Genomic DNA, 71,187 nt, shown 5'->3' with positions numbered 1-71,187 from the left:
TTATTTAAATTAGAAATAGTTTGAACAATAGTATTCACGTGTTAATTAATAAACTCAATGGTGTTTTTGAAATACTTTTTTTTTTAAATGAACACAAATATACGTTTTTGAAAATCAAGCTACCTATATGAGGTATCAGTTCATTTCTTTTGATATGATAACACGTTACATTTAAGTTAAAGTTTTATTTTGTTATTTGTTTACTGTAGAGCAAATATATATCAAATATCGAATTAGTAGCTGCTCAAATTAGAAAACGAAACATAAACAACGTTTTTTTTATTTGTTCAAATTTGTATTTTAACAAATACGAAATAGAACATTGACTTTTGGAACTGTTAATAATTATAAAAACAAACTACAATTGCAAAAGACAAACACACTTTTAAACCACAATTAAAACTGTTCTAGTTTTTTCGAGTTGTTATGGAGAAATAAAAACTTGTATCCGGTCTTTGGAAGCAACGATTACGCTTTTGCTCGTACAAGTTACCAGCATTTAAAAATAATTTATTAGAAAACACATAGGGGATGGTGGGGAAAGATATTAATAAAAGGAAATTGTTTTAAAAATTCTTATTTTGTTTCTGTAAAGATACAATAACCTAAAATGATTTTTTATCAACTAATAAAGCGCAAAAATGCTGTTAATAATTCTAAATTTTATAATTTTCTAAACATTATAATATTAACTTAAGTATAAAAACTGGGTTAGCTAAATCGAGTAAAGTTAGTTCAGTGATCTACTGAATCCATAAGATTAGGATCCAGCCGGATCTGTATAGTACTTTCAAATTAGAATTCTGGTATGTAAAGGCAATATACGGCCGGATATTGGATACGGTAAATATAGAAATTTGAAGATCTAATTCTTTTAATAAGAAGTAAAAAAATCTCAACTGTTTTTATGTCTAAATGTTTCACTTTGACTAATAATTAAATTTACGCACTTAATACACTGTAAAAAATGTTATTTTGTTAAAAAGGTACACAGACTCACAAATTGAGTAAAGTTAGTTCAGTGATCTACTGAATTCATAATATTAGGATCCAGCCGGATCCGTATATTACTTTTAAATTAGAATTCTGGTATGTAAAGGCAATATACGGCCGAATATTGGATACTTTAAATATAGAATTTTGAAGATATAGTTCTTTGAATAAGAAGTAAAAAAATCTTAACTATTTTTTTGTCTTAATGTTTCACTTTGGCTAATAATTAAATTTACGCACTTAATACACTGTAAAAAATGTTATTTTGTAAAAAGGTACATAGACTCACAAATAAGGAACTTTAGCTGCGTTTTTTAAACATAATTTTTCTGTAATAACAACACTTGTGTATTAAATAAAAATAATTTCTTTTTGAGCTTCATGTAATTTATACAGACATATTTTGTTAATTTAAGTTTCTTTTATTGCGCTTTCATCATTAAAAATACTTCATAAAATTAAACACAGTTAAACTGGCAGCAAGATGTATAAAGGAAAAAATAGCTAATTCACTTAAATGTAGTTTAAGTGTATGAGTAAAAGCTAAATAATTTTTAAACCTTAGGCGTTATTCAACTATATATTAGTTTAAAACTATAAAGTGAAGTTTTGACAATAAAGTATTACTTTACACAGCAGCCAAACATTTTTACTTTATAAATGACTATACGAACTTTAACTTGAAATGTGTTTAACTGCAGAGTATTTCCCCAAGTACGTTATTTCATCATCTTTCTATTACAGCATTACTATCAAAAATGTTTAAGGAGTTTAATTAAAAATTATTTGTTACCAGCAGCAAAGTAAACAATTCAACTAATACATTGTCTAAATACAGAATATAGAGCTAAAATTATTAAAAAACAAATTAACAACACTTAAAAAAAATTGACTGAATGTCATTTATACTAAGTACAATGTTAGTCTAATAAGTAATAAAAAAATGAAACTTATTATAAAAGTTGGTAACTTTTCGACAACACGATAGAACAGTTTTTAAACTCAAACATCTATGCAATATATTTTCTGTCAAAATTTAAAGCATGTGTTTCTAAAGACATACTGCACTCGGGTAAACATTATGAGATACAGTACAAAATGTTTTTCATATATCTATTTAAACGGTATTAAAATAGTTTTTATTTCAATAATAAACAAGTGATAATATAATATTTTTTCTTGACTTTTAGTACTCAGTAGTGACTAACAAATTAATTATCACATTTCATTATATTTAAGTAATTGAAAAGTTTTTAACTTTGTGAAATTTATTTAAAACTTACATATTCTGCGAAAGACTGTTTCTAGTAAGTTTGGCTCGCCGACTTGAAAAGTTGCTTAAACCTATTATAGAACACTATTGTCATTGTTTATAAATTTTGATTTTGTAAACTTAGATCGTCATATATATATGTATGGATGGATCAATTTATCAATTATACATGTCAAAAAAATACATAACAAAAAAAGCACTGTATTAAGTATGTAGATACTAATAGTAAAAATGCTTATCTTTTTACATACAGCATAGTTTTATAAAAAGTTAAACTCTTCTATAAAGCGCTTAATCGTTTTTAACGGTTGTATATTGCTTATATATGTTTATTGGACAAAAAGCAAAAAAAAAAAAAAAACGAAGAAATGCTTAAAAAAATTGTAGTCCAAGGACCTGAGTATACAAAACAACCTCTCAGTTATCGCATACTTCACTTTGATCAAAACTATAATGAGGTAAAAAACGAAAACTAATTTAACAGCTAAAATTTAAATTTTATGAAAAAGAGATCATTAAACTATAAAACATTTACCATTTTCCTAAACAAAAATATCCAAAAAAATGACAAATAATAATATATATTAGTATCTAAAACATAAAATATATATTAACTTTACATTAAAAGATAGAGCTTAAAATGTTTTCAAAGTTAAAACTTATCAATACTTTTAGCAAATAATTTAATCTTTTGTGAATTCTATATGATTAAAAAATAATTAAGTTTTAAAAAGGATGTTTAAGAATTTGTATTCTACTATCAACTGAATTTGACTTATGAAAACTAAGTAATAATAAAATAAAGCTTAAACATTTAAGAAAGTATAAAACTAAATAAAGTTATAATATTAAGAAAATAAGAATAAGACTGTAATCTACTAAAAAACTAACCTCAAAGTAAATAAAAAAAGAATAAAATAAAAATACGTTTTTGTTTAAAACTATCAGTTTTAAAAAACTTGAATAAAAATTTAAATCTAATGAACTAACCAAAACAAAATTAGATTTTAAACCAGCTTAAAAACACTTAAAATAGTAAAAAAAAGGGTATGATACAATAAGACAACTTATAACCAAAATTACATTTTATCACTGATTTCAGCTTATGACAAAATAATTAATTTTTTTTTTGAAAAAATACGTATAGACATTAATAAACTTTTTAAAACAAATAAAATGTAGACTGTTTTATGAAAATCTTTACTTATACACTAACAAGCTGAAAAATATACAAATCAAAACTTTCTACAAACTAGACTGGATCAATGCTATTTAAAGTCAATTGATACACTCAAAAAATATAAATAAATACTCAGATGAAAAATAAGTATTGATCTACTACTTATAATTGAAAAATATCCTGGTTCATCTAATGTAAACTTTATTTTAAAAGTTGATCATTTATTAAATTATCCTTCATTTCAATCTAAAACCTCCGAAGATGGCTTTTGTCTTTTAAATTATTAGGTAGGTCTGTCCAAAGTTTATTACCTTGATAAGCTAGTGATTGATGACCATATTTGTTATTATATCTTGGTATGAAAAAAAAAATTCAGGACCCTTTGAATGTGCTTTAGTTATACTTTTAAAGTAACACTTAAAACTTACTGGTAAAATAACTTTTATAAATTGAACACAAAAACTCCCATTTCATAACTCAACGAATTTTACAAAATTTAATACTTTTTTGTTATTTTTAAAATACTTACGCTCTCGTTGTACTTTTTATAGTGAATGCACCTGAGTGCTTTATTTACGAGTAAATTTATTTCATTAACTTTTGTTTTATTATTTCTGCCCCAGCATAACAGACCATACCTTATATGGCTCATAAAAAGTGAATTAAAAATGTACAAAGATTTTTCATTAAAAAAGTACCTTGTTTTACAAAGAAAACCAATTGTCTTTAATAGTTTACTTTTACCGTTTCAATATGTTCTGACCAACTTAAGTCACTAATACTTTTATACTTTTTGTATTACTTTTATTATTACTTGTAACTTTTTACCATTTTTACAACTATATTATGACTTAAAAGTTTATATAAAAAATGTTTTAGGTGAATGAATTAGTATACTTCTAGTTTTAACTGTTCAAAATAGAGATTTAATCGTTTGCTAACAAAAAATCCTAGTGAAGCAAATTCACTGGAATATAAATAAAAACAAATTATACAGTAATCTTCCTTTATTGTACCAACATATGTTTCTGTGTGCTAACGAATCAACACACTTCAACTGGGTTCTGTAAAAAAATAACTACTGTAATGTAAGAATAGAAGCATAGAATTAAGTAGGTGTATACATGTTTTCATTAAAATAAAACAAAATAATTTCTACAGATTTTTACAGGTTAATAGTTAATAATAGGTAACATACTTAATGTTAAGTCCGACTGTTATAAAACTATATAATATTTGTTATTTTTAAGTCTAAATTAAGTAAAGTAAACTAAAATACACAACAAAACAGCAAATCATAATATAAACAAACCATTTACTTTAATTGGAAAGAATAAGTGATTCAAATTTATTTTACCGTTGTCAATGATTGAACAAAATACATCCAATAATTACGTCACAATATATATATATATATATATATATATATATATTGTGACGTAATTATTGGATGTATTTTGTTCAATCATTATATATATATATATATATATTTTATTATTTTATATATATTTTTAAACATTAATTTATAAACATTAACCTTATTTTATATATATATATATATATATAAAATAAGGTTAATGTTTAAACTTAAACACTTTCAACTGAGCCCACTTGAAGGGCTTTTAAATAATTTATTGAAATGGCGATTTTAAAAAATTCTGGAACATATGTTTCATAAAGCTTTAATTTTTCATAAAGCTTTAATCATCAGCCAGTTAAATTCAAAATAAAAAGCACTGTACTAAACAAAGATACAAAAGTTATGTAAAAAACAAAAAACAGTATGACGTAATATTGTACATTACAAATATTCAGTACAAAAATCGATCTACCTTCTAACTAATCAAACAACTAAAATTAACGAAAACAACAGTTAATTGACTATAAAATGCTTCAAAATTTGTTGTGTTTTAAGAGAAGCTTTTTTATATGTCGACAAGACGATATAAATTCGCTCCTCTTATTTAAACAACCTTCCTTTTTTAACGCATACATAACGGCTGTTGATTCTTTTAAGCACAGCCTACAAACAGGGTTGTTACCATCTGCTATTGGCTGTGCTCTTTTTATCACCTCCCAAGTTAATTTAAAATCAATGTTTTTGCGCTTAAGGCCGCAAACATACTTCGAAAGCTCAGTTTCATTTTCGTATACACCACCTTTAAAGGATTTTTTATGGTTGGCATACCGAAATCTGAATTGAGTGGAGCATAAAACTTCTAATTTTTACGAAATTTCAGTAAATGACTATAAAATATTATTAAAAGACAATATTACTAAAGATTACGAAAAATGTACTGATAAAACTTTAAATGATATTAATGTAGAAGCTAAAAATTTAACTAAAAACTTAAAAATACACGATAGGATTAAAAAATTGCCTTTAAAAAACGCATACATAACGGTCAAAGACCATAAAGATAACTTTTTGACACATCCCAAATGTAGATTGATTAATACTTCTAAGTCCGATGTAGGTCGCATAGTTAAGGTTAAGATTGACTGCATTAATAAGGCTGTGCGTTTAAAATCTAAACTTATGCAGTGGACTGATACAGACCAAGTCTTAAATTGGTTCACTGGTTTGGAAAAACAAACGTACAGTTTTTTAAGTTTGATGTAGTCGATTTTTATCCTTCTATCAGCGAAGAATTGGTAATAAAATCACTAAAATTTGCTGGTATTTATACTAGCGTACCTACTGAAGACTTAAGTCTAATAAAAAACGCATGTAAATCAGTACTTTATGAACAAGGAAACCTGTGGCAAAAGAAGAGAGCAAATAACACCAGCTATCTTTTTGATGTAGCGCAGGGATCGTTCATGGGTGCAGAGTTATGTGAATTAGTAGGTCTTTTTTTGTTAGATGGGTTGAAGAATATCTTTGGTTTAGAAAGAGTTGGGTTGTACAGGGACGATGGTCTAGCTGTACTGCCCAATTCTTCTGGCTTTATAGTTGAAAGGCTAAAAAAACAAACGCACGCCTTCTTCAAGTCTATGGGGTTAAGAGTCACTATTGAATCACCAATGTTGACGACTGACTACCTGGATGTGAAGCTCAACTTGCATGATCTCTCCTATATGCCTTATAAAAAGCAAAACGCAAAAATTATGTATATAAATAAATATTCTAGCCACCCAAAAAATATTATAAACCAAATACCAAAAATAATTAATAAACGTTTAAATAAAAGATCAAGCAACGAAGAAAACTTTTTAAAGACAAAACAAGATTACGAACTAATAATGAAAAAATGCGGTTACAATGATAAACTTAATTTTGAAACAACGGAGCAAAAAAACAAAACGACCAATAAAAGTAAAAGAAAGCGAAATATAATTTGGTATAATCCCCCATTCTGTACTTCAGTTAAAACAAACATCGGCAGAGAATTTATAAATCTAGTAAAAAAACATTTCAACAAAAATAACCCATTATCAAAGATATTTAACAAACATAATATGCAAATCAGTTATTCATGTATGGCGAATTTGGAGAGATTAATTAAGTCACATAATCAAAGGATTTTAAACAAAAGTAATTCAATCAAAAATCAGTGTAATTGCGCCGGTGGCTGTAAATACAATTTGAAGGGGGGCAATTGCCGGTCAGAGAACATTATTTACAAGGCAACAGTTAACTCTGACCTTGAAAAGAAGTTATACATCGGCTTATGCTCCACTCAATTCAGATTTCGGTATGCCAACCATAAAAAATCCTTTAAAGGTGGTGTATACGAAAATGAAACTGAGCTTTCGAAGTATGTTTGCGGCCTTAAGCGCAAAAACATTGACTTTAAATTAACTTGGGAGGTGATAAAAAGAGCACAGCCAATAGCAGATGGTAACAACCCTGTTTGTAGGCTGTGCTTAAAAGAAACAACAGCCGTTATGTATGCGTTAAAAAAGGAAGGTTGTTTAAATAAGAGGAGCGAATTTATATCGTCTTGTCGACATATAAAAAAGCTTCTCTTAAAACACAACAAATTTTGAAGCATTTTATAGTCAATTAACTGTTGTTCTCGTTAATTTTAGTTGTTTGATTAGTTAGAAGGTAGATCGATTTTTGTACTGAATATTTGTAATGTACAATATTACGTCATACTGTTTTTTGTTTTTTGCATAACTTTTGTATCTTTGTTTAGTACAGTGCTTTTTATTTTGAATTTAACTGGCTGATGATTAAAGCTTTATGAAAAATTAAAGCTTTATGAAACATATGTTCCAGAATATTTAAAATCGCCATTTCAATAAATTATATATATATATATATATATAATTAGATTTAAGTTATTTAACTTAATAAATTAAATTTTTCACACTGAGCCCACCTAGAGGGCTTTATTATTAAAAAAAGGTTTATTTAAAGATGCAAAACTCAAAGGACTCGAGTTTCGTGACTATTCACTCATCAGCTTTAAAACAAGTTTAAAATAAAGCACAAAACAAAATCACTAATGAAAGTTAAAATTTTTGCATAAATAGATTATGACGTAATTTTGAAACTATCAAAAATCATGCAAAACGGTTTGTGCAAAAACTAATTCACCAATCGACAATAACCTAAATTTGTAAATTAAAATAACCTAAATTTCAATTTGCATCTTAGTTTTAACTTTATCTCTTTCAATTATCTGTCATAATATATAGTTACTCACTGAAGTTATATGAATTTTTGCTAGTTTATTGTCGATTGGTGAATTAGTTTTTGCACAAACCGTTTTGCATGATTTTTGATAGTTTCAAAATTACGTCATAATCTATTTATGCAAAAATTTTAACTTTCATTAGTGATTTTGTTTTGTGCTTTATTTTAAACTTGTTTTAAAGCTGATGAGTGAATAGTCACGAAAATCGAGTCCTTTGAGTTTTGCATCTTTAAATAAACCTTTTTATATATATATATATATAAATATTAAGACAGCTATTTAATTTGTATTGAAAAGTTAGTTAATTTAGTCTATATGTTTGGGAAAGCAGTAAAGAGCTTTAATATGAAAAGTAGTATGTAATCTATTTTGAATAAAAATGAAACACCAACCATTAATTAGTGAATCAATAAAATTTAACAACGGTAAAGACAATAAAAGTCAAAGGAACTTGATATAACGTGTGTTGTGTTTTATACAATAAATGTTGGTAATGATAAAATCTAAAATTATAAAAAAATAAAAGTTAGATACAATTAGGAAGCAGATTTAGTTTAAATGTAAAAACCAAAAATGTAAAAATTTAAGAAAACAAAGTACAAAATAAAAACTTGTTATTAAGCTTACAAAGTACTGACCGATAATTAAGTTACAGCGACATACATAAAATCACAATGACTTAAATTACATTTATATTGTGTATAATAATTATTAAAACAATATTTAAATTAAAGATCCCATACAGATGTTATAAATATTTAATAATTAAACTGCGTTATATATGAAAGTTGAAATGTAAAACATAAAACAACAAGGTGGTCATATGCTAAGTATAAACCTGCAGTAAAAAATTTCAGGCTCTATTGGGCGTAGTAGCTAAAAAAGCACGGTTTATATGTGATTTAAATACAAGCTTCCAATTAAACTTAGAACTTAACACATAAAATGTGAAGATTTATAGTCGGAAGGTAAAGTGAATATATTAAATGTCGGAGAATAGAAAGTGACATGTGTGAAATAAATATATAAATAATCAATAAATAAAACAATATTTTACTTAGGATAAATAATTATATTAACAGAATATAGCGAAAGATGTTTACATGATTTTATCTACCAATTAATTGCTAATATCAATTTTTTTTTCATTTAAACAGTTTATTGAGCAATGCTTTCAAAATTAAACTAATTTCCTTTTCAAAACAAAATAAATACTCACAAAAATTAATTAATCAAACAAAATACGAGTAAACTAAAGAAACATTCAATATAAAACTAATCAAATTAATCATAAAAACTAAAAAAGATAATCAAAACAAAATGGACTATTTAAAAATGTTAAGTGTAATTCTAGATCCTTAATCAGGACCTACTTAGTGATTAAGTTTAGGTTTAGTTTTTTTAATCATAATAGCCTCTACTGCAAGTAAAATATTTCTATTTTTACAAAGTTTAATTACCTCAAAACAATTAAAAATAGCATTATGATTTTGACAGACTTTACAGTGTTCTATATTTGAAAATACTACACTATTTTTAGGTTTTGTATGTTCTTCAATTCTGACGAACAGTTGTCGCTCCGTTTCTCTAATATATTGGGTATCCAGGTCACTTGGACATTGAAACTTATAAACGATGCAATTTCTGTAGAGTTTATTGATCTTTTCTTTCAATGAAAAATAGTTTCCAACTTTAAATATTCTGAAAGCTACTTTAATATCAATTCCAATTGTTTCCAAATTTTTTGTTATATTTCTGGTGAATTTTTCTGCACCTTTTTTATAAAAGGAACTGTTAAATACTGTTGTTTAGGAATTTGTGGCTTATCTTCTAATTTTTGAAGTTTTTCTATTTCATTGTTTATGAAATTAATTTGATAACCGTTTCTCAAAAGAAGATTCTTTATTCTATTTATTCATAGGTTCTGTAGTTCTTATGACACTCATCTTTTGTTTCTGATGAGCAAATGTCTAATTAAGTTTTTCTTCCATGATTGCGGGGTACAAGAGTTAAATTTTAATAGAACATCTGTGTTTGATGGTTTCTTGTAAATTGAGGTAGTAAATCTGATCTCTTCCAGTTTAACACTTATGTCGAGAAAAGGAAGTTTGTTTGATGTACTTGATTCCATTGTGAAAACAAGATCTTGATTTAGAGTATTTAATTTTTGATTTAAGGTTTCAGAAAAATTCACCAGAAATATAACAAAAAAATTGGAAACAATTAGAATTAATATTAAAGTAGCTTTAAGAACATTTAAAATTAGAAACTAATTTTCATTGAAAGAAAAGATCAATAAACTCTACAGAAATTGCATCGTTTATAAGTTTCAATGTGTAGGTGACCTGAATACCCAATATATTGGAAAAACGGAGCGACAACTGTTCGTCAGAATTAAAGAACATACAAAACCTACAAATAGTGCAGTATTTTTACATATAGAACACTGTAAAATCTGTCAAAATCATAATGATATTTTTAATTGTTTTGAGGTAATTAAATTTTGTAAAAATAGAAATATTTTACTTGCACTAGAGGCTATTATGATTAAAAAAACTAAACCTAAACTTAATCACCAACTAGGTCCTGATAAAGGATCTAGAATTACACTTAACATTTTTAAATAGTCCATTTTTCTTTTGATTATCTATTTTAGTTTTTATGATTAATTTGATTAGTTTTATATTGATTGCTTCTTTAGTTTACTCGTATTTTGTTTGATTAATTAATTTTTGTGAGTATTCATTTTGTTATGAAAAGGAAATTAGTTAAATTTTGAAAGCATTGCTCAATGAACTGTTTAAATGAAAAAAAATTGTTATTAGCAATTAATTGGTACATAAAATAATTATATTAATATATATACTAAGTAAATGGGTGTGTTTATGTGAAAGGATAATGAAAAATATGGAAGATGAGGAAGCGCCATTTGAAGAAGAACTGTCGGTTGTGTACACATTTGTTTGAAATATCACGTCTTTTATTTAGTAACTGCTTACTATCTTCTGCTAAAATTGCCATTGCGGTTCTGTAAACAGTAGTAAAAATGATAAAAAGTTACAAGTACTTAAAGTAATAATAGATAATAATTTAAGTTGTGGGGAACATATTGAAATGGTCATAGGTAAATTATTAAAGACAATTGGTTTTCTATATAAAACAAGGTGCTTTTTTAATGAAATATCTTTATACTTAATTTTTAATTCACTTTTTATGAGTCATATAACGTATGGTCTGTTATACTGGGGCAGAACTAATAAAACAAAAGTTAATGAAATAAATGTACTCGTAAATAAAGCACTCAGGTGCATTCACTATAAAAAGTACAACAAGAGCGTAAGTATTTAGAAAATAACAAAAAAGTATTAAATGTTGTAAAAATTGTTTAGTAATGAGTTGGGAGTTTTTATGTTAATTATTTATTATTTTTGAGAATAAACAATTACTCAGTTTCACCGCAGAGCGGATTTTCAAACTGTAAACCTGTAGTAAAATAATAATGTTAAAAATTAAAAATAATTAAAAATTGGTTTGAGTTAAGTTTTCATACAAAAAAAATTAATAAATAAAATAAAAAATTATATTGATGCTAAACAACCTTTAATTAAAAACTATTAAATTATAGTCTATAAACAGTACAATTAAACCATGGTATACAGTGGGGTATTGATATCTAATGGATTTTTAAAAGATTAAAAATTTTACTGAGTTAGAAGTTATAGAGTAGTAGATACATATTATTAAGCACACAGTTCTAATAATGAATTTATATTGTAATAATGTTTAAAATAAAACCAGGGAGTAGACATTAAAAACTTTTATGAAAGCACTGTTGTTGTTAACACAGTTATATTATGATGAGAAATAATAAAATGGCTTTTTTGTGAAACATATTAGAAAAGCAAAAAAATGAATGAGGATTAGATTTCAAATGTTAAATTTAAATTTAAAAAATAAGATTTAAAAAAAATATATTTAGTTTAGAGATAATCAAAGAGAGTATAAACTACTAATAATCCAACTAAAAAAAAATTTATACTAATTCAACTTAAAAAAAGAAATAACAATAATAATTTACAACTGGAAATGGGTATAATATAAAGCATGCACAATTTATCTTATATCTTAATGAAATATATTTTACTTATAAACAGACATGAAAAAGAGAAAAATAAAAATAAAATATTTTTAACAATTTAAGACTGAGAATGGGAATAATATTATAATACATCTAAAAATAACAAGATATCTTAATAAAATTTATACCTATGTGAGATATAAACTATAAATATTCATTTAAGTAACGTGGGCATTGGGTTATCAGTTTGTTTCTCTTGTTTAAGGTTTTTCTTTTGTCTGCTCGGGCTATATGGAGTCTTTCTAGGTTATGTAAAGTGCACATGTTAGTATGGTTTGTGTTAGATTTTACTGATTCTACTATTTTCCATTTAATTGAGTGTTTTATATGGTTACTGTATAGATCCCATAGGTGATTTGCAAGTTGGGTACAATTTTTTGGTTTGCTTTTAAAAGGTTTGGGGAAAGAGGTTTTGTGTTCATTATATCTAGACTTAAATGTTATTTTGGTTGAACCAATATAAATGTTGTTGTCATTTACGTATGAGGAAACTTTAGCTTGATATATGACATTACTTAGGCAACACTTGTTATCCACGGGGCAGTTTGTTTTTGGTCTACAATTACAAAGTTTTTCATTTTTATCTGATTATTATTTTTGTGAACTTTTTGTTGTGTGAATTTATAAGGGCCATAATACTTGGTGTGCAGCAGTAAGTTATTTTTATACAATTTCTATTAATTATTTTGTGGTAGATGCTGTCTTTCTTAAAATGTTTATCTACTAAATACAGGAAAAGTTTGCCAATTTTAGTCTGTACAGATTTACAAAAGGGGGGATTGTAATAAATGCAATTTCTTTTTCTAATTTTGTTAATGTTTGTACTATTAAATTGTTTGCAGGTTAAATTATACTTAAAATTACTTTTGTTTAATGCATTTTGGTTCAGTTTGCAGTTACCAGTTGCAGTTTTTATGTTCACATTTATAAAAGTTTTTTAACCAGTAAATTTTAAGTGTTTTTTTAAAAGTATAACTAAAGTACATTCAACAAGGTCTTAAAAACTTTTTTTATACCAAGATTTAATAACAAATATGGTCATAAATCACTAGCTTATCAAGTTAGTAAACTTTGGACAGACCTACCTATTAATTTAAAAGACCAAAACAATCTTCGGAGGTTTTATGTTGAAATGAAGGATAATTTATCAAATGATCAACTAATAAAATAGAGTTTACATAAGATGAACAGAAACGTTTTTTTTATTTATTATTTATAAACATTAGATAAGTATTCATTTTTCATCTGAGTAGGTATTTATATTTTTTGAGTATATTAACTTGGTTTTAACAGCATTGGTTCAGTCTAGTTTGTAGAAAGTTGTAATAGATAAATATTTTTTTCTGTTTGTAGTTTGTTAGTATATTAGTAAACAATTTCATAATCTACATTTTTTCTGTGTAAATAAAATTATTAGTCGCTAAATATTTTTTTGCCAGAAAACAAAAAAAGTTAAATAAGTCAAATATTTAAACTATGAGCTAAAATCGCTGATAAAATTTAAAACTAGTAATAGGTGGACTTATTTTATGATTATTAATGTTTTTTATCTTATTTAGTTTGTTTTAACTTTTTTTTTTCAAAGAAAAAAACTTATTTACTATTTTAAGTGTTTTTTTGTGGTTATTTACATGATTGGTTTGGTATAGCGAAACTTATACTTTTAGACATTTGTTAAAGATTGTAAACACTGATAGTTGTAATTATAAGGATATACTTATTTTATATTTTTTATTTACTTTAAGCAAAAATTTTTTTTATGGATACAACTTTATTTTACTGATTTTTTGAATATTGCAGGTTTATTTAAGTACTTATTGTTTTTTTTTAATAATGTTTTAGCTTTAATTTATTTTTGCTTATTTTTATAGGTTGAAATAAGTTGAGTAGAGTCTAAATTCTTAAACATACTTTAAATAAAAACTTTAAATTTAATATTAATTATTTTTTCATTTTTAAATGATATAAAAGGTTAAACTGTTTGCTAAAATTATTGATAAGTTTTAAGTATAAAACAATTTCAGATAAAAACTTTACCTTTTGAAGTAGAGTTTAATATATATTGTATGAAATGTGTGTGTATATAATTTTTTTTTGATATATATATATCTTTTAGAAAAATATTTATTGTTGTAAAGTTTTTTAGTTTCATTTTGAATAGAGTTTTTCGTTTTAGAGATTAAATTTGACTGAATTTTTTTTTTTTTTCATTTATAGCTCATTACAATTTTGATTAAGTTTGGTATGCAACTCGATGACCGAGAGGTCTTTTTGCGTATCAAGGTCTTTGAACCAAAAAATGTTGAGCAATTTTTAGTTTTTGTTCAATAAACCACTTTATTAGCAAAGTGAATGTTTAGACTATTAATTATTTCAATTGGTTAAGTAAAATAATTTTCAATTCTAAACAGCTAGTGTGGAAATTGTTTTATTTTTTTTTTGGTTATCTTGATTATTGTTCTTCAAATTTTGGATGTATTTGTATCAGAGATTTTAAAGGTTGTACAAAAGATGTTTATAAAAAAAATATTGATTTAATTAAGAACATACTAACTTACTAACTACTAAAATATAAACTTTGTTGACCTTATTTTGAATAATTGGCAGCCATCTGATAACCTAAGTAAGTTCCACTTATTAATAAATAAGTTTTAAACCTCTGAAAACAAAGCTGTGGTATCTTCATTTAGTAATTAAAAACTATTAAAATAAACTGTTGGTATAACACTGAAATTAATTTAAAAATAGAAAGTTATTTAACGAGTATAAAAGAAAATACAGGAAAAATGTTAACATGATGCTAACAAAAATTGAATCAAAAAATTAACAAAGTAATTGTTTATTAAGGGACAAAAAATAAGCGCTCAAAAACTTTGGTCAAAGAACCTGCTATACGAAAACCTTTTGGTTATCGAGTCATGCACCATTGATAAAGTTTAATGTCTTATCCTGGAATGTACACTAATTAAGTTGAATTTAAATTTTAAATCTGGACCAATCCCATCCGTTCACTTATAATCTAATTAAATCCAGTTTGACTTATATCTCATTGAAGCTCTTAGTACAGGGGTCGGCAGGCAGTTGGTGCTCGCGGGTCAAATTTCAAGTTTTCAAAATCTTCGCGGGCCACAGTTTCAGTTTTAGTGATATTTGAATAATCTTTTGGCTTTAGTTTTGGTCACACCAGAGATAGTTTTACTTTTATTCACTTTATTACTTTAAATGACTTTTAGCTACACATAGAATGCCTATTTAACATACAAATATCTATTTGAGTAGAATTTACATGGTTTAATATACTTAAGTCTTAATAAAATATATACTTTCTTAAAAACTTAATAAGTTAAACTTGATAAAATATTTTTATTTTTTACTTACAACCTAACTCTCTATAAAAACCAAGCTTGAAAAGCATTTATGGGTCACTTTTATACATTTTTTATATTATGAACCACTTTTTCATGTTTTAAAAAAATGTTAACTTCTGAAAATAGTTTTTACGCCTTAAATAGTTTGTATTTTTTAGAAAATTCAGTAATTCGTTAATTGAATAGAATTATTACCTATTTGTACTCTAAATAAGCTAAATCAAATGTTTAACATATTTAATGTTGGAATACCTAATAAGTAATTAATAAGTCTTTTACACGGTTGCCACTTTAAAAGCAAAAATGTCTGAATTATATTAAAAGTTTATTAAAAGATAAAATAGCTAAAAACTTTCTGTTAATCAAGCTTAAATACATAACTAATATATCATTTTATAAAAAAGCACAATATGTAAATAGACAAGAAAAATACATTTAGTAAACTACACAATAGTCATAAAAACTGTTCTGAGAATTCGAAGATTTATTCAAAGTGTTTGAAATAAAAGTTTCAGATACCCCTAAGTTTTATAAAAATTTCTTAACCAGCTTAAACCTAGTCTAAATTTTATAATTTTTTTAAACTAGCCTGTTAGTTTGGCAACCCTGTTTAAAATCAAGTTCACAAAATAAAGAAATACCGAAGTATATTAACAGTGAATTAATTATATAACTAAAAAAAATATTTTAATTCAGCTTGAATGGATAATTAAAGTTTTAAACATTTTTAACAAATGTATAGCAAATTATTAAGCTAATAAAGAAATTGAAAAACCTATTTTTATTGAGCATTATAGCATTTCTTTATCTGCGTTAAAATTTTGTATTTAAAAAGAGCAAATGTAAGTTATAATACGTTAGTTTCGAGTTATTGCGAGAAACGAAAAAAAATTAAATTGTCAAATTCCAAGCTTTTCCGGGATTTTTTGGCAACACTAATTCTTCAGACTTATATGTATACAATTAGTATAAATAATAATAATTCAAATTATATCAGCTGCAAGACTTAAAATTTAAAACATATTTTAATATAAACCAACAGTGTGCAATGAACATAACATACATCATTAATTTAATTTACCACTCTTTAAAGCAAAAAAAGTCAGTCCGAGTGACCAAAACTAGCATTGACATTTTAGCATACAAAAAGCAATTCAAGCCAAAAACTTAAAAATGACTAAACTGGCCTGAGATTTAAAGTCTTCAAATAGTCATAGTCTGAGTGTGTGTATTTGATCGATTTTGAACTATTTTGATTAAAAATGTACAAACTTAATAAATTACCATTTCTATATCTAGTTTGTATTAAATAGGTAGTTTCAAAAAACAGCAACTGTTTATATTAGTATGCAACGCATACAAATTAACTTATTTTGTCAAAAAACATCGTTTAAAAAATTAAAAAGTATACCTAACAAAAACTTTTTTTAATTTATGTCATATATATTGTTTTAAATGTGTCTGTACACACTTAGATATTACATGTAGAAACAATAATGTTAGAAAATTATGCTTAAACTAAATTTTATCTCGTTAAGTATTAAATAAAAAGTTGTTTAAAATATAAGCATGTTTGTTCATTGGTGTGCATAGGAATTAATTTAAAATGCAAAGAAATCTTCTAAAAAATCAAAGGTGTCAAAACCAACATAAAGTTAAACTTATTTCTTGTTATTGTTATTATGTTATTTTCAATGTTTTTATGCACACTAGAGTATAAAATTTAGTAACAAAGTATCTGTAATAAAAACTTAGGTACAAAAACATGTTAAAAAACTAAACTGTAAAGAAATAACATTTTAATTAATTATTGTGCTTACTTTTGTACAAAACGGAAAACATTTGCATTTATTTTTTACAAATAGGTATTATATAACTATCTTACTAATTCAACGCAATTTTTACACTCTTTTTTTAGAAAATAATTTGCTGTTGTGAGAAGAAATTTATTATAAAATTGAGAAAAAAACCTGGTGGAATGCCTGTCTTTTTCACATTTTATGCTTAATCAGTAAAGATTTTAATTATTTTAAAGTATTATACAGTAACTAAAACTAAATTGATCAAACAAGTTTAACTTAAAATATATTTTTGCTCAGCGGGCCACATTTACGTGGTCGCGGGCCGCAAAATTTTCTTTCGCGGGCCGCATTCCATTCAAAAAAATAACGTGCTCGCGGGCCGAAGATTTATCCTTCGCGGGCCGCAGTTTGCCGACCCCTGTCTTAGTATATAGTGTTTTGGCACCCTAGTCCAGTGGTCGGTACGCTAATTCGAATCGGTGAACCCTAAATCACAAAACAAAAATCCTGTGCACCCCAATTTACGTTCTTTAGCGCCGCTAGTGTTTAAAAATATATAAACATTTTTAATCGTTTTTTTGCTAATAGTTCGGTAACTCCCGGTTAACTTTTACACGCTAACTATAAATTAACCAGTTTACCTAATCCATTTTAATAAACTTTTAGTATAAATTTTATTTCATCTTATTTTTATAACAATTCTTTACTTATATCACCCAGGTCTAAAATACTAACAAAATTAATTTAATACATTGCCACAAACTAATTTTTTGTTCAAATATCAGTTGAATAGGCTGATTATTAACGAGCATAAAATTAATTTTATAGGCAAATTTAAAAATTTTTCAAAAAACATAACACTTTAATGTCAATTATTTTCCTTATCTTAAAAGCTATTTAAAATTTTTTTTTTTATTTTAAAGAACGCACCTTTGTCTTTAATTAAAAAAAAAATTTGGTTTGGGGTTTGAATTATTTCATTGGTTCCCTCCAAAAATAAAGGTTTTTTTTTTTTTTTCATTATTATAGTATTAAAACCAAAAATAAATATTTTTTTATTTTAATTTTTTTCCATTAGTTTGCATGTTATTTAAACTCTTAGATGTTTATTTTAGAAATAATGTTAATATCTTTTACGATTTGGCCCCAAAGCAAAATGATGTATATTACACTATCATTTGCCTTGGCTATTTCCTAGATAAAGAATTGATAAAAGGAAAAAAAAATTAATAATAATGTTAATTACAACAAATTTAATTAAATTATTTTACTTTTATTAAATTTGTTGTAATTCTCATTCTTATTAATTTTTTTTTTCCTTTTATCAATTCTTTATCTAGGAAATAGCCAAGGCAAATGATAGTGTAATATACATCATTTTGCTTTGGGGCCATATCGTAAAAGATATCAACATTATTTATAAAATAAACATCTAATAGTTTAAATAACGTGCAAACTAAAGGAAAAAAATAAAATATTTATTTTTGGTTTTAATACAATAATAATGAAAAAAAAACCTTTATTTTTGGAGGGACCCCATGAAATAATTCAAACCCCAAAACAAATCATTTTTTTTAGTTAAAGACAAAAGTGCGTTCTCTAATATGAAAAAAAAAATTTTTAGATAGCTTTTAAGATAAGGAAAATAATTGACATTAAAGTTTTATGTTTTTTGAAAAACTAATAAATTTGCCTATAAAATTAACTTTATGCTCATTGATTATTATAGAGATTTTTAATGTAGCAAAACGCTTTTAAACAATAAGAGTTAATAAAATTAAACATTAATAGAATACTAACCGTTTTATTTTGTTTTTAAGCATCTATGAGTTTTGCTCACTTTAGTTTTTCTTTGGATGACTAAGGGTGGAAGAAGTTTTAAATTATGTAACAAAATAGAACTAGGAGAGTACAAAAATGTTCGTTTTATTAACAACAAAATGGTCAATAAGATATCAAGGTTGAATGTTTTTAAGTGTAGAAAGATTTTTTGAAAAAAACTTTAATTTAGTTTCTGCGCGAAAAAAAAATCATGTACCCCAAATTAAGTTTCATGCACCCTAAAAGTCTCGTGCACTCAAAAAAAATTTCATGTACACTAGTATGCACCAGTGTACACCGTACCGATCCCTGCCCTAGTTTACTGTCCAACACATTTGTTCGGAATAAGACGTTAAATGGTATCTGTGGTATGCAACTCGATAATCAAAAGGTTCTTCGTGCACCATGTCTTAGAAGAAAATATTTTGAGCGTTGTTTCTCTTTCTCGTTCAATAAACTGTAATACATCTAATCAGGACACTTTACTGAACTCCTTTAGACATTTCATATTTAATAAAATGTAATTTAAGGTTTGGAGCTTCCATATTTCACCTGTAATGATGATAGCTCTTAGGTTAAAAATTATGCATGCTGTGTTAATAATCCGGATGTTTTCTAGTATAATTTATTGTACTTAATCAAGTACAATAGTTATTATTTTTTTTAGTAAAAAAGTTAGTCTGAGTAATTAAAAGTTATAATTAACTTTAAGTAATAATAAAGTATATATAGTTTCTCAATCTGTTTTTGTTACAAATCTCATTTAGTCTAATAATTGAAAAAAGAAAGCAAACTAAACTTAAAAAAAAAGTACGTAACAAAGAAGCAAAAACAAGGCGTTTAAATGGCGTTCGTGTAGTCGTGTTTATAAAATATAACTTTGTTACAGCACAACTGTTTAAATAAGTTTTTTAAAATAAATTTGTTTTAAGTTTATTTTTTACTGTTTGTTAGCCATGATGAATTAATCACTTACTGTGGTATATAGAAGCTCGTGGTTTTTATTTTCTTAAATAAACTATCTAGATCACTTAGACAGATTTGGTTATAAACAATTTTAACTATATTTGTCCTTGACAAGGTATTAAACTGTATCCGTGGTGTATGACGCGATAACCGAAAAGTTTTTTCGTACAACAAGTCCTTAAAAAAACTTATTGGTGCTTCTTTTTTTGTTGTCCAATAAACAAAGAATATATATATAAGTAGCCGTAAGTTGAAAATCGTTTTTGGTTAAATTGAAAAGTATAATGTAAGTTAAAACTAAAAGACAGAGTATAAAACGTATTAAACAGATGGACAAGACGTTACACTAGAAGTAAGAAACATTTTGCCGCCCGCAGATCGGATCTAGTCCAAATTTATAAATCTATTGCCCGCGATTTATTTTTTAGATTAAAAACAACTTAATTAAATCAAAGAAAATTGCGCTTTTAAGTAAAAAGTTTCTATGAAATGTACTTTTAGTTTGACTTTTCATTACAAAGATGATTACTAAACTATCATTAATCTTGTAACTTAGAATTCTATAATTTTATAAGTTTAACAGTGTATACTTTTTTCATTAGCGGCCTGAAAAAATTTTTTAGATTAAAAAATGCCTGTCCCTACACGATAGTCTAAACATCTAAAAAGTAAAGCTCGTCGGAAAATCAAAAAAAAAGTTTTGGTTCGATTTAACTTAACCGATTTTTAATTTAATTATGTTTTTTATTCAATGTTAATCCAAATGCTTAAAAAATAGAAGAGAAAACAGAAGAATAAATTAATTTTCTAAAGGTAACTTCTTTTTGAACTAATTAAAACAAAATAATAACTTATTTTAGATAAATTATGTGCTTTATCCTCTAACAAAAACAATATTTAATTGAAGTTTTAAGATAAGGAACTATTCAATAAGTTAGAAATTACAATCTTATACATTTCAACTTTAATTTTTTCACATAAAATAAAAACTTTAAAAAATCTAAAAAACGGTTTCCCGAACTTTTTTGATAGACCCCCTTTTCAAATATTTAAAAAAGCTATGGCCCCCTCAAAAATAATTTATCAAAAAAATATTATTTAAACCGCCTAAGGATTCATTTTTTTGCTCTTTATCATTAACTCCAGAATCTAGTATAAGTTTCAAATTATGACCTTGTAGATCCCCTTTTACGTCTTGTGGCTCTCTAAACGTTTCCATAATATGTAGTATAAGTTTTAAATCTACCATTAAAAACGTCTAAGAATTTTTTTGCTTTTCATCAGTAACTCCAGAATACCTAGTATAAGTTTTAAGTTATGTCCTCATGGCCCCCAAGCGGCCACTTGACCCAGTTTGGGAAACCCTGGTCTAGATAAAAATAATGTTTGTTATCCTCTTAAATGCATAACAGCTTTAAAGCTCTACATTTTCAAGTAAAAATAATCAATTTTTTTGTTATAAAACACATTACCTGATATATTATCAAAAAATTTCCAGCAGAAGGAGAAGAAAAGTGAAATCTACGGATTGTTCAGGAAAACCTAGTGATTTTAGAGAAATTACAAAAGTTAATGAAATTTTGGCAAGTGAGAACCCTGTACTTAAATTTTTTTAAGAAAAATGTATTATTGGTTAAAAAAAAATAATAATTTTACAAATAATTACTTGTCTATACACAAATAACCTAGTATATATTCAACTTATTTCTGTTTTAAGTTGTCGCATAGAATATAAATATTTTATAAATATAAAACTGTTACATAAAGTTTGATATCTTTGTTGTTAAAGATTTATTTTGATTTAGTTCAAAAATATGCTACATTATATTTTAAATTTTCAAAAGATCTACAAAACCAGTTTAAAAAATCATCTCCTAAATACAGTTCGGCGCGATTTGGGCAAATTGTTGATACTTTAATACGGTTAAATCACTTTTATTTTAAAATGTTAATGTCTTGTTTTGATACAGTTTTTTTGAATATATACTTTTAATTCGATGTAAAATTATTTGCATGATTTCAATGGTTACATTAGCCCTATATATTAAGTTTAATCGTAGATATTTGTTATGTAATGAGGAGAGCAGAATTCTCTGCAACAGCTGCAAAACATTTTAATTTTTTTTCAAAATCTATTTGTTGCATGCCACTATTCTGTTTATGAAAATATTATGGCACCTTGAGAAGAGCTTTTTAGTGTCATGGACATAAAACTGTATGAAATTGAACGCCAAAAGTAACTTTTCTTAAGGTTATGTTTATTTTACTTATGTTTTTATTAACTTAAGTGTGTTCAGCGGTTAATATATAGTTTATTTGTGTAAATAGTCTAGTAAACAAAATTTCTAATAAAGTTTTCTTATTGAATTTTAAAATTATCTATAGATAGACACGCTTAAAAAATCGGAACTTTGAATCCTTGAATTATTAATTTATATTAAAAAAGCGTCTATAGTGTCTAGTACACCAAAATAATTTTCAAATTTTTTTTAATTCAAACATTTTTACGCACTTATTAAACCTGTACCAAAGTAACTTTGTAGTTTTGTTGAATAACAAAAATTCAGCTCTTTTAGTTACCATCACAATAATAGTTAAAAATAGTTAGCTATAATTTTATTTTGAAAATTTATTTACATCTCTATAAAACCAAGCTTAAAACCAAACAAATAATTTTTATCGTTCAGTAAATTTAAATTTAATAAAAAATCTTTCAACTGGGAGAAAAAATGTATGTCGATTTTACAAACTTAATTTTTTTTCTAAAAAACTTTTGAAAAAACGGATATATATATATATAAAGCACTAATTAAAAATAAACAGTATTTATACCATTACCATCAAGAGTAAAAACAGAAACACTATTAGCTGTAAATAGTTTCATTAGCTAAATTTCTAAAATAGCACTTTAATGCTATCTATTAGAAATTCTGTGACCCTTAACACACTTTGTAGAACACAACTTAAATGTAGAATATTTGAAAGGAATTTTATCAATCAAGCTAATACCGCACTTGTCACATATATCATCAATCGAAGTGGAAATCTGTATAGCTTCTCTTTGCATTCTAGACCCGTTCGCATCCACTATCTATATAATATTTTTTTAATACTAATTTTATCGTGTATAGTTAGATTTTAAAACAAAACTCTAAGCTATATGCATAAACATTTTGAGAAAAAAAGTACATTTTTTGAATTGTTTTATTTATCAACAAACTGTAAAAATAGTTTCATTAAATATTGGCAAACAAAAAAACAAAAGCTTTTATAAAGTTTATCGCCATTTTTTGACTTTAGTACCCATCAGTCAATTAGAGACAGAGTTACTTAACAAAATTAGGCCTAAAATGTATTGCAGATATGCTGAAGACACTTTTTGCTTTTTAGAAAAAAAGAACAAATATATCAGTTTGATGAAAAACTTAACAAAATGCACAAAGATATAAAATTTTTCATTCAAACTTGCCAAGAAGGCAAACTACCATATCTTGATACACAGGTGGCAATAAAAAACAACAAGATCATAACATCAATCTACAGAAAACCAACAAGCACGGGCGTGCTTATGAACCTTAACTCGTGTGTACCGCAGTCGTGGAAGAGAAATTTAGTTAAAAGCAAAAATTAGAAACAAAAACCTCGTCTCAGAAGATCTACAAAATAACGAGTGGCAAAAAGTTAAAGGACTTTTGATAAAAAACTCTTTCCCGACCAAGTTTATCGATGACCAGATACAAAAGAAAAACAATTTTGAGACAGAACTAACTGAAAATACAGATGATAACAAATATTATATTACAATACCATATGTTAAAAAGACCACAGAGAATTTCTCCAGAAACATAAAAGCTATGTTCAAAGATATCGGAGTAAAAGTACGTATTGCATATAATACAGAAAAAGTAGGGAAATATTTCTCCCTGAAAGGCTCAATAAGTCGTTTGTATCAAAGTTGCTTAGTCTACAAATTTACGTGTCCAGGTGATCTGAACAACCAATATATTGGTGAGACTGAAAGACAACTTTTCGTAAGAATTAAAGAACATGTGACTCCAACTAATAGTGCGGTATTTAAACATACAGAAAATTGTGCATTTTGTACTAATTGTAACAATATTTATAATTGTTTTGAAATTATTAAAACGTGCAGTTCGTATAATGATGTATTATCTACAGAAGCTTTACTAATTAAAAAAAATTCAACCAAATTTAAGTAATCAGCTTGGTCCTGATAAAGGATCAAGAGTAAATATTAATATATTTAAATAATCCATTTTGTTTTAATTAGTTTTTTGTTTATAAAAATTCCATTTTTGTTAATTACTTGTCGTTTTAATTGCTTGTGTTTTTACAAATGATTAAGTTTCGCTCTATTTATATTATGTTTAGTTAACTTGTGCAGGGTTGCCACAGATCAAGCTGAGAAAAATTTCCTGTTTTTTCTAAATCAAACTCTTAATTTAAACTTATTCTAAATTACATAATCTAAAACTTAAAACTATATAAAGCTTTCAAGCTTCAAATAACCGGTTACAGGTACTTTTTTAATCTAAATATTAAAAAAAAAAGCAACTCAAATAACTAAAAATTGATATTTAAAAAAATTACTAAATGCTAAAAAGAGCATAAGTCAAACTTGAACAGAAAGTGAATATTTTATTTTTAACTTTCTAACCTTCTCTTTTTTCTTTGTACAATATCCATCGCTTTTCTTTTCTTCACTTTGTTTGTTTCTTTTCTTCTCACGTTCTTTTTTTTTTCTGGCAGCCCTTTTTTCTCTTTTTTTATCAGCTTGTCTTTTTTCAGCTTCTGGACTTAATGGAAGAGGAATCTTAATATTGAAAAAATATTTCATAAAATTAAATAATCATGAAATATTTAAGATAATTTAGAGAAAAGCATCATTGGTAAGCCGAACTAACAAAGTTTCAAAAATATTAAGAGGTGCTAAAGCAATACATAAAATATTATATTTACCAATTCAAACTCCTTAAAGATAAATATAAACTTCAACATTTTATTTTCAGCTTTTCGTTTATAGTTATGTAACTAGGTATTTTTAAGGGACTTTTAATAGTGCATAAATTAGGCGTCGACAGGCATTTGGTAGTCGTGGGCCAAATTTCTAAAACATAAACCTTTGCGGGCCGCAGTCAAAGTTACAAGCAACGTTTCCTTCTTTTTAATCTCCCATCAATTATGTTTATAAACTTTTATTTTGCTCTTCATTTCAGTTTACTTAATATCTTGTGTAGTTTTTAAATTATGTATTAAAAATATACCTGCTCAGGGCTGCATTTAAACTTTCGCGAGTCACTGTATTACCTTTCACGTGCCGCATACTTACAAATCCCTGGCCTAAATGAATGCAAATAACAAAATAAAAAAGCATATTTTTCCAAACATATTAACGCTTGAACAAGTTTTTTAAACATTAAATCATCCAGGGGTTTAAGTTGATATATTTTTACTCATCTACTTAAAAACAAAACAGTTTCTAAAAGTTAATATAAAATGAAAGTTCTAACTAATTACCTAATGTTTTGAATTCCGACAACTTAAATTACAAAGTTTCAAAACACGAAATTTTATGTTCTAATAATTTAAATCATAAACAAAAAAAATTTTTTTAGTCTAAATAAAAGGGTGACTTTAAATGTTGGACAAAATTGAAGGACTTCTTCAACTATACAGTTTTTTACCGATACGCTTTAGTAGTTTTTTTTCGTAAAACTGTAACAGTTAAAGTAAAAATAAGATTATGGATTGTGGTAAGGCGTTTGAATGAGGGTAAAAATAAGGTTACAATAAAATTAGTGATAATTACAATAAAATAATAGTAATTAAGCGCATGCTTCAAATTTGTCCAGCACTTTAAAGCCGTCCTTTTATTGAGACTAAGCAGAAATTTTTTTTTTCCATGTTTTAAATTATCGGAACTTAAAGTTTTATAATTTAAAATTTTGTTATTTAAATTGTCAGAATTCGTATTATTATGTTTTTTTGAAACTTATATACTTAAATTTAAAGCACTTAAGCTGCCCTATAAATTTGTCCAAGACTTTGAAAGCGGTCTTAATAAGACACTTAATCTTATCTATAAACTTTCATCTATTAAAATAAATGTTTCTATGTGTAATCTTTTAGAGCTTGTCTAGTCAGTTACGGTAAAGGTTTAACTTTGGTCAGTGAATTACAGAAACTTTATTAACATTTTACTACTAAACTGTGAAACAAAGTTACACAACATTAACGCTGTATAAATAAATTGAATTAATATTTTTTATCGAACAAAAATAACCAAAATAAAAAGTAAAAATTAATATTTGTAGATATAAATGTTCAAAATATAGATTTAATTGTTTACTAACAAAAGATCCTAGTGAAACAAGTTCACTGGAATATAAATAAAAACAAATTATACAGTAATGATTACTGTATAATTTGTTTTTATTTATTTGAAGATATAACTATTCAAAACATACATTTAAGCGTTTGTTAACAAAAGATTCTAGCGAAACAAGTTCACTGGAATATATGATATAACTTGTTATTAATATTTGTAGATATATGAATTTCCATGTTTATAATTTGAAATATCTAAATTGAATTATTGTAATTAAGATGTCGGAACTTGAAAATTCATAATTTGATATATAATAAATTTTCTTGAGATGACCGTCGCTTTTGTAAATAACGTTTTAACTAAGCTAAATTTCATGCATAAGACACAACAGAAAATATAAAAAAATAAAATTTCACAAAAAATAATGCACTTCGCAATTTTATAACAAAGAACAAATTTCCTCTAAATAACAAATGTTTGGTTGAGAGCTAATTTTATAAAGCGATGGTCATCTGAAAAAGAGATCATAAAAACTAATTAGGGTCACTACGCAGTATTTTCAAACAGAAATTGTATAAATACAACAGTGATTCTAAAACAAAGAATGCAAATGGCATATAACTTTAAAATCATAGTTATAAACTAAAAATAGAAGCATTAAATTTTAATTATACTAGAATATAATTCACCATATTTTAGAAATTAAAGACACATAAAATCTGTAGCATATGCAAGCTTGAAAAAAAAAGCGAAAGCGAAGGATTAAAAGACTCAATATTAACAAACGTTTTGAAATATCCTTATTATTACCACACTTTTAATTTATTTATACTGAGAGTGTACCCATGTTTTTTACAAATCATTTGCCACCATTGCTGAAAGATCAAGGTTAAAAAAACTTCAAGCTAGATCGATTTATTGCAGTTTAACTTATATGCACTGTCAGTGTTTCTTATGTCTAATTTGTTTTGTATAGAAGTTTATTTGTTACTGCTGCTGTTAGGTTTAAATTAAAAATATCTTCACTATACTAAATATCTCTAAGTTATCATATCAATATAAAAAATTTATGGTCAAACTGTAAGCATTTTAAATAAAGTTTAATAAAATTTTCATAAACTTTTTTTTTTACAGTACAAGTACATATAACTAAACAAACTTCTGCTAGCTTATAGTTGTATTTGTCAGGAAATTCACCTCTAAACTTTATGAATATATTTCGAGATGACTTACTAGGACACAAGTTATAGGGCAGTGATGAGCTTAAATTTCTGAAATATATGTTTTTAAGCTAGGATGTATATTTAAGTTTTTATTTTATAAACAAGTTAAACATAACATTAAGTAAATTAAGGGCATAGGGGGGGGGTCTGATATTTTTTTTTTACTAAAAATAACATTGGATCTTATATAAAATCTTAAAGTACAAACTACAAGCCAATTTTTATAGAACTAAGAAATTCTATTTAACTTTTGAGATATTGTAGTTTTTATAAAAATTTTCCGATACAAACGTATGGATTGCAGATTTTTTGGGGTCAATTTTCTCGGAAATTTTAAAAATCACTAAAAATCTATCTTCTTAATCATTTTTTGAGCTAGAAACCTCAAACTTTTAGGAAACATTCCTTTTATAGTTTAAAAAACTTTGAATGTTGGAAATTTAAAAATATCAAAAAATAAAGATTTAAGATAAAAAAAAACAAAAAAAAAGTAGTTTTTTTTTAATAAAAAAATTATTTTTCAAAATTGAAAAAATTCCTGCATTCAATCTTTTTAAAATTGAATAATACACTTTCTGTAAAAATTTGAATAAGATTGCTTGAAAAATGAAGGAGGATATAGATTTTTAGTGAAATGGTCTTTTTTCGCGTTTTTAGTTTGCGCCTTCCATTAGGAACCTATTGCGGTCACCGACTTTGGTCGCTCATATCTATAAAATCACTTTGAATTTTTTCAAGCGGTTAAAAATGTCTGATAGCTCAGATAAAACTCTATAAAATAAGATCAACTTTTAAAAATCAAGGTGGACCCCCCTATGCCCTTAATCAAAACTATATATACTAAGCTTAAAAACATTTATTGTTACTAACAAATCTATAAGTTAAAGCATTGTTTATTTTCACTAGGCATAAGTATACAAGTATTGACAACCTTTTACAGGGATCAGATCCATGCTCAAGTAGACTTTTAATCATGTCATTATTACCACTTTTACTAACAACGTGGAGCAATGTATCACCCTGCGTATTTATGGCAGTTGATAATAATTGAGGAATACGGTTTTCAGCAACTTTACAAACAAGATTATTGGAGTTGTTTGTTTGTGAGATGAGATCGCTAAACTGCCCGAGTTTGTTACTATTGCAGCTAGTGTAAAGTAAAACTAAAAAGTCTTCTTCAACAGGAAGAATGTTTTCAAATAAGATTGAATTGTTCTGTGCTTGGTCACATTGAAACGATAGCTGTTATAAAGATAGTAAGTTCTTTAAAAATAGTGATACTTTATTTGATATTATTCAAAACATAAAAAAGTCATAAAATCTTTAAAGTTTTCTATTTGTATATAAACAATAATCATGAGTATGAATATACGGATAAAACTGTTTATAATTTTAACTTTAGAGACTTCTTTATTTAATTATACATTACATTATATTTATACTTACTTATACCGCTTTTATTTGAAATAAACAACACTAATTATTTGTTCGTTTGAACATAGATTTTTTGTAACATTTAAACTAATCTTATATTTATTTTCAAGTTAAACTTTGGACTGTTTTTCTTTTAATTTGAGCATTTAGTTTGATACAGGAACTAAATAATTTAAATTTTTCTATACCTTTTGATAACGTTACAATTTAAAAAGACTTCGAAAACCAAGGTAAACAAGTTTAATTCTACTAGAGTTAAAAAGTTACTTTAGATAGACTAAAACTTATATCTTAGCAACTAGTATATTGTTTACTTAGTTTTTATGTAAATGTTCAAAATATTAGGTTGCTAATATTTTTATTGAAAAAACCCAACCGTAAAAAAAATTGTTATAATATAAAAACAACAATTTGCAAAGTATGTACTTGCTTTATTGAACTCACGTACGTTTTTCTGTGTTAAACTAATAACTTAGTTCTAAAGGGTTTAAAAATTAAGTATAATCTAAAGAAAATAAGATAAAAAAAAATGTTAGTGTATATATTTTTAATAAAAGTTATTTAAAACTACTAATAGTTTATAATGTTTACAATATATATTAGTAAAACACACTATAGTATTACTTTATTAAACTTTATTATACAAATAAAAACAAATTCATTAAATATAGTATAATAACTTTTTTATTATTAATTTGTTTTATTGTATGATTATTGACATCTTTAACTATAAATACTGCTTATATTTTATAGATTATTATTACACAACATAAGCTCTAACATATTAACACTTCTCCTTTAAGTATTTTTTATTTTGTAAACTTTGCACAGTAGTTTTTTAATACAGTTAATAAACTTAAAAACTATATAATTTTGTTGTTGTTATTATACTTCATCAACTTTTAAATAATAAAAAATTAGGAAAAGAAAGTAAAAAAAAATAAAGTATTAAATTTGAAAATATACGCCTACATTTAATTTATTTATTTAGGTAAGCCACAAAAAAAGATTTTATATTTCTATTTTGTTTTTAAAGTAATATTAAAAACAAAAATATTGATTTTTAATTGGATCATATAGACAACTTAGATAAAAATAGAAAAATTTTTCGACAACTAAGGAAATAAAAGACTTAGTAAAACATATCATATAACTAAAGATATTTTTTTATATGTTAGACTATAAATTATACGGTAACTTCGTTAAAAACGTTAAAAATTATTCAACTATAAAAACAATAAAGTTAAAGTATACGTTTGACTACATACTTAATTAACACGGTAAGTTGCAACTTTTAGAACTTTACTCATTTTATGAAAGTTATCTATATAATTCGAAAAAACAACAACCTTTTTATTTTATTTTATAAACAGCCCTCATACTTTAAGAGTCAACATAGAATTAAACAATAAAAAAATTAGAAAAAATAAATATAACATTTAAATAAACGAAGCTTCTTAAAAGCAAAGACTAGACGTCTTTCAAAGATTCTCTAACATAAAGGTGCTTTTGGTAACCTAGAAAAAAAAACACCATATACTTGTTGTTTAGATGATGAATACCAACAATGTTCACGGTTTTTGGTAATGCAGACTTAAAACTAAAGGATAAACCCAACAAACTCTATTTATGGTGAGTTCGTTACTTATAAAACAATCTTGGACCTGAATAAGTAATTAAGTTACAATTGAGCTTGAAAACTGATAAGACCTATCGTGAACCATTAAGAAGAGCTAATCGTGAATCATTAAAAAATAAAAATCAATTTTAAGTTGTTTTAAAATGCGCAGAAGTAGATTAATTGCCTGATATTGTAAGCGTAAATGCAAAAAAAAAAGACAAAACTATTATGCCAATCAAATACTAGCGTATTAAGTTACCAACGATATTGTAAACATATAGCTAAATTAAGCTCGAAACAATATTGTAATGTAAATTTAAATATGTTTTTTACAGTAAACCTTAAATAAAAGTATTTTTGGATAGCGTAAGCGTCATACAAGTCTTAACATAACTTAAGTAGTTGTATTACCTATTTTTTACAAAAACCAACATTTTTTTTGTGTTTTTCATGCAGGGTCTCATTGTTTTGTTTAAAATTTTCATCATCATTAAAGATTTTCTCGTTATTTTTATCAAGATTCTTAAAATTCTTGTCATTAAAATACTGTATTGAACTTTTTGATAAACCTCGTTCTTTAATTTTTCGGTGATGGTCGTTTTCCAAACCTAAAATTTTAAGATTTGAGGAAACAAACTTTGTACTGTATTTAAATATTACTCAAGACTTGAGTTTTTTTTTTATAAAGGGTGGCCACTGTTTTTTCAATTTATTTTAGGTTTTTTTAGATACAAAAGTTTTCTTGAATCTTTTAGCTGAAAGTTAAATTTAAGGCAAAATTGTATCAAGAAGTATACAGTCACTGAAACGAAATTGTAATACTATTTTATATGTGTTTTACAGCAATAAACAATAAATAATTTTTTACTGTTACTTATTATCTAATCTAAATTTCACAATTACTATATAATGACTATTCAATATTCTACATTTTTTTTAAGTATCAAATTACATTTATCAAGTTTTTTTTTGCCTAGATTTTCAATTTTCAGAACATTCTAGGTAATTCAAAATTTCCAGGTAAATGACCTACCTGATTATAGTTTTAAATAAGTAAAGTCTATATGCAGAGACTAATAAAATGAATTTATTCATAAAAAAAACTATGAAATAAACTATTCAAGCCAGTGTAAAACGAAAATATTAAAGACATTAACTTCTAGGTATACAAAAAGTTGCCAATCAATAGTCAAAAAAACACTTTAAACTTCTTATAAATTTTTTTTTTAATTATTTTATACTAAGAAATCGGTGAAATAATTAGTTCTTAGTAGATGGAAACCTCTGCATGGTTGCCACTGATCAAGCTGAGGAAAATTTCCTGACTTTTTACCAAAATTTTCCTGACTTTTCTAAATCAAACTCTTAAATTAAACTTATTTTAAAATACATAATCTAACACTTAAAACTATATAAAACTTTCAGTCTAATTTTATGACAGGTTAAAAACAACAGTTTTTTGCTGAATTCTATCATCAAAATTCCAGTACATCTATTGAACCATCTGTGTATGAATGATGTTTGTAATAAACAGCTCTATCAGCAAAATTGTATTATTACCTAATAAACACAGCTTGTGTGAAAAAACACACAATTTTTTAGCAGCTCCTAGCATAAATGTATCTAGATAAACAAACGACATTTAAGGAAATTTTACAAATAAAACCTTAAATTAATAACGGACTTTCACAACTTAAATTTTAAAACAATAATGAACTTGTACAGTTAAGGCCATAGGGGGGGGGGTCCGACTTTGTTTTTTACAAAAAATAACTTTGGATTTTATATGAAAGCTTTAAATACAAACTACAAGCCTGTTTTTATAGAATTCAAAAATATAATTTAACTTTTGAGATATTCTATTTTTTGTAAAAAGTTTCCGATACAAACGTATGGACCGCAAATTTTTCAGGGTCAATTTTCTCGGAAATTTAAAAATTCACTAAAAACCTATCTCCTCCTTTATTTTTTGACCTAGAGACTTCAAATTTTCAGGAAATGTTCCTTTTAATATTTTGAAGAATCTGAATGTTGGAATTTTTGAAATTTTGAAAAATAAAAATTTTATCCACAAAAAACTAAAAAAAATGGTAGTTTTTTGACAATAATTTTTTTTTACTTAAAATTAAAAAAAATTCCTACAATAGATCTCTTTAAAGTTTAATGATACACATTCTGTAAAAATTTGAGAAAGATTACTCAAAAAATGAAGGAGGAGATAGATTTTTAGTGAAATAGTCTTTTTTCGCATTTTTAGTTTTCGCCTTCCATAAGGAACCTATTAAACGCCCTTTCTTTGATCGCTTATATCTCGAAAGTTACTTTGAGTTTTTTTAAGCGGTTAAAAGTGTCTGATAGCTCAGATTAAATTCTACAAAATAAGATCAAGTTGTAAAAAACAAAGTGGACCCCCCTATGGCCTTAAAACATTAAAAAATTAAAGAACTTAATCAAATACTGTTCTTTTAAATGTATGTACTAAAATTTATTTTCTCCGTTTTTTTTTATTAGCACTTCAACCTATTCATCTAATAAAGATATGGTTTCCTTCATCTGAACTGCATTCCGCTTCATTTTCTTGGCAGTTAAAATCATTTGCCTCATTTTATTTATATCGCTCTTATCTGCTTCCCCTACATTTGTTGAAGAGAATCTCTTCTTCAAATCAAGCCACAACTTGTTGGCTTCATTTCTTTCTTTTTTGGCACTCATTTATTTTTAATTTCATTTATAAAATATTTCCTCTTATCATTTAGTAAAAAATTTGTAACAAAAAAATATACTCTTATTTACTTTAAAAACTTAAGTAACTCTACAAAAAATACAAATAACAAGTAAACTTAATCTTGGCATATACCTCTCTTATAACTTATTTTATGAATTTAAACAACTTTGAAAAAATTATAAAGAGGTAAAGTATACACATTAACTTGTTACATAAAATACTAAACTAACTGCTTAGTTATAAAGAACTCAATTATTTAATTAAACAAAAAACACTTTGATTCAAAAATTATGCTAGATAAACTTTTGTGTATATATCACAGTTTCACTATGGAAGTGTCCTTGCTTCAATACTAAAAAGCCTACAAAATCTGCTTGTTCAAGTAGGGTACTTGTTCAATATGTTAATAGAAAATTTTTGCAGTTTTGTAAAGAATATTTTACTAATTTATATTAGATGAAGGCATTGGAAATAAAATTAAATATTTTGTATATTTATAGGAAATTTGGGAATTTTTTAATTAATTTTTACCATTTGAAGGCATTGGAAAACAAGGAATTTTGTAAATTTAAACTGACAAAATCTGACTTTTTTTAAATTTTATTAAGTTTACTGACTTTTCCTGACAATTTTTTAAAACCATCCATTTTTTCCTGACTTTTGTCATTTTTTAAAATTTTTCCTGACTTTTCCTGATTTCCTGACTTTTCCTGACCGAGTGGCAACCCTGAATATGATATGATTGTTTCTAATGAGACTGCTCCTAAATTTTTAACATTTTACAATACTTACTAAAAAAACTAAATACTCATAACATAAATGTGCATTACTTAAACCAAAATAATGAATTTATTCACATTAAAAGTTTTTAGAAGGCTTTGTTTATAGCAAAATCAGTAGACTTTTTTAAGTTGCGGGCCAGTTTTCAAAATTAACAAGAATGACTGTATCTAAATGTTTTTTTTTTTAACTTTAATGTTGTAAAAAAGTGTTGGACCATCAATTAGCCTTATAACTACTTGTTTTGATTATTATTTCAGACTTTTCAATGATTAAAGAATAATAAAAAATATTTTATCATCTACAATTAAAATAATTTTAATGTGATTTACTGATCACTTTTATTTTTGACTAATAATAATATTCGTTTCGTCACGGTTAGATTAATCTAACTTCATACGTGATAGTAAATAATTTTTAGAGATGCTACTAGATGTCCAATGTTGTGAACCAACACAACTACTGCTTTTTGACTACTACTACAGCTAAGTCCATCAAATTTGTTTGGAAAATTTGAAACTATTAGAAACCAATAAATCTCAGTAAAAAAAAAAGTTACTTGTCTTAAGTCTTAATACTTTGTAGCTTTATAAAATGCTTAAATGCGTGAAATGGCAGTTTTTTAGTATTTAATATATCAACTATATAAAGCAATATCTTGAAAATAGTAGTTAAAAAATTGAAGAAAAACTACTTTTTTGTAATTCATTGTTGGTATAAGGATCTGAATAAACTGGTTGCTTTTTCTTTTCTTTTCTTTTACGTACATTATTAATTGGACTTAAACTTCTTTGATATGTAGTTTCCCTATTATCCACCTTCATTTCTTTATTCCCACTATGCTTAAAAAGATTTAAAGCAGCTTCTTTATCTAAATAATTTTTACAATGACAAAAGCATAAAGTAATAGAAAAAATGTGTTTGTCCTTTACTATTTATCTAGTTAACATTTTTGTACAAAAAAAAAACTTTTGTTTTAACTTCAACAAGCACATACCATACAAAGTGACCGAAAAAAGTTCTTTGTGTGTCCTAACTAATTCGCTAAACAATGGTTTTTTTGTTGTGAAAGGAATTTTTCGAACTCTGGGGTCTTTTTTTTTGAAAATTGGGTTCTTACCTCCAGTAAATATTTCCTATATATATTTTTTGTAATAAATCATTATAATTTATATATTTAAACAATACAACTTTCCATATGAAAAACATACTTTTTTATAAGGGGGAATTTTAATAAAAATAAGCGTGCACTTGTCAAGATAGGTTTCTTTCCAGCTACTTAAAAGTTCATAAATATCGGCAGCTTGTTTTGCTTCATTATGTCTTCTTAAATTTGCTCCAGCAGATCTAAAATATTAAACTTAAAAATAACTTTTTAAAATAAAAAACTAAAAGTTTTGAACAATAAAAATCTAAAAGTTTATTCCTTTTTTGATTGTAAACATATTCTACTTGTGAAAAAAAAGCTAAAAGCAAGCTAAAACTTTTTAAAAATATTGTAGAAATTAATGACTTAGGTTTTTTAACTAAGAACAGGATTATTTGATCATTTAGTATATTGAAAAAAAACTTAACTATATAAATACATGTTTTTATTAAATACCAGTGGTCTATGGTAAAACACTGGTAATACTAACTGTATATATTACGAATTATTTGTTGAATTAATTATTTGTTGAATTATTGTATTTGTTACGAATTAATATTTTGTTTTTAAAAAACCAAATAATGTAAACAAGGTTTGAAGGTAGTTGTATGATTATTCTATTGTAATTTAATATTTTTTTGTCCTTTGATAGAATTGGGAAAGCCTAACTGTTTTATTCTCTTCTTACAAATTCGAACCATTACCTCTATAAGGCTGCAGACACCTAGATTTTAACAAAGTAAACTAAATTATGAATTAATAGTATAAACTTTCTTTAAGGCATTGGGTAAGCGAAGTTTTTTACAAGTTGATCTTATTTTATAGAGATTTTACTAATCTTCAAGTTGCTTTTTACAGTTTTAAAATATACAAATTACTTTTTTAGATATGACAGGTCAAAGTCAGGCCGCATAATAGATTACCTATGGGAAGGGAAAAATAAAACAGCAAAAAAAGACAATTTTATTTAAAATCTATCTCTTTCTTCATTTTTCAAGCAATCTCCTTCAAACTTTCAGTTTAATCTTTATACAATAACAAAAAAACATTACTTTGGACTTAAAAATTTTTTTGGTAAAATTAAAGACTTTTTTTAAACTTTTGTCGTAAAATTTTAATTTTTTATATTATTAAAATTCATAAGTAACGTTTTTTTCTTATAATATAAGGAACATTTCCTTAAAATTTGAAGAAGATTGCTTGAAAAATGAAGGAGAAGATAGGTTTTTAGTGATTTTTTAAACTACTGAGAAAATTGACCGAAAAAATTTTCGTTCCATACGTTTGTATAGGAAACTTTAAAAAAAAAATAAAATATCTCAAAAGTTAAATGACATTTTTAAATTCTATAAAAACTGGCTTGTAGTTTTTATTTAAAGCTTTTATATAAATTCCAAAGTTAATTTTTATAAAAGAAGTGTCTATTTCTAGTTTAAAGTTAAGGTAAAAAACTGTGTTGAACATTATAAAAACAGTGAAAAGATACTGTAAAGCTACTTCAAATGTGTTTTGTAAAAAAAAATTTTTTTGATGATGACAAAAAAATGTCATCTATATGGTATATTTTTTGTGTCAAATCAAAATTTTTCTATTTCAACATGTAAGAATTGATTAAAATCCCAGGTTTTTTAGCCTAAATTTTCAAAATACAGGTTTTTCCAGGTTTTTAAGTTTTTTGGTAACCCTGTAGTTAGCTCATTTACTTTGCTTTGTTTTGTTTTCCTCCTTTTGCATTGTCGTTACAACTTTGTGCAGTTCCCCGTTTTGCTCTGACAACATAATGATGAAAAGCTTTGTGAACGACAACATTATCACCTTCAAAAACAGCAGCAGCAAAATTGTCTCCATTAAATAAAATCACTGTCCATACTTGACGAAATGCTGATGTAAGTAAATCTCGACTGATCGAAACAACTTCATGTTGGGTCTGATTGTTCTGTAAAAACTCAATTTGAAACTAAAAAGTCGTTTAAAATACTTACTGAATAAAACTTAATAACATTTAATGTATTTATACAACTTGTTTAATGTTTAGTATTATACACTGTATATAATTCTAAATACACTGTACACATTTATTACATACATTACAAATTTATTACATATATTCTAAATACACTGTATACACTGTATACATTTCTAAATAACTTAACAAGTTATGGTTATACGCACTACTACTTTTATCGACTTATTTATTATGATTATTTACTCTATTTATTTTTGATTTTTTAACTTCAACCAACAATAAGCTCGATTACGATTTTTATTACTATTTTTATTTTGATTTTACATTTTAAAGTATTATAAAACATTAAATCAAACACATCAAAGTTTAACAATTTAATTTCATTTAGTCCTTTGTCTTTGATTTTATTTCATATATTTTCATTTTTTATTTTATTTCATTTAGTTTTTGCGAGTTTAAACTAGAGATACTAATAAGATTTAATATTTGAAAAACTTTTCAAAGACAGACTTTTAAAATAAAGTTTACCTTATATAAAACTTGATTTATAGTTACGTAATAATATCCTTTTTTAAACTTTTATATGCAAGAAAATTTTGAATTAATCAGTTCTAATTGCCTACTGAAGAAGAATTTGAAAGTATTTTAGGCAATATAACGAATACTAATAAATTTGTAGATTTTTTTGTTAAATAAAAAAAACTTTTTTATTTAAAACGATTGATAAAGACAAAAAAATCACGAAGAACATCACACAACCAAGGGAAGATTTGAGACACATTACTAAAATATTCTTACACTGTATATAAAAATGTCTAATAAGCTTGGAGAATTTCAAATTATTTCAAATAAATTTTGATTTATAAAACAGCAAATTTTACCTTAATTAATTTTTTTAAATACATTTTTGCAGCAAAAATATTAATAATTTTTAAATCTTTTCAAAGAATAACTTTACTAACCTAATAAACTTTTAAATCTTTCACACTTTATAATTTAAGCTTATTTCTTTAACTGTTTTACTAACCAAAAAAAATTTAAATTCATTTAACATTTACCACTTGAGAATAAAACTATTACAGTTTTGAAAACGCTTGCGTAATAAAACAAAAAGTAAACTGAGTTACCTCTACATCAGGATTTCCAAAACTTTTTTTCAAACGGCCCCTTTAAAGAAATTAAAAGCTATGGCCCCCTCCAACAAGACTACACAAAAAACTACATTTAAAAACACTTAATCCTTTTTTTGCTCTGCATCTGCAACTCGAGAATATGTAGTGTAAGGATCAAAATTACTTATAAAACACCTAACACCTTTTGTTTCTTATCTTCGTCAGCAACTTGCGTATTTAAGTTAGGTCGCTCTTCCTCAATCAATATTGATTCCGGGCTGTAAAGTTCGCTTTTCTTAAATCGTTTGAAAATTTTAAAATTTTGAACAATGTATTAAAATGATGTAAGAAAAGCGAACTTTACTGCCTGGAATCAATATTAATTGAGGAAGAGCGACCTAACTTAAATACGCATGTAGCATTAAATGGTAAAACAAAATTATTAACAATCTATTAATAAACATACCTTTAGTTTTAATTTAATCATACGTCGTAATTTAAAGTTATTTTTTAAGTTACTCACTTCTCAAACATTTTTTCAAAATTCATTTAAAATTTATCAGTTGACAAAGAAATCTTGTATGATTTTGAAAAGCTTTGTGTAATAAAATATAAAAACAAAATGAATAACTTATTCATATTAAGTTGCAAATGGTATATAAATACGTTAAATATGTTTTTTCATTAAAAAAATTTTTGATGATGACAAAATTTTTTATTTATATGATAGGTTTTTTAAGTCAATTTGAAATTTCACTACTGAAAATGTGAAAATTGTTAAAATTTCAGGTTTTTTTCAAAGTTTTTCAAATCCCAGGTTTTTCCAGGATTTTATGCCTAAATTGTCAAATTCCAGGTAAAAAGGCAACCCTGCAAAAAGCTGGCTGAACTACTTTAAAGCATAGTTTAGTGGTAAAAAAAAACTATTTTTAATTATACAATATTTTAACCTGACTAACATTTTTGTTGTAGATCAACTTTTTGTAAAAACAAAAGCATTCTCCTTTTTTGTTAAAAAAATACAATTTAGGAAGTCTATTTCTAAACTGTTTATTAGATTTATTTATGTTTTCTTTTAAATTTGAGCTGCTTGATCTAATGGAATTTGAAATGGCTATACTTCTTGTATCTTCATCGCTTTCTGAACCATAGCTGTTTATATTCATTTCTGTGTATTGTTAAAAATCATAACAACAAAAGGTAACAATGTAAACATAAATTTCTAGTTTAGTTACTTTACATTAAAATGTTTAAGAAATCTCTTGATACTTGTACATGTGTAACGAATGTATTTGTATTTTTTACTTACTTTTAATATATTAAACTTCTTTATCAAAAGCACATACAAAAAACATTAAATTTAATTACAAACATTTATGCATTAATAACATTAGTTTCCTTAACAGACTACGACTTAAGATGTTTTTATATAAAACTAGATATAAAAATTACAAAAAACACCTTAGTCTAACTAAACTAGTTTGAGCAATAAATACAACTAAATATTCTCTATACACAGTGTCAAATCATACAACTAAAACAACAATTAAAAGTCTATATTAGGTGCAAGCAACGTATGGCAAGTGGGGTGAAAATGACAGGCCTAACAATGTTCACAAAACTTAAGTAAAATTTGACAGGTTAAATGTTAAACTACTTCCTGCAAGAATAAAAATCTGGCTTGCTAAGTTAAATTATAAAACTTTAACTAGATATTCTAAGGTTAAAAATAAAGAGCAAAAACAATAACTTAGGTACAAATTATGGGAGATTCAAAATTTACACTAGATGTAGCAGTAAAAAAAAAGTCATATAGAATTAGTTTTTTGTCAAAACCATTTGGATAATAGAGTGACTTCCATGAATTAATAAAAACAAGATTTATATATAATTCGCAAATCGGTCCAGGACACAGTCAATTGTTTTTACTAGTGATTTTTTCCCCTGCATCAGTAGTTACAAAAAACAAATAAACGATGGTTTAAAAATCTACAAATTTATTTCAATATTTTCTTCAAATTAATTTCGGACAACAGTCCTTCTTCAGTGTACTTTAAACTAGCAGAACTAAAACACATTCATGCAACAAAGTAAATAAAAGTTGAAAAATATATTATGTAGTAGTTTAAAACTATGTATAAAACCAAATTTTTAAAAGCTAGACGATTTTTTACATTGTAATGATATTTTTGTATGTAAAAGTAAATCTAAATGAATATAAAAACAAACACTTTACCGATATAAACTTTAAACCACGAATAATAAAAACAGAAATATTCTAGCCCATTAACAACTAAATTTTCTATATCTGGCTCAGTGATTAAAAAAACTTATACACAATAACAGTTTCAAGCAAAAATCATTGTTCAAAGTTCCAAATTGATCAGATTTGATATTCTAACTACAATTTAAATTTCATCTGACAATCCTACTTTAAATTATTCAAACTTAAATTTTATGAGAAACTTAGAGCTTTGCATAAACTCAAAAGTTTGTCTTTCAATCATTACATAAAAAACTGTAAAGAAAACTTTTAATTTATAGAAAAACCAAGAATTGGAAACCATATTCAAGAAAAAAATCCTATAAAGTACAATAATAATAATAATAAAAGGCCCGCCATCAGCCAGGATCGGCTACGCGTAGTTGTGCATAGAAAATAAAAATAAATTATAATAATAAATTAAAAAGCACAGTAATGCATTAAATAAAACAAACAAATAATAAATCAAAATTCAGAAAAAAAAATTCTAGTTTTGATTTCTTCATCTTCTTCGATTTCTTAAAGTTTTTCTTAAAAGTTCTTTTTCTTCCTTTCTTTCAGTCTTTGTGTGCAGTAGGTCATTTTGGCGCAGTCATTTGCAAGCAACTCTAATTAATCACTTCTTATATTCAAGCTTTTTAGGTCGCGCTTACATACGTCCTTAAAACGTAATTTTGGACGACCTCGGTTGCGTTTACCAACAACCAACTTGCCATATAACAGATACTTTGGGATTCGCTCAGCACGCATCCTCAAAAAATGACCTAGTCAACGAAGCCTGCGCTGACTGAGGGTAAAGTACATAGTGGTAAGACTAATACGTCTCAAAACTTTCCTTTGGTGATCTTTTGTTGCCATGAAATTCTAAAAATGCGACGAAGGCATCGTAGGTGAAATTTATTAAATCTTTTCTTCTGCATGTTAGACAACGTCCATGTTTCACTACCGTGTGACAGATTACTGCGTACACAGGAACGATAAACATAACCTTTTTGCGAAAGCTTAATTTTTGGTTATCCCTTTGCGTCAAACGAGCGAAAGTACCTGAGGCCTTACCAATGCAACTATTTATTTCTGTGTCCAATGATGCGTTTGACGCAACGTTTGAGCCAAGGTATACAACGTTTTTTACATTTTCGATACCCTTGCCATTGATTTTGACAAATGGTAAAATATATGTTCCTTAACTTAGAACTTTAGTCTTCTAAAGACTTATAGTAAAGCCGAATTCCCAAGCATACCGATGAAAACTGACTCAGTAGTGTCTGCAAGTCTTAGGTAGAGTGAGCCACGAATGCAGCATCATCAGCAAAGAGAAGATCACGTATTGTGACTGCCTTCAGAATTTGCGTTGCTCTTAGATTTGCAAGATTTAAAAGTCGTCCATCAGTTCTTGTATGGAGCTTAATACCAGTTGTTGATGAACTAAAAGCATGAATTAATAGCATTAAAAAGAAGATTCGAAAGAGAGTTGGAGCAAGTACGCAGCCTTGCTTTACCCCACTTTTGGTTTCAAATGAATCAGAAACACTACTATCCTATTGGATGGTTGCCCTTTTTTTGATTGTGTGAAAAGATTTTACAACATTAAATAAGTATGAAGGACATCCAATTTTCAGCAAATAGTCCTTCTCTATTCAAAAAGTCAAAGGCTTTAGTAATAGGGTTATAAAATCTTTTAGAGAAATTTATTCCAAATTTTTAAAAGTACACGTTTTTGGGTCTGTTTTTAGTTTATAGCTAAGTTTAAGGATAAAAATGTGCTAAGTAGTATAACAACATTAAAAAGATAATTTTAAAGCTACTTTGTATTTGTTTTTTTAATAAAATATGTTTTTGATGATGACAAAAATGTTATATTTATATGGTAAACTTTTCGTAGCAAATTAAAATTTTACTACTTAAAATCTAAAATTTGTTTAAAATTCCAGGTTTTTCCAGATTCTTAAGTGATGTTTGTTCAAAATTCCAGGTTATTTCAAAATTTCTTAAATTCCAGGTTTGGTTTAAATAAATTGTCAAATTTTTATTTTTCCTAGATTTTTTGGCAACCCTGTAGTAAGTTTAATAAAAGCGATGTATAAAGGTATGTTCTGTTCATTACATTTGTCTTGTAACTGGCGTACAGAGAACACCATGTCAGTGGATCATTTAGACCAGCGGTTCTTAACCTATTTAATTTTTTACCCCTCATTGGAAGGTAATTACCAAATTATCCCAATATAAAAAAAGTTTTTAATTTTGAAGATTAAAAACTATATTTTTTGAACTTTAAGCTTATTATTTTAAACATGGTAAAATTAAAAGAGTTTATTTATTTTAATAAGAATTACAATTGAAACTAACTTATAAACTAAAAAGACATTTAATAAACATTAATTTATATAACTTTTATTACAGAAAATTTACCCCAGCTTAAGAATCACTGGTTTAGACCTAAATCCACATTGAGACTCAGGGTTTACTCTTTCAGCCAGGTCCTGGAGTCGAAGAAGAATTACTGTTGCAAAAGCTTTACCAGCAATCGCAAAAGAGAAATTCCTTTGTAACTATTGCAGTCCGGTCTTGAACTTTTGTTTTTATATAAGTTATGATCTAAGCATCACGCATGTGTCACCTTACCTTCCCTTTAACACTTGACTAAAATTATATGTAGATAAGGTAATAAGCACGACTTACAATTTCAGAGCAAGTAAGCTGGTAATCGTCACTGCCTGGTGCTTTCCAAAGAGCCATCGTACCAATGGCTTTACTGATTTCTTCAGTAGTTGGTTCGCAATCAAGGTCATCCATAATTGGTAGACTATCCATGCTGTTAAGTGCATCATCAATAATAACATTATGTGTAGAATACAAAGGAAAAGTGTTGAACCCATCTACCCAACTGTTCATTCCTATTGTGTAAGATTTCTCCAGTTTTGATAGCAAAGGTGATGTTAATTTTTTGTTGGTCCAACTGCTTTTCTTATTCCTTTAAAGACTGCTTTAATTTCTCCTATACCAACAGCATCTTGAATACCAGCACTAGCTTTTAACCAAAACTCAGTAGCGCATTTCCTAGCTGTTTTTCGTAAGTTTTCCTGGCTTTACGAGGTCTCTTTTGACTTGTGCATTTTGGGTCATATTGATAGTCATCATGAGCCTGTCGCTTTATCTTTAATAGAGGAAGTAACACATTGATGTTTTCTTCAAATCAGTCTTTGTTTGTATGCTTGTTCTTTCCAAAAGATTTCAAATCATTCCGGTATACACTTTTTGGATTCTAGACCAAGACTCAGAAGCAGGTGTGTCCAACGAAGAGACGGATAGCATTAGAGCTGAGAATCTTTTAATGTTTTTCTCATCATGCATTTCTTTAATATTATTCAAAATTTACGAGCTAAATCATTTGATTTGTGCGTAAACTTTTTTGTAACATGTTTTATATAGCAGACCAAAGAATGATTGCTGTTTCAATCTGCGCTTTGATACGATAAAGATAGAAAATACCGATGGCGCCTTACTAGGATAAAGTCTAGTTCAGGGGTCGGCAAACTGCGGCCTGCGGGCCAACTGCGCGAATTTTTTTTTACTTAAATTTAATACGGTCCGCGAAAGAAAAAGCTATGGCCCCCGAGCATGTAAATTTGGCCCACTAGACAAAATTATATTATAAATTGACTTTTTCGGAAAAGAAACAGTATTTTAATTAGTTTTGTTTTTAAGTTCCTGGATATCATTTAAAAACCATTTACTATCTTCACTGCTTAAGTGAAATATGTGAAAAAAGAAAGATAGTAGTTCTAGCAGTTTTTCTTTAAAGTTAAGAACTTGTTTTTTTTTTTCAAACAACAACACCTTGGAGTGTATACAAAAGTTACGTACTTGGATTGGATTGTTTCTTAGATTCAGTAAGTTGACAATGTAAGTTTTATTTAGTATAAAGATTTTTATGTTGTCAAACATTACAGTGATTTACTTACGTGTCAATTTTTTATAATTTAGGTCTTTGGTTTGACATGTGATTATAAAAATGTTTCTTTTATAATTGTTTTATCATTATATTGAAATTTGCAAAGAAGCAATTAAAGGAAATCAAAAACTACTTACTAAAACTAAAATATTATTTTAAATTGTAATTTATTTTGTTTAAATGGCAAAGTTTTTCAATCTTGGCGTTTTTACATTTTTTAATCTTTTGAAAACACTGTCTGGTTTGATGTAACTGATTGTAACTCTTTTGTTTCCAAATGTTGCAACCAAGAAAACTTATAATATATCATTTAAGTTTTTAAGGGTTTTGAAAAAAAAACTTGCGCTGTTTTAAATGAAAAAAAAAAATGTTTTGTTTATATTTTAGTTAACTTGATAAAATAACTGAAACTATAAATATGTGCTGTGCAATGTATTGAACAGGGTAGCCACTCGTTTTTTCAAATTTTTTTCCAGGTTTTCCAAATTTCTTCCAGGTTTTTAAAATTACACATTTTTGGGTCTATTTTTAGTTTAAAGTTAATTTCTATTTAATAAACTGTGTTAAATAGTATAAAAATATTGAAAAGATACCGTAAAGTTATTTTAAATGTGTTTTTTTAAAGTTATTTGATGATAACAAAAAATCTTAATTATATGATAGATTTTTTGCGTCAAATCAAAATTTTACTACTGAAAATGTTAAAATTATTAAAAATTCCAGGTTTTTGAGGTTATTTTAGCCTAAATTATCAAATTCCACGTTTTTCCAGGTAAAGTCGCAACCCTGATTGAATTTATAAAGATTATTTTCAATTACTTAAAAGAAAACAGTAACTGAATAAATAGAAGTTGATTATATAAAAATTGTACAAAGTGATCTAAATCTGTTTTTTCAGCTTAGTTTTTTACAGATGTCAATAAGAGAGTTGCTTTTAAATGACTACGTGAAATGGGTATGAACAAAATGAAAAAAAGACTAGAAGAAAATAAAAAACAACTCTTTATGAAACCGAACTAAAAGAGGTAATGGATATAAAATTTTATCAATCGTTTATTGCATCACTGTGTTTGTAGTTTATCTTTTATTGTTGTGTATCGTGCAAACTTTTTTCGAACACAAAACGTCTGATAGAATGCTTATTTCATTCTTAAATAGTTGGGTGGTAATGAAAAGAACAAAATTGTTATTTTATTAAAATAAATTTATAAATATTGATGGAAATAATAATAGAACATAAGTATTCTATTAAATATTGATTTTAGACTCACTAAAAATAAATTTTAAATAGGCCAGGTCAGACCCCTATAAGTAGCTAAATGTGAGTAAAACCAATAAAAAATAAAAAACTGACTAAAACTAAAACTGCGGCCTCCGGAAAACTTTGAAACTTTATATTTGGCCTAGGTGAACCAATTGCCTACCGACACTTGGTCTAGTTGGTGCCAGTTATTAGAACGGCAGTGTCTCCAAGGTACTTTATGCTGCAATTTAGTTTTTTTTAAATGAGTTGATCACACAGAGATTCTGTTTATGACAAAACTCTAGAAAGTGTTGACAGTTACTTACCATACCAGAAGAATATATAACTATTTTCTCTAATTGAGCCTTGACCAGCAAGGCGCGTTTCTTGAAGAGCTGCAATATCAAATTTAAGACAAAGAAGTTCGTTGTTTGTAATAGCAGTTTTTCTTGCATTACTTATGTTTTCAGGATCCATACCAAGAGACATGGTACAAACGTTCCAGCTCCCCAGTTCGAGAGTGGGTCTCTTTTTCCGTTTATGTTAATCAGGTTAATTATTTACAGCTTACTTTTCACTTAAAGCTATCCCCATTATACCAATGAGGAAGGTAAACTGTGGCGGAACAACACTTTATTGGCTGAAGGCTGCTCAGCTAAAAGCAGGCGTTGGTTATTCAGTGGAATTCAAAAATTTCTCTTACTAACGAATACGACCCCTGGTGCCCATCCTTTCAAACAGTATTGGACTAATCCCTAGTAACTGTCGTGGTCCGAAGCTGGAGTGAACCTCTCCAAGTACAATGCCAGGTCATAAAAATTGAGATTCCAGCTGTTGCCCACGCAACAGGATCTCACTCTCCACAATAAGAAGGGCTCAGCAGAACAACAATGTTTTGATGCTAAAGCATGTCAATGAAGAAAACAGTGAGTACCCTGCAAGTGAATATCCTGCTTTAACAAAGCAAAAAAAAAACGCGAATTATTTCCAAACATAACAGGGGCACCGTCAGTACATACAGAACCAATAACTTGAATGTCTATGTCATGTTTCGCAAAAAAAATTCTTCAAACATTGGAAGATGTCTTTTGCTTTAGTAGTTCTCTTCAAATCTTCACAAAAAAAGAATTCTACCATCATGGTACTATTATGCACATATCTCACTATTGCGATCAGTTGACTGCAATTTTGAACGTTGGTTGTTTCGTCCAACTGGAGAGAGATTTTCAACGCACTAGCTTTGATATCAGCAATAACTTTGTCCAAAATATCCGAACTCTTCTTTTTAGGCATTTATCTTTCATTATTCTTTTAAGCTTCTTTTCCCAGAAGAATTTTTATTATTTGTAAAACACATGGCTTTACCACCTCTTCAGCAATTGTATGGAGCTTCTCGGAGTTAGCTACGTTATAGGCCATATGGTACGAAGCTATTAAAAGTGATTTGTCAGCTGATACAAAACCCAACTTTGGAAACGTTCCTCGTGATTCAAAGCGGATCCTTTTTGGTTTCAATGATTCAACATCATGACCTGAAACATCTGCTCCACCATGTTGGTTGTTAAAGTGTTCTCGCAACTTAGATGGCTTCAAATTTGCGTTTGAAAATTACAAAACACGCATTGCAGTTTTGCAGACCTTCAGTTTTTTTAGTGTAAGTAAAACCAAACTGCACATAACTATCATTCCTCTCTCTTTTTTTTGACATAATTAAAATAGTATTTTAAGAAGTACAAAAACTTAATTACTAAGACATTGGTATATTATAAGATTTATTTTACAAAAACAATGCTTCGGTCTATGACCTCGTCAGTTTGTTCTTTAAGATTTAAAAAAATATGAGAAGTGAGGAAAAAGCACGAAAAGAGTAAATAAAATTAGGTTTTAACTTGAAACAAAAACTTTTTATACACTTTCATATGAATTAGGTACTAATAAATATAAAGTCAACTGTTTTTAACTTATTAAAAAAAACTTTGGTTTTAAAAAGATATAAAAGTTACAAGCTTAAGATTCAGGTTATGGTAGTAATGTTTTTGTTAACCAACAGTTATAATCAAAACAACAACTAAACTAGTATTGAGTTTGAAATGTTTATTAAAATGATGGAATTAGATTATGACGTAATAATCAAAACTTTTATTTTTCTTGTATGATTCAAGTTACTTTTTAGCTTTAAAAATCGATAGTTATATTTTTTTCTAGTAAAATGACTTTAGGCTTACAGTCGCCCAAGTTAGAGAAAAATTTCCTTATTTATAAAGCAAAAATGAAAAGACATCTCGCACCCCCAAGGGGTGCGAGCACCCTTAGTTGGGAAACCCTGTCCTAGAGGGATAACATTACAGTTCTACAGAATTCTCTCTACCCTAGTTTTTAAGACTTAACCTTGTCTGGCTTTTCCTTATATATATATATATATTCATTAAATATTCATAAATTTTCCTTAAATATATATTCATGTATAAAGTATATATCTTAGTGATATAACAAAATGTAATAATTTAGTATAATAACAACATAATGAAAAAATAACAACTCTGTATAGATTGAAATTCATCTAATGTTAGAGGACTTTTTTTCACCATATAAAGACTAAGATTATGGTTATGGTATTTGCTTTTGTAATGTTCAACTTGCTCATCTCTTGTTTTGTAGTCAAATTTACAAATTCCACATTGAAGAGACTTCACACCATTCCCGTTAACTTCTAAAATTTACTATTTTTATTAATCATATTTTAAGTTTTAGATACTTTTGAACAAAAAAAAAATAGTAAACTATTTTACACTCTTGTTTTAGTTTTTTGACTCCCTTTGGAAGAATAAAAACTAGCTAAATTAAAAGCTTAAAAACTAAAAGTATACCAGGTAGTGATCTACCAAATCCAGGATCTGGATCAGCTGAACCCGACTTTTTTGACTTACAGCCTGATCCTAATTTCAAAATTGGATTGGAATTCTGTTCGAGCTGGAAAATAGAACTAGATCTGACAAGATCTAAATTTCAAAAATAGATCTATTTCTAGCTGGATCCTAGCTGAGATTCAGCCAGATCTGGATTTAATTAGTAAAAACAAGCAATAGCCAACTTTTGTTGAAAAATGTCTTTATTTTAAGAAACAATCATAATAGTTTTGTTGCAAAGTTTTCTCTGAACACAAGACTAATTAGTATAAACAAACTAAACGTATCAGTACTTTGTAAATTGTAATTGATGTGTGTTGCAGGTTTACAAAAATAAAATGAGTAATAAAAGACAAAAATATTTAGCATCAATTGAAATTATTTAAACTTAATTACAAAAAATAACCTATAACAAAACAACACATCAATATAATAACAATACCACGACTTGAAAATATAAACAGGGTTGTAAATGTTTTTGGAGATTTTCTCCAGGTTTTCAAAAATTTTTCAAGGTTTTTAAAATTACACAATTTAGGGTCTATTTTCAATTTAAAATGTTTAAGGTTAAAAATTGTGTTAAATAGCATAACAACATTGAAAAGATATCTTAAAGCTTCTTTAAATGTGTTTTTAAATCAAAAAATTTGATGATGACAAAAAAAAATATCTAAATGATAGATTTTTTGTGTCAAATCGAAATTTTATTACTTCACATGCAATTTTTTTTTAATTCCAGGTTTTTAGTGACTTTAGTTAAAAATTCCAGTTTTTTTAGTGATTTTTGTTCAAAAGTCCTTTTATTTTTTTGAAATTTAACAATTTCCAGGTTTTTTATCCTAAATTGTCAAATTCCAGGTTTTTTCAGGATTCCAGGTACTTTGGAAACCCTTTATAAGGTATAAAGAATAAAAAGAAACAGTATAATCTTAATCTTTTTACTTACAAAAAACAGATTTTCTTAAAAAGTTACATATAGCTTCCGATTTAATCAAATATATTATTATAATTCTAAATTATTTTCAGTTTATTTAAATTGTGATCATTTGCACACGTTGGGTTATTTACTAAATCTTCTGCAATAGACGAACGTTTTAAAACATCCAAAATACTAACTGGTATATAACCCTTCTTTTCTAAATAGTAAAGTTTCTTTACACTATTTTTCAATACTACTTGATACTTGATTTCGATTTAATTTAACTTGAATTATTTTTATTTTATTAAGGAAACTTGTTTCATGTAAGCTAAAAGGTCTGGATTGTTTTTTTTTTGTAATACCTTGTATTTTATAATTTGTGTTATTGTCATTATATTAATAGGTACTGGGTAGTGCTATTATAGATCGTTAGTTTGTAAGTTATTTAATTACTTTTAATCGTTGTAAATTTATTTTGTATATGTTACTCTTTGGATCACTTTATGATTAATTTTACATTACAAAAATTATTTAGTGTTAATTTTGTTGTTAAAGAAAATACAAAAAGTTTGATAAAAATAAACTCTATAATAGCAATATATTGACATATATCCATCTAACTTTCATTACATCACTTGAACCATCTGTGTATGATTGATGTATTTGCAATAAACAGCTCTATTAGCAAAATATCTGTATTTTCTAACTTGATACAGTTCTAGTATGTATGCATACCAGGCATGTGGCTTGGTACGTTTCTGCAAATCTACAAAAACGTATGCATCTATGCGAAAAAACTTGCTTTTTCAGCTTGAAAAGACTCTGCTTTCTAAGCTTAAAGTATTCATTTAAACTTAGTTATGCACTCCTGAGAGATAATTTTGATATATATGTACTCTTTAGCATTTTTAGTGTCGTAAAAAAGTTGAACGAATTAAATACATCCAAATTGTAACATTTAGCGCGTTAAAGCTTTGTTTTGTCAAAAAGCTACAATTAAAATTGATGCTAATGGAAGCTGTAGCTTCAAAAATCAAAATCATACAATTTTATGTTACAAAAATTTGCATAACTTGTTGTTACTATTGACTACGTTTAATTTTTTAAAGAAGAACATAAAACCTAAAATTAAATCTTGAGTTATCCAAACTATCTTATGTTTTGCAAAACTAACCTTGGTGTGTGGCAACTCTGTATATTATGGCAAAGCTAGGAAATCTAGCAACAAGGCCGAAAACTTTATTCAACGATTGAAAATAAAAAACTTATAAAATTTAAATGCTGGAGCAGAAGCTAACTTAAACTATTGAATATTAAATACTAAAAAACTCAATTTCATTAGTATTTTAGTAGAAACAAGCCAAAGTTTCTCAACATATTTAAACTTAGCCTGAGATATCTATGTAAGACAAAAATTATTATTTAGACCATTTTAGTAGTAATGTTATAGCTAAAGTATATAAATTTTAAATCATAACAAAGAATGGACTAAAAATATTTCTATTTATATGAAAAAAAAAATTTATTAAACAAAACGTTTTTAATACCAAATTGCTTTAACATGAAACAAATAAATTAATTGTATTTGTTAATTTTCATCAATTTATTTTGTAACCAAACCTAATACATCATCTTCAGAGACTTCTAAACCATCTTCATCTGCTAAAGCAAGCTCAATCTCACCAGATATAATTTCATTAAGACACTTAATATCATTTAAGCTGACTTTTACAGGACACATGTTTTAAAACAGCTAAAACCTGCAATGCAAAGAAAATGTTTATTCAAAAATATTAATAGTTTTAATTTTTATTCAGGGTTCGTGCGCGAATTTTTTTTCATTTAGCCTGACTGAGACCAATTTAGCCTGACATTTTTTCAAAGTAAGGAAAATCCCCTTTAGAAGTAATTTTAGGTATTGGGGGGTCTTGATTAGTACTATTATAGTCTCCGACTTCAATCAGCTTTATCTCAAAAATATTTTGAGCTTTAAAAATCTACAAAAAGCAACTCATAGCTTAGTTATAACTCAATAAAATAAGACTAAATTGTGAAAAAGGTGATTGACCCCTTCCTATGCTCTTAACATAACAAATTCAGTAATAAGTTTTAAAATAAGTGTCATATATAATCTATTACTAGTGTAAAAATTTAATACATATTACTAAATACAATTGTTTAATTCAATTAATCACTAAGTAAAAACATTATAACCAGAAGATTTACATTAAAACGACGTGAAATGTTGTGTTTTATTAAAATTCAAAATGAAACGCTTATAGGAGTATTAAAATTCAAACAAACAGCTAAGTTGTTGAACTAAACTGTAATGTTTAATTTGTATTTGTTTAATAATTTTTCATAATTATGACGTATATAATCTACTCAAAACAAAATAATGAAGACTCTTGAAAATTTTTTAGAGATTCAACAAACAGTTTTAAGCGTTTATTTTTACAAATACTAACTGATTTTGTCTTAATATCGAAATCTTTATTTAGAAATAAATTCACATCTCATATGATCTTAAAAAGATTTCTCAATTTTTTTAATCAAAGATTTTCAATCACTTGAACTGAGAAAAACTGATATTCTCAAATTTTTGAATAAAAAACTGATTTAGCCTGACTCAGCCTGACGCGCACGAACCCTGTTTATTACAAAAGTGAAAATCTTAATAAGTTCCAAGATAAAACTCCTAATTAAAAAAAAAATCCAACAAATTGTTTGATAAACTAAGTTTTCAAAATACAAAAAAAATATATAATTCAGTATATTGATACAACACTACGTTTTAATTATACAAATGTTTCTATGTTCTGCTAGCTATAGTTCTATTCTTAGACACAACAGCTCTTTAGTTAGTTTATTTCAATAGTATTTTAAAACATAAATCAATATACAAGAAATTAATCATTAAACTTTAAGGGTTGTTCCTCACTAAAAAAATCATAAAAAATATAAGACAAATTAAATTTGCATAAACATTAAAAATTATTTAAGATAAAAGCTAGAAAAATGTTTACAATTACTAAAAAAAATATTTCGTTTATTTAGAGCTAGATTTGAGTTTAATTTTGAGATCTTGTGTTTTTCCATGTTGAAGATAATGCAGTCATGTTTAAAATTGAATTTGTTTTTTATTTGTGCTAAAATATCCTAGTTAAAGCTAAAATCTTCATTTCTATCTTTCAAACACCAAACATATTTCGAAACAGTTGTTTTTATTCTGTATTAATTGTTCTTAAAAGAACATTTATGCCGTGTGAACCTACTTATAAACAATTAACCTGATGACCCAACATAATCATATAATTAATTCAGTATATATTAGTGATCTACCGTATCCATAAATTTTGGATGTCAAATTAAAATCCGGCCGAATTTAGATATTTTTAATTAAGTTTTGACTACATCAGGATATTTTGTAAATTGGGATCTTAAAGTTTTGAGTTGTTTTTAATGTAAATAGAATACAAGCTTACATGTAATAGTTATGTATTATTTGATAACTTATAAAGTAAAAAAAAGTTTTATCAACATTTTAAAATATTTAACTAATAGATCCATTTGTATTGTTGGAGTAATTTATTCTAAAAACGAATAAAAAACATATTCGCTAAAAAAAAATCAAACTACATTCAGGATATTATACTTTTTGGTGTGCATGCAGCTAAATTAATGATAAACTTGCTTTTTTTTTTTTGTGCTGTAAAAGAAAATAGACTTAAAAACTGCTTAAAATAGAAAACGAATTCCAAACAATGTTGAAACATTTTAAACTTAAATTAAGATTAAAATCTTACTGTTACAACAAACAAATAAGAACAGTCACTCTGCAAATTTTTAAAAATTTTAAACAAAATGTAACAGAAAATAACGTGAAACTATCATAAACAGAATAATAGTATCAACTATAGATGAGACATTAAATAAAAAAGAAACTAAAATTTTTATAAAAAGTTTTTTTAATTAAGTTAGGATTAAGCGTTTACCATTACAAAAAAAAGAAATATAAATTAACTTAATGAACTGTTTAAAATTAAAAACAAACTACAATGGAAAAAGACTTTTCTACACTCTAATACTATATAAAAATATTCTAACTTTAAAAGCTTTCTAAAGATTATTCTAATATTAAAAATATAAAGGAGAAATTTAAAGCTTTTTAACAGTTTTTAAAAAGCATTTAATTACGCTTTTGCTCGTACAAGTTACCACCTTTGGAAAATAATCTTTCAGAATAAACAGAAGAAATAATAGGTTCAAAACCAAAAGTATTAGACTTTTACTGGCGATTTACTTTGGAGTATACACTATTTTAAAATGCTTTTAGCAACTGCTTTTAAATAAACATATTCAAACGTAAACATTATTTTTAAATAAATAGGGAAAAAAGAAGACTGTAAACATATGCTTTTTAACTTTTTCATTTACAATACCAAATAAAAAATGTTAAAAACGAGTAGAGCTAACAACAGTACAGAAACTTTTACCTAATAATCAAAACTATAATTTTAAAACAAACAAAAACAGACTAGTTAAAAATCTAAGTAAAAAAATCCCAAATATCTAAAACAAAATCAACGCAAGCTCATTTTACACTTGATAAAAACTAACCTGTACTTTTTTAAAAAGTTAAAAAAAAATCAAACTGTCCTGAGTGTGTGGCAACCCTGCATTATATAGAAACTGTTTTATTTTAAGAATTTTTTAATAAAGATGCTTACACATTTAAAAACATAATAATCAATCATCAAAAAAATTCCTAATTTTTTCAAAGAGAAGCTGTTACAAATTTTTTTGTCTTATTTCAAAAGAAAACTAATTTCCAGAAATAACAAAAACTCAACAAAATATTTTTTGATAAACATAAAAGAATGTATCTTTTTTAGACCATTGTAATTAGTATGCTTAATAAGACGTTACAAAGAGAAATCAGATGAATAACTTGAAATTAAGATTAAAACCAGCTCAAACTTTATAAACCTAAATTCAGAAATGAAATTGAAAAACAATTTTGTTTGGAAATCTTTAAATTTTGAAGAAGTTAAAATGGGTTAAAATACTTATCTTTATTTTATAGAAGAAGAAACATTGTAAAAAAAAGATGTAAATTTTGGCTTTAAAATTGTTTTACAGTAATAATTTATCATTCTCTAATGCATAATGAAAAGCATTTAACATAAGCTCAGTTTGACATGGCTTAATTAAGCTCAGAAGCAGCATTCTAGTTTACTAATATAATATGATAAGATACATAGGCCTTTTCTGGAAAGTTCTGAATTTGCTTATTTTTAGTCGCTCAAAAATTAAAAATCAACATTTAAAACTACTGCAATCTGTTGTAAAAATTTGTGAAAAAATACTTATACAATCTGTTTGTTCATGTTTAAATTCAAATTTGAATTTTTATAACTGACATATCTTTTTTATGATACTTGGTAAAAACAAAACCTAAGATAAAAGTCCTGTCCACTATCTCTTTAAATTTATTTAAGTTTTATTTTAATTGTTCTGCTTTTTAAGTCATACATTATTTTTAGTACAATTTTTTTTACAAAATAGATGAATTTTATCATAAATTACTGCATATGTAACTAAATTTGGGTCTGTCATTAAGCAAAAACAACAGGAAAATCCAGTAGTCTATCTTTATTTTTTTCATTTTATCAAGGGCAATGGAGTTTTTATGAATTAAGACCTATAAGATAAATCCACAAAACTCAAGGGAAATCAAGGAATGTGGGAGCCCATTATAATAACAATTAAACCCTAAAACAATATATTTTAGGATTTAAAACGTTTAAATTAATTGTTTAAGGGTTTCCACTATTTTTTTAATCAACGGAAAATCAGAAAAAGTTTTGATAGACCTAGTGAGTACTTTAAAAGTAAAATCTACCGTATCCATTAATTAGGTTATGGCCGATCAAGAATTTTTTTTGTTTTTGATTTGGCAGGATGTGAATCCCTTTTTTTTATTAGGATCCAGTTAAATCTGGATCAAAAATACCTTAAGGTTTATGTAGTTTAAATAGGTTAAAATTAAATCAGTTATTATGATACCACTAGTTTAGTAAAAAATGATAATCATATATCTTGTTAAAAAAACAGTTTTTGACTTCCACCAAGATAAAAATTTAGCTTCTTTAATTTATCAAAAAAAGCTTTCTTCACCACAACACTTTAATTTTTGTCACAATTTCTTGATCAACTGAATCTTGTTGCTTGCTTTTGTGAGTGACTGTACTTGTTTGTTACAAGGGTGTAGTAGACTGTAGTAGAACAATAAAAATCATTGAGAACATCAATTGTAGATAGTAAAGTTTTAGAATTATTAGGCGCAATTTAAAGAAAGTGACTTTGACCAGTCTCACGATAACAATGCTTTTTACATTAAATTTCAACAGTATTTCAACCTCCTTTTGCAATTAGGATTGAGAAAAAGTTTATACCGTGGATCAATAAGTGATGTGACCAACAAAAATCTGTTATCAAGAATGTTTAAGGATGAACTGTTATTTGTAGTATACAACCTTCTTTCAAAGCTTTTTTCCATATTTACTGCCAAGGTTGTTAAGGTTGTAGAACCACTTTGACCTGGTGAACTGTACGTTTTAAGAAAAATAAATAAATCAGTGCTTCTGCATGTGGAAACAGTAATGCATTGTTTCTACTAAACTGCTGCTTTACTATGTAAATAAGTCTAAACAGTTGGACAATGTGGCTAACAACTAGCCATTCTTTAGTTGTAACAATATTTTTGAAATCAAATCTATTGTAAACCACGTAGTACTGTACACTTTCTTTTATTTTCTCTTTTTCAAAGCTAAAGTTTTCCGGCGAAATTCAATTTTATAATTACATACTTAAATGTTAAAATCCTTTCTTTTTGTTTAGTATTTTATAAAATTAGTATTTAAATTTCATAGTTCTTAATTTCAATAATATTTTTGATACTATACGTTTTTTACAATACAAAATATAAAAGCTTTAAGCACACAAATCTTGGAAATATAATATCATTTCATATATAAGGGTTGCCACTTGTTTTTCAAAAAAATGTCCAGGTTTTCTAAATTTTTTCCAGGTTTTCTAAATTTCTTCCAGGTTTTTTAAAGTACACTTTTTTTTGTTAATTTTTAGTAGTAAGTTATTATTTAGTTAAAAAAACTGCTGTTCAAAAGATATATATTATTTAAGAGTTATTGTAAGTATTGCAATTTATTTTATTATGTTGGAACCTGTACTAATTTCTTCTAAGATGGTTTTTCCAAAAGCGTTAAGTTTGTTTAATACAAATAACTTAAAGTCTACTTCTGACTTCTTCTCAAAAAACTCATACATACTATTTCTCCAATCATGATATATACTTACACCAGCTTTATTTTCTCCTACTATTTAATTTCTGATCACATTAACAATTTGATCCAGTTGAATGATTTTGTATTAATCATTTTTAACCAAATAAAACAGCAAATGAAACTGCTATTTCAATAAAATATACATAGATTATAAGTAATCTAAATGTTACTTTTCAAGCTTTATAAAAAAAATTTCTTACTAATTTAAGAAAAAAAAAATTTGTCAAAGTATATTAAATTCATCTTGTGGTAAATTAGAAAAATGACATCATACAAAATGTGCATTCTTTAGTTTACTTTATTTTTTGTTAAAAAATTTAAAGAGATTGATGTTAAAACATTATTATTTTCATAACACCAAAATTAGCTAAAACCACAGATTTATAAGTCATACTAAAAGTAAGTATTTTAATCATATCTAATTTATAAAAATTAACAAAAACTCAAACTTTAAAAATTACAGGTTTTTCCAGGTTTTTTTCAAAATTTCTCAATTTAAGGTTTTTTTTTCCTAAATTGTCAAATTCCAGGTTTTTTTCCAGGTTTCCAGGTAAAGTGGCAACCCTGATATATGCATTTTTCTTTAAAGTAAATGCTTATAAATAAATAAATCTGAAACTGTCAAAAAAACTATCATAACTGATTTCTTAGAAATTTGAAAGGCACTAAAGAGCTATAAAAATTTCTTTAAAAAAAAATTTTAAGCAAAAACACATTAATATAAGTATAAAACTGAAAGAAGCTGATTCGGGAAAGCTAAGTCTTTTCAAATATGGATCCAGGTCTTTTTTTAATTTAGATCCGGCCAGATCTGGCTCTGGATCAAAAATTTGGTCAGATCACTTTTTAAAAGGCTTAATCTTATAATTATTAAACATAATTTATCAAGTTTAAAAAGACATTTTGTTCTAGTTTAACCTTTCAAGTTTTGTTTTATAACTAATAAACTCTTTATTAAACTTGGTACTATATTAAACTCAGGGTTGCAATTTATTTTTTCAAAAAATTTTCTATGTTTTTAAAAGTACACATTTTTGGGTCTATTTTTAGTTTTAAGTTAACTTTAAGGTAAGAAACAGTGATAAATAGTGTAAAAACATTGAAAAGATACTGCAAAACTACTTTAAATATGCTTTTTAATAAAAATATTGTTGATTATGACAAAAAAATTATCTATATAATAGATTTTTTGACTCAGTCAAAATTTTACTGCTGAACATGTGAAAGTTGTTTAAATTCCAGGTTTTTTCAGGCTTTTTTCAAAAATTTTCAAATTCCAGTTTATTTTTTTCCTAAATTTTCAAATTCCAAGTTTTAAAAGTTTCAAGGTTAAGTGGCAACCCTGTAAACTCTAAAAAAAGCAAATCTTGTTCACATATTCTTGTAATGTAAAGGCTATTCACATTAAATAGGCTAATTAGTTATACACTAAACTTTCAAAATAATAAATAAAATTTCATAACAAATAAGTTATAAAACTAGCTCAAAATACTCATTCAGTTTTAGTTTTGTCCTTCTGTTATAGCTAGAATGCATTTTAAAATAGGATTTTAGTTTTTATGGTGAGTTTTATTTGATCATTTTGGATTGTTTGTCAATTTTATTTTGTTGGTCTTATTAGTTATTAAATTAATTAAGTTAACAAATTATCATAAAGGTAATTATCATTACTTAAATAAAGTTTATACAAAGTTAACAAATTTTTTACAATACTGGTTATCTAAGACTGTTAGTAAATTGAAGTTATTGTAAAGTGTAAAATTAAGATAATATTACAGTGTTGCCAAATTTTTTGAGAAATTTCTTCCAGGTTTTTTGAATTTTTTACAGGTTTTTAAAAGTTCACATTTTTGGGTCTAATTTTAGTTTAAAACTAAGCTTAATGTTAAAAACTGTGTTTAAAAAAAAACACTTTAATAATAACAATTTTTTTATCTATATAGTATATTTTTCATGTCAAAATTTAATCTTAATATTTGACATGTAAAACTTGTTTGAAATACCAGGTTTCTAGGTTTTTCAGTAAATATTGTTCAAAATTCCAGGATTTTTTTTAATTTCTCAAATCCGAGGTTTTCCAGGTTTTTTTTAGCTGAACTGTCAAGTTCCAGGTTTTTCTAGGTTTTTTGGCAACCCTGATATTAGCAACTTAAAGTTGTTTATAAGATTCAAATGAAATAGGAGAAATATTAACAAGCTATACGTAAATCAATTTTGTAGCTATCAACTAAATAATAAATAGTATTTTTAAAGATGTCTACAAAATTTAAATAAAAAAATAAAAACATTAACAAGTTGTATTTACATCATTTTCAAAGGTATTAATTAAATATTGGTTAGTGTTTGTTAAGTTATTCTAAGACTTTTTTAAGACAGTTTTTCAAAGATGCTAAATACAATTGTATTTTGGTTTATGTATACTTTAATTTTATTTCAAAAATCAATAAATCACAACTGTAAACCTATTATCCCTCACTTTATGTTTATAAAAGTTTATGAAACTTACCTTTGCTAATTGTAAGTAAGAAAACCTGGTAGTTAAGTACAAAAGGTCCGCACACATTTTTTTTGTTTTGATATTCAAAATTTATTATTTTGATATTCAATATTTATTACCAGGGCAAAAAATAGACTTTATTACTTCCTGTAAAGGTTAGTTTCTTAACAAAATGTCTTAGAAAAAAAAAGATGTCATTTCAATTTCTAATAACATTTTAATTGTGAACGTTAAGATTAGTATAATTTTCTTTAAAACGGTTTGTTTCAATGACAAAATAAGCAAGTAAAAACAAAAACAAATGTTTAGGCAACCCTCTACTAAAAATAAATTTTGAAAGTTCAAAAACTTTGTAATCCAAAACAACTAATTCTCAAGTTTTCCAAGTAACAATTAGCAAAATTTTCAAAAAAATACTTAATTTTCTCAAACTGTTATCACACAAAAAATTTTTGATAAAAGTTGAAACTACATCAATAGTACCACAGAGTTGCCACGAAACCTGGATTCTTAGAATCTATCAATTTAGTCTAAAAAACCTGAAATTTGAGAAAAAACTGAGAAACCTGTAATTTAATTTTTTTTACTTAATAATTGGTAAAATTTAGGTAATTACCTAGGATAATGTCGCACCAATGTCAAGCTCAAATTATATTGTATTTGATATGTTTTCAACTATAGTTCTTGGCTAAAAATCAATGTTTTAAGCCTACTAAATTTAATCTAGAAAGATACTTTGTTTTAAACAAAATACATAATTACATAGTAAGAATTAAACTTGTTTTATATAAACTAGAATATTTAATTAATTTTATTTTTCAATATCGTAATCAATATAAGTTGTTGTATTCATGTAATTGCTTCATATTGTAAAATATAAGCAATTAAACATTAAAGTTTGATTAGATTTTTATGATAAAACTGTTTTATTTTATATATGTATTTATAGAATATAACTTGAGTTTGATATTGGTGCAACATCATCCTAGGTAATTACCAAAAAAAATATTAGACGCCTACCTATTTAAAGCAGTTTTATGAGTATGATATATTTTTCATAATTTTTAAGTAAAAAAGTATTCTAGTGCTGCTGCTTTGAATTAGTTTTAATATAATTAAATATTTATTAGAGGTGCTGCCATTTTAAACCAGTTTCAAATGAACTGTATATGGTTATTTAGGTATAGTTATAAAAATATATAAACTGTGAAAAATTGAAACAACACTTATAGTAGCAATTAAATAGACATCACTAATAATCATGGTATAGAGTATAGACATCGATTATAGACTATAGAAAATAGATAGAAGAAAAATAGTATAAAACTAAAAAAGTCCTGTGAAAAGTTTAAAACTTTGTTAAACAATTGCTGCACTTAAATTTGATGTAACCTTTTTTTTTAAACAGTGGAAGATTAACACAAAATAAAAACTTGAGCATTTTGTAAGCTTTTAAAAAGTTTAACAAGTTTTGAAATTTTTAGTTTCTGATTTTAGAGAGGGGGTAAACATCAGTTTTTTTGAATATTTAAGTTCCTAGTTTGTAATGATAAGTTTGTTAACAATTATATATATAGAAAAAAAGTTTTATTTAAATCTCAAAGATTTTTTATGCTTTTTTAAAGCTTTAAAAAAATATTGTTTAAAACTTTGTATTTTTTTATTAATTTATAGTGACTTTTAAAACTTTTACTAAAGTTAAAAAAATTATTAAATTTTAATATTTATAAGAAAAACAAACTGAAACAAGCATAATGAAAAATACAATTTTTCAATTTAAATACAAATACTGAATGTTTTTATTTATAGCCAGAAATTTAAAGTAGAAAATTAACTAAATTAGTTTTTTTTATAAGGTAGAAAAACATCAGAACTAACTCTCCCCTCTGCAACAATAACGTTTTCTGAAGGTCAAGCGGGTGAGTTTGAGCTCATCATGTTTTCCATCTGCACTATCTTTAAATTTACCAAGAAAAAATTTTCCTTTTAACAAAAAATAAAACTAAATTTTTATCTATAAACAAAAAAAGGCAGAACTTTTATTATTAACTAATCAAAATAAAAACTAATCCTAATCCTTTATTGAAAAAAAAAACCTGGTGACATGTCATTTGGCAAACACTCACAAGCTTAAAATCTCAAAACCAAAAACCAAAAAGTGTGGGAAAATCATAAAGCTCAAGTCCCCAAGTAAGTATTCGCCAACGCTTCAACGGAAAACACATCAACAATCCAATCATGTGATCACTGCCACCAGTGTGAACTCACAACCAGCTGCTGCAAACTCAAATAAACCAATATCTAATTCAAAGTATTAATTTCTATAAAACAGTTTAAAATAAAGAAATACTGTAAGTAAAAAAAAAAAGATACTGTTTGTATTTGAGAAAAAAAAATATATATCAATAATAAAATCATTAAAATAATAAGTATTTTATAAATTTGTTAGTGTTAACTTGACATAAAACTCGAAAAATAATAAAAAGTAATAAATTAGTATTAACTTTATACTTTTATCTCTAATTTCTCATAAAAATAAAATTTAAAAATTAAATGAATGAAATGAACTGTCTTAAATCTAACACAGTAACAAAATAATAAAAAATTAAATAAATTAATTAAAAATAAAGTTTATTTCAATAATTTTTAACAATCACCAGGACATTCATAAAATAAAAGACCCACACATCACAATCTGATGCCCATATAACATGAATAAAATTTCAACACAAACAAAACATACGTGCAAAATACTCCAGATCTACTCCTTGTAATTATCTAAGAAAAAGTTTTTATAACTAAACTTAAAACAATTTTTTTTTTAAGTTTTTAAATGTTTCAGGGGCACTAGACCAAAACTTGGGACCCAAATACCTAAAGCAGTTGAGGCCAAGTCTCGTTCTAGGTTATTCAATTATAAAATTCATTTGATTTGAAAATCTTGTGTTGTATGAGTGAACAGAGCTAGCAAGTGTAACTCATTTTTATACAGAGCTAGCAAGTGTTTTAATATTTATATTTAACTAATTACATTTTTTGGATATAACTGCTTATTATACACACATATTTATTTAACATTTATCCTTCGAAATAATATGTATGTAAGATTCTTATGTTAAATAGACTGTGTAAAGTGTTTACACATGGTTACTAACAAAGTTTGTTTTAACATGGTATTTTACTTATTTAAACTTATATAAAATATATTGACAAGCACGTGTTTAAAGTTAGTTTAACTCCATATTCGACTAATTAAGTTTGGTTGCAGTAGTAAGGTTCTAGTTTTTTTCATTCAAAATGTTCATTGAACGACAAAAAAACTAGCGCTCAAAAAGTTTGGTCCAAAGACCTTGTGTACGAAAGAACTTTTCAGTTAACGAGTCATACACCACGGATACAGTTTGATGTCTTTTCCAAGACTAATAATTCGTTATGTTAACAAAATAAAATAATGTATGCAGCAGTACATTATCAATATTTAAACCCTTATTTCTATTACCTTTATTCAAAATTTTCAGTCTAAACTTTTCGTTACCCCTTTAAACTACCTTACGATGATATAGAAAAAGTTTATATTAATTTTAACTTCAAATTAAAAGAAAAATTAAAAATTACCATGATCAAAATGCCTTGATTTGATTGACTTTCAAGCCTACAGAAAGTAAAAACTAATTTTGATTAGGTTTAAATTGTAAAGCAAACAAACTTTTTCATCTATATAAAATGTGATATACAAAATTTGAATTACAGTTACCTCTCGCAAATTTACGCACACTTTGTCCATCGCAAAAATGCGTAACTAAACGAAAGAATGTGTTTAAACAAAAGGTATCAAATATACCTTACCTACTTTATTGCCTATTTACTTAAAATACATTTGGTTAAATACAGTTTGGAATCTTTTACACTATTTTTTACACAAGTAGTTTTCAAAAAAGTTGTACGAATACTTAAATAATGTTTTAATAAAAATTGTTTGTGTGTAAACACAGTATTTTTTCTACTTTGTTCTTTGCCTTTGTTAAACTTTTTTTTTTCATGTTATTAGAGAAGATTAATCTTAGATTGGTAAAGAACAAATAGCTAAAAATAAGAGACTTATGGAATTAAAATCAATGTCGTGATGAATTGAACATTGTACCTTATTTAATTAAAAGGTATAGTTGGGGGCTTTGGGCAAAGACACCAAGTTGGGGACCGAAATTTTAAGTACACATTTAAATTATTTAGTCTCAGTTCAAAAAAGTTTTATACATGAGTCGGTCTGAGTTTTTATAAAGCTTATTGTTAAAATGTTAGATTGCTGTTTTTGTGTTAAATAACTCACTCTATATCTAAAAAACCAGGGGTCGGCAAACTGCGGCCCGCGAGCACGTTAATTTTTGAATTGAATGCGGCCCGCGGAAGTAAATTATGTGGCCTGCAAGCATGTAAATGTGGCTCGCTGAGCAAAAATATATTTTTAGCAAAATTTTTTTTAGTAGTTTGATTTAACTTGATTAATTTAGTTTTAAGTTCCTGTATAACACTATAAAAAAATAAAAAGACTTTACTGCTTTGGCTAGAAAATGTTTAAAAGACAAATAAGCATCCGACTAGTATTTTTTCACAGTTTTATAATAACTTTCTTATTACAACATTAAGTTATTATCTGAAACAGAGAGTAAGGAGTACTTGGATTTAGTGAGGTATATAATACTTATTCAAAAAATAAACTAAATGCAAATGTTTTCCATTATGTACAAGTTTAGTTCACAGTAATTAAATAAAATGTCATTTTTTATTTCAAATTAAGTATTTAGTTTAACATGTAAGTTATACCTACGCTTCTCTTGTAGATGTTTTATATATATTTATATGTTATATTTAAGTGTAAGCAAACACATTAAGTATTAGATGATAACAAAAACTTAGGTTTATTATATTTTGGTTTCGCAACATTTTGATTTTTTTAAAGTTTTCTGTGAACTTTAAATTGATTCCTATTCACACAAATGTATTCAGATGATCATTTTTTGAACAACTTTTTTATTTAATACTTTTTTAGATTAAATTAAGTTTAAAATAATTATTCATTATTATTGTTTCTTATTGTACGGACACACTTAAAATAATATATTTTACATAAGTTAAAAGAGTTTTTGTTAGGTATATATTTTAATTTTTCAAACAATATTTTTTGGGAAGTTTTTGTGTTTTTTTTTTTGCTATTTCTTCGCGTTCTTTAATAAATTATAATACTCCTTAAATTACAAAAAAAAAACAATTTCAATCAAGCTATCGCTCATATTAAACTTTAGTTGTAAATGTGCGCTACACTTTAACAAAAACTTTTTTTGTGGAAGTTTTATAGGACTTGAATTTATTTTATAATAATTGAAGGTCAGAAAGTCGTGTAGAAATTTTGTCTGATAAGTTTTTAATTGTATCTAAAAAGTCAAAATCTGTTTTTAGTTTGATGTTTTCGAAGATTGTGGAATTTTGTATATATATTTTTTCTTTTATCTGAAATCCCCATAGTTTTAACTTTGTTTCAAAAGTCATGATATTGTACCATATCTCATTGAATAAATTTTTGTTTTCTAGTAAAACCAAGTTAGGTTTTTAAGTTGCGATGTAAAACATACCAGAAATGATATACATAGTGTTAAATTTTTATATTTATAAGCAGTAACATTTATATCTTTACTTTAAAGAAAAGATTCAAATTTATTTATTAACTCATAGACTGGTTATAACATCAAACAAACACTTAACCAAAGAACAAGCTAAAAGTTAACTAGGTCAACGTATTGACTTTCCGTTTTTCTACTAGTTTTCGAAACTGTCGGTGGTAAAGTTTGTATAACAAAATTGTGTTCACTACTTAAGTTGTTAGTTTCAAAATTTTTAAGCTTGTTGTCTTCGCCCATAATGCTTCCTGGTTTATAACTAAATAAAGTTAATTGATAAGCAACAAAAGTCCAAGATCTGGTTTTAAACAAGTTCATATTATCATCATGATCTAGCAATAATTGTAGTTGCACAATTGTTTACAAAAACTTAAAATCAACACCCTTTATACTTGCGCATTGCACGTTTGCTATTAAAATGTCTTTATCTACTATTGTGCTTTCCATTGGAATTAAACCTAGAAATTCTTCTAAAATTTTAAAGTTAGTGAAATCACCTCTAAAAAATATTCTCAGATTAGCAGTATCTATAGTATCAGTGCTCTCATCTTAAAGATTGATTAAGGTCTTAATTTGATTTTTGCGGCCTTATAATCTTCAGACTTCTAAACATGAATTCTTGTTGTCATCGAAAAAATAAAGAAAATTCTTTTACTACCGCCAACACATTTTCTTTTAAACGTTTTTCAATTCTAAACGGTATCTCCTTTTTAGTAATTGTATTGCTACTTTATAACTTGACTTAACAATTTTTTTCTGAGTATTCTTTAGTTACAGGAAGATAATTATTTGCTTTGTTGAAACTGACTTAGGCAATTTTTTTATTAAGTTTCTCGCAATAACTCCTAACTAACGATTTTTATTTTTATTGTTCGTTTTATATTTTACGTCTACTCTTTTTAAACGCAATGCTTTATTGCAGATAAAGAATTGCTACTATGCTCAATAAAAAAATAGTTTTTCTACTTCATTAATGGCTTAATGAACTTTTATACTTAAGTTAAAAATATTTAAGAAACTTATTTGTCGATTCAAGCTGACTTATAATATATACTTTTAAATATACTTAATTAACAGTTCATAAACTTAGTTATCTCTTTATTTTGTGAATTTTATTCTAAACAAGATTGCCAAAAAAAAATGCTAGTTTAAAAATTAAAAAAAACTCAGACTAGGCTAAACCTGTTTAAGACATTTTTTAAAACTCAGGTGTGTATAAAACTTTTATTTCAAACACTTTCAATAAATCTTCGAGTTCTCATAATAGTTTTTATGACTGTAGTGTAGTTTATTAATTGTAATTTTTTTCTAGCCAACTTACATACTATGTACTTTTTTATAATGATGATATTTTACTTAGGTATTTACGTTTTATTAACAGCAAGTTTTTAGCTTTTTCAACTTTTAATAAACTTAGACTGGTTTAATATAACTCAGTCATTTTTGCTTTTTAAGTACCAACCATGTAAAAGACTAATTTATTATTGATAATTTTTTTATTAAAGTATTTGAGTAATGAATATGTAAAACATTTTTTCGGAGTTTTATAAATTTGGCATAAACTTTATTAAGTTAACTAATTACTGAATTTTAAAGAGTCAAAACTATTTAAAACGCAAAAATTATTTGCAAAAGTTAATATTTTCAAAATATAAAAAATGTATAAAAGTGACCTAAAATTTTTTTCAAGCTCGGTTTTCATAGAGAACTAGATTGTAAGTAACATAATAAAAAAATTAAGTTTAACTTATTAAGTGTTTGAGACAGTACATAGTTTGTTAAGACTTAAGCATATTAGTCAATGAAAATTTTATTTCAATGAATATGTATAATTTAAATAGGCGTTTTATGTGTATTTAAAAGTCACTTAAATAATAAACTGAATAAAAGTAAAACTTTCTTTAGTGTAAATAAAATTAAAACCAAAAGATTATTTAAAGGTCACAAAAACTGCGGCCCGCGAAGATTTTGGAAACTTTAAATTTGGCCCGCGAGCACCAACTGCCTGCCGACCCCAGTATTAAACTAATATTTTTATGCTTAGTATTTTAACTACTTTACTATCACGTAGCACCGAAATAAACAAACTGAAAAAGTAATTTTAGGCCAACTTTTTTTCAATCGTCCTTATCAATTTGTTTCAAATATTTCTTTTTATAACTTAATATAAAACTTTCCTATGCAACGTTTAATAACTTTAAATATCTGATAAGACTTCAAATTTCAAATCAATAGCCTGGAATAAGTAAAAACTAGATATATTTACTTGTATTTAAAAAAAAGTAAGGCTTACTTCAAAAAATTACATTTAACTTTTCAGTAAGCTTTAATTTTTCAAACAGAGCCACATTTTGAGACAGGAAAGTTAACCTAAATAACCTAACCTACATATTTATTTTACTAAATATAAAATAAGCTTACTTTAAAAAAGCTTTTTAATCTATTTAAAGAAAACTTATGCTACAATTAGTCTATTTATAATGTACTATACATTAATACGGTGTTCTAGTTAGTGGTTGCAAACAAAACAACTTACTGTGCTCAATAATTTAAAAAGAAGTAAAAATTTGTTTTTTATCAATGCAATATTTTTTCAAAACAATATTCTTATGATTGTTTTAATGTTTTCTAAAATTCAATTATAAAATGCTGTAAAAAAATATTTGATCAAAGTTACATATAAATTAGTTGTTCAACAGGATGCTTAATGTGATTAGAACTAACTTTTAGTTAATTATTGAGCAAAGCTTAAGTTTACAATGAATACTACATAAATGTGCATTAAAAAAATGTAATTCCATAAGTATTAAATAAATAACTAATAAAATCAAAGAAGAACTCAAGATAGAACTTTTATTATAGTTTTAACTAGTTTACAATTACAGATGTACAGAAAAAAACCTGATGTTTCTACTGTGATGAAATACTTATAAAAACACATTATGTTTAAGCGGTTAAATTAATAAAAGACTTTTTATCAGGGACAAAAATAGAATATGTCTAAATACAGAACTTTCACTATAAAAATAAACTAAAACATTACTTTTTGTGTGCCAGATCATTATGTGAGCCATAGGATAACCTTTCGCAGACTGCATCCCATATAAAAATAAAAGCCTGTTCGCAAGCCGCAGATATACTCTTTGAGGGCCGCAGTTGTGTTGCCGACCACTGTTTTAGTATAGAACAAATTGAGTGCTAATTTTTTGTTAAATAAACTATAATAATAACTATAATTAACATTTTAAGATACCATGTTTCTGCAACAACACAAACAAATCTAAAACAAGAACTCATAAAAACTCTTTATTTTTTTATATAATAAGGTAAGGGTTGGCAACGTACGTAACACAAGCCGGATCCAGCAAGTGAAGTAAAATTGATCGGCCCGCCAATTTTTATAAAGTCAAAATGGAATCCGACCCTAGTCTGAGCATTTAAATGTTGCCAACTAGACCAAATTTTAAAGCTTACACTTTATATTCTTGGATTTTAAATGAACAGCGAAAAAAAAGGACTTAGTTAAAATTCAGGGGGCATTTGAAGTTTGCACTAAATACAATAAAGAAAAGTACTTAGGATAAGTATTTGGTCGAGATAAATTAGATAATTAAGTAATTTTTGTGAATTAAATGAAATTGAAATGGATCGGAGCGCAAAGAATAAATTTTTCACATATGTTCCGCCACTAAAAACGTTGTTCACCCCTACTTTAATGAATTAAATTTTAGCGATTCAAACTAGCATAACCAGTCGGAAAAAACCAAAACATATATTATTATACGAAAATATTTTATTCACTGACGACGTTTTGTTGAATACTAGTTGAGACGAATTGCGTTTCTTTACAAAAGTTTATGTACAATAGTGTTAATTAGTTATTATCGTTAAGTTATGGAATACCAAAAATAAGCGTTTAAAAAGATAAGTCAATTTTTCGATTGTCGAGTCGTACATGATATATACAGTTCAAGGTTGGGGCTTGTCTAGACTTTTTTCAGTTGTGTTGCACAATTTGTGTAAATACTTTGAACAATACACTCTAGAATATCAAATAAGTGTCTAATGTTTTTCAGGTACATAAAAATGTTTAAATTTTAAACAATTTGAAAATACAAGCAAGTTAAAATGCAAAATCTTTATAAGTAATTCAGTTCTTTAACTTTTAGTAAAACAGTTTAAATATAAACCTAAATACTGTATTTATTGACAGTGTGATAATTTTTCCTTACGTTGTTAAGCTAACATGTTTAACGAAATATGTTACACATATGAAATTAAAATGAAGTACTAATCAAAACTAGTTACTAACTTGTCTTAAAATCAGAAAAAAAAGTTTAATAATGACTAAATTAATTATTTAGTCAAACAGTTCAGGTTAAGTTTACTTAGCTAAAAACCAAAACTAAACCAAAAGCAAATTATAATTTTAAAAACAAACTAATAGCAGACGTGAACAATTATTTACAATTCGATAAAAAAAACATATTGTAAACCTACAGTTTTTCCAAATTTTTTAAAATAAAAACAGTATATGATTTAGTCGAAAGTTTCCAAACTAAAAAAATAACCCTTCAAGTCGTAAAATTATTCAAAAGTTTATTTTAAATAACTTTTGATTGGCTTAATTTGAATGAAAAGTTTCCTTTATCAAACTGTGCAACTTTCTTATAAGAATTGTTTATGTAGTTTATAGAAACTTTTTCTACCACAAAACTTATAAAACTTGTCATTTAACAAAAAAGTTCTTAAGAAAATGAACTTAACTTTACTTTAGGGGGTGGACAACGTAAATAATCGACGGGCCGCATCCGGAAAATATAGTCCTTGGCGGGCCGAAGCATTTCGAGTTAGTGATCTACTGGATCTAGCTGGACCCATGTTTAGATCCGAATCTTAATTTGAAAGTACTATCCGGATCCGGCTAAGTACTAATTTTAGATAAAGATCCGGATCCGACTGGAAGTTAATTTCGAAAATATTTAGATCCCGCTGGATGCTAATGGATCGGGTGTTTCAGAGTTTTGATTCTATTTAATAGTTACTAAGTTTCTCAAGTATGGAGTTTTATGTTAATGTTCATTAAGTATTCATATTTCTATGTTTTTTATAACTCTGAAACAAATTAAAACTAGTTAGTCTTATAAATCCAAAAACTTAGTCACTAAAAATTACTCGGGGGTAACGTTTTAAGCTAAAATATAAAAAAATTATTAAGTATTCGGAATTATCGAATTTTGGCAACCCTTAGCTGAAGTTTATGTTTATAATATTTAATTTAACAGTTAATTAATATTACAATATTAAACTACTACCTTTTAACTTAAATAAACTAATAAAGATTCATTTCATGTTTTGCATTGCACATATAAAAGATACAAAACAACAAATAATTCTGATATAATAAACAGTTCTAGCATAAAAAGAGTAAAAAAGTTTAAAATAAGTCAATAAAACACTGCTTTGTGTGAATAAATTATCTGACTTAGAGAAGTTGACTGTTAAGAAAAATTGTTTCATAAAATTGAAGAAAATAGCTACAAGCGATGTCCAATTTAGCTTTAACGACTTAATTTATAATCAAATATACGGGGTAGCCATGGGTTTCCCTCTTGGGTCTATTTTGGCGAACATATTTATAAGATATCTGGAATTCAAACTTGTTGAGAACTTGTCTTTACAAGGACTTTAAGTTAGGTATATTGATGATTGTCTGGTTATTTTTCAAACAGATGAGAAAAACGAAGCATTACTTTGCAAGCTAAACTCGTTGCATGAAAAAACTTCTTTCACCAAGGAAATAAAACAAGATAATCAAGTT

General features: G+C 25.9%; 1 protein-coding gene across 2 annotated transcripts; it reads right to left on the bottom strand.

Moving 5' to 3' along the window:
* Nucleotides 1–22,810: 22,810 nt before the first annotated feature.
* On the bottom strand, nt 22,811–61,677 carry LOC145840398 (tRNA endonuclease ANKZF1-like). Of its 2 annotated transcripts, none has more exons than XM_082947649.1 (13): nt 61,573–61,677; nt 51,451–51,590; nt 48,545–48,715; nt 39,498–39,715; nt 37,173–37,405; nt 35,534–35,669; nt 35,320–35,458; nt 35,017–35,193; nt 31,250–31,425; nt 28,694–29,004; nt 27,699–27,810; nt 24,869–25,024; nt 22,811–23,281 (listed from the first exon to the last, which is right to left on the bottom strand). In XM_082947649.1, exons 2-13 carry the CDS (start codon nt 51,569–51,571, stop codon nt 23,105–23,107), a joined length of 2,127 nt encoding a protein of 708 aa, XP_082803775.1. In that variant the 5' UTR covers nt 51,572–51,590; nt 61,573–61,677; the 3' UTR covers nt 22,811–23,104. The 2 variants fall into 2 exon arrangements, with proteins under 2 accessions (XP_082803775.1, XP_082803776.1); XM_082947650.1 differs by having other exon boundaries at nt 39,507–39,715.
* Nucleotides 61,678–71,187: the final 9,510 nt, after the last annotated feature.

The sequence above is a fragment of the Thalia democratica genome, chromosome 7, assembly GCF_965202585.1.
Source record: "Thalia democratica chromosome 7, ktThaDemo2.hap1.1, whole genome shotgun sequence".
Taxonomy (NCBI): Eukaryota; Metazoa; Chordata; class Thaliacea; order Salpida; family Salpidae; genus Thalia; species Thalia democratica.
This window is presented reverse-complemented; position numbering and strand designations above follow the sequence as displayed.

What these genes read in the sequence shown, in the direction of transcription:
- LOC145840398 (XM_082947649.1), bottom strand. Translation starts at nt 51,571, where the DNA reads ATGTGTCCTGTAAAAGTCAGCTTAAATGATATTAAGTGTCTTAATGAA. An exon ending in TGAATTTCAATCTATACAGA is followed by an intron (nt 39,716 to 48,544) that starts GTTGTTATTTTT and finishes AACAATACACAG; the next exon opens with AAATGAATATAAACAGCTAT. An exon ending in CAACAATGAATTACAAAAAA is followed by an intron (nt 31,426 to 35,016) that starts GTAGTTTTTCTT and finishes TTAAAATTTTAG; the next exon opens with GTTTGGAAAACGACCATCAC.